The 72,089-nt window shown below is 45.8% G+C and overlaps 2 protein-coding genes across 4 annotated transcripts in view; both read right to left on the bottom strand.

Moving 5' to 3' along the window:
- Positions 1-16,660: 16,660 nt before the first annotated feature.
- On the bottom strand, positions 16,661-46,617 carry SPP2 (secreted phosphoprotein 2). Its single transcript, XM_058664303.1, has 7 exons — positions 46,551-46,617; positions 46,328-46,452; positions 41,544-41,666; positions 40,475-40,582; positions 36,147-36,201; positions 35,342-35,392; positions 16,661-16,758 (listed from the first exon to the last, which is right to left on the bottom strand). Exons 1-7 carry the CDS (start codon positions 46,615-46,617, stop codon positions 16,661-16,663), a joined length of 627 nt encoding a protein of 208 aa, XP_058520286.1.
- A 22,677-nt stretch (positions 46,618-69,294) lies between these two features.
- The window catches only part of TRPM8 (transient receptor potential cation channel subfamily M member 8), a 131,828-nt gene continuing 129,033 nt past the window's right edge, over positions 69,295-72,089 (bottom strand). For all 3 annotated transcript variants that reach the window (XM_058665154.1, XM_058665157.1, XM_058665156.1), the window contains one exon: positions 69,295-69,841. The gene's annotated coding sequence lies outside the window, so the exon portion shown is untranslated. The remainder of the gene's footprint in view (positions 69,842-72,089) is intronic.

Raw genomic sequence — 72,089 nt, 5'->3', positions numbered from 1 at the left:
TGAAAAACAGAGTTACAGAAAAAAGGCGAAGCAAAAATAGAAGTCAGAAGTCTCCCATCCATTACTTCATTCCCCAGATGGTTGCAAAGGCACGAACTGAGCTCATCTGAAGCCAGAAGCCAGGATCCAGGTGCTTCGTCCAGGTTTCCCACGTGGTCCAGGGGCCCACGGCTTTGGGTCATCTGTACCTCTTTCCCAGAGCTTTAACAGGGAGCTAGGGGAGAAGCGGAGCAGCCAGGACTCAAACCAGTGCCCATGTGGGATGCCAGAGGCACAGGCACTTAGCCTACTACACTGCGGTGCCAGCAACTGGATCTCAGCCTGTAAGGAGCTGATTTTCAGTAAATGATACCACCCTGGGTAGTGTTAGGGAGGTTTGCTTGTGTAGTCTTAAGAATTGAAACTGTTCTGATGGAGAGAAACTGCCAGATGATGGCAGCCTGCCCCGGGATTTCAGGTTTGCCCATCCAACTTCCCACAATCGCATTGGCCACCTCCTGACAGCAGCTCCTTCAGCACTTACCTCCATGGGCTCTGCTGCTCTGGCACTACCAGGTAGAAGGCAGAACTCTTCTGAGAAGATAAAACAATAAAACCCAACCAAGGGTTGTTTCCAGGAGACCTACTTTATGTTTAAAGACACAGTTTAGAAGAATGATAGAAATGGTTCAAGAATGATAACAATGCCTCAATGACTAAAGCCTCAGCTTGCAAGTGCCAGGATCTCATATGGTTAACAGTTTGTGTCCTGGCTGCTCCAATTCCCATCCAGCAACCCGCTTATAGCCTTAAAAAGCAATAGAGAATGGCCCAAAGCCTTGGGACCCTGCAACTATGTGAGATACCTGGAAGAAACTCCTGGCTCCTGGCTTCAGATCTGCTCCACTCTGGCCATTGTGGCCCTAGGGGAAGTGAGTCAGCAGATGGAAAATCTTTCTGTTTGTCTCTCCTCTGCATAAATTTGATCTGCCGTTCCAATAAGAATAAATAAATCTTTTCTTTAATGATAGATATGTGTCTGTGTTCATGTGTGTAGAGGGATGAGTTTAATCGTGAAAGAACAGATCTTTGACAAGTTCAGGGAAATGTATACTGTGAAAAAGCTGTGCATGGATTTCAAAGAATTTTAGCACCACAATAAGCGCAGCTTTTAATTCACATTTTCATGAATTCTTTGAAGTTTTGTTTATCTCATGTGAACAGTTATCAGACAGGATAATTTTAGAATAAGCCGTATTAAAAAAGGTAAAGGAAAAATATTTTATAATGATAAATGAAGTATTTCATCAAGACAACAATCTATGTATCAAATAGCAGAGCTCCCAATACATAAAGTAAAACCAGATAAAAATGAAAGGAAATCGGTGGGTATACAATTTACAGTCTGAGCTCTCCACCCTGCTTTGTGGTAAAATATAGATTAAGTAGATAAAAATCAGTAAAGATACAGAACAACTTGAACAAGACACCAAGATAGCTGATGAAACAGCTTGGTGACAACATCCGGAGTCAAAAGACCTTTGCTGCTTCCATGTTCAGAGCGCACAGGAGCAGCCTCAATACTGGACACACCAGTAGCTCTCTCCCTTAGGCCAGGGTTACTGTCCAGGTACAGTTGGAGGACTAGAAACCCCAGTGAGCTGGACAAGCACGGAGATTGTCCAGAACAGAAGGGTGAGTGAATGGTTGGTTTCTAAGACTGGCACCGGACTGCCACATACAGTGGCAGTTACTAAACCACAGGACTGGGCACCAGCAGCCAGCACTCACACTCCCCGAGTGTAGTGCTAACCATGCACAACCAGCCACATCCTGGAATAACACTGCACTTCATTTCAGATTCTTCAACAAAATTCTGCAACATTATTTTGTGGCACTTAAATGATTCCTTGTGTGCTCTCCTTTTACTAATATCCTGACTTTCTCCAAATTATTTATATAAAATAGTAAAATAAACATTTACATACCCAGTATGTCGATTCAACCATTGTTAACAATGTGCTCTATTTGATTTTTTTCTTTCAATATTACATACATACTTATGTATGCTGCATTTGCATATGTGTAAAATATAAATATGTATTTATGATAGGGATGCATACATAATGTGCATACGTAAACAGAGGTGTTACTCAGTAAGCACATCTCAAGACGCCTGCCTTTGCATATACTTTACACACATTGTCTCATATACTTGAATCATCCATGCATTACTTGCAGTATTGAATACAATAAGGATATGATGTAAATAATTAGTTATGTTAGTAGAGGAGAAAGACAAGAAGAGTCTGCATGTTCAGTTCAGACAGTTTTTGTTTGACAATTTCTGATTGTGCTTGGTTGACTCCTCAGATGCGGAGGCCCAGCTGTTTGCACATCTCGTATGTGAGGTAGCCAGTACATCAGTTAGCCTTCATGCAAGAGATAGAACGGCATGCGCTTGAACACTGACCCCTGTGCAGGGCCGCTGTGCCTCCAACGCTGGAGCTGGAGGTTCCCAGAACAGGAGACCAGAAGGGAATGTGAATTAGAGATCAAGGGCAGGCTTGACCCCACCAAGATGAGCTGGTGCCAGCCCAGCAGGGAAGCACTGACTGCAGGCACCACTGTGAGGCTCGCATGATTCTGGTCACCTCCACCTTTGGTCAACCAGGTATATGCAGTAACCAGGGACCCAGCCCGGTGGAGCTCAACACACACACACACACACACACACACACACACACACACACCTACTCCTGACCCAGGAGCTGAGAAGCAGCCAGGAAAAGTGGAATTGCGTCTCACCAACAGGGTAATGAATGGGCCTGCATCCAGAAACGGTGAGAAAGCGTTGTTTCTCCGCCTCCAGCATCTCCCATGACCCAGAAGCTCTCTTAAAAGAAAGTTCTGTGAAATGGTGCACCCCAGTTGATGCACTAGAAAGCCACCAATTCCAAGCAAGTTCCAGGAATTTGTCAATTCACCCTGAACACTTTGGCCCTCTTCTCCAATGTCCACTCATAAATAGCACAAGTGTGTGTGACTCTTATCTGAGAAACTTCATGTGGCAAATGGGGCAGCACTTGACCCAGAGGTTAAGATGCTCACTTCCCTCCACAAGGAATGTCTGGTTAATTTCTGGCCTTAATACTGGATTCTGCTCTCATTTACGGTGTGTGATGTCTTCTTCATTGAAAAAAAAATTTTTGTTCAATGTCTCCGGCTTCATCTGGCATGGATATTTTAATTTTTTCCAACCAAATAGAAACTGAAACGATCACAATCATTTTGACAAATACGAAACTGTTTTTATTTCGGGAAGAACTAGTTAGCATGAAACTTCTGCTGGGGAGCCTGTTTCCCAATGAACAGCTTGCGCTTTCCAATGAGTTTTTTGACAAATGGGTATTTTTTTTTCTCTCATTCGCAAGCTGTTACGACAAAATTCCCACCCTGAAAAAAAAAATAGAACCTTTCTTCTTGCAGATCCGTCTTGGAGCTTTTATAAAATATCACTCTTGCTTGCTTGGTTTGGCACTCCTTGAATAGCTGCTTCTAATGACCAACACTCATAAAAAATGTATGCATTGTCTCTCATTAGAGCCAGAATATCCTTAAGCTGTTGAAACATGAGCTGAATTAGAAGCCGCAGATGAAGAAATTGTAACCAAGCAAAACTCCATAGCAACAAGTAATTGAAGTTGATTGTCACTAAAAGACAGTTCCTCAGGACTTTTTTTTTTTTTAATTCATGAGAAAATTCAACATGATAGAACATGTCTCAGAATTTCCAAACACACAAGTTGGCCACAAGTAAGCACCCGTCACATTAGGTTTGGTCATTGCAAAAGTGAATGCATGTTTTAAACTGGAGGGGAAACTTTGCTTTGAGAAGTCCAATGAAATCAAGCCCATTGAGGAATCCACCATGGTGGGAGGGTTTGGGGAGGGGTGGGGAGAATCCCAGTACCTATGAAACTGTGTCACATAATACAATGTAATTAATTAATTTAAAATAAAATTAAAAAAAAAAAAGAGTTATAAGTATAAAGCCACTTACTTGACTATTATTACCCGCCATTCAATAAGTCTATAACTACTCCTCTTATATGAGTATAAATGAAATCTTTTGTAGAAATATTTTATTAAAATATGAAAATAAAAGATACAAGTGATGATAAAAAAAAAAAAAAGAAATCAAGCCCATTTTCAATCCAGGTAAAATCCTACAGATAGGCATTTCTACTCCTGAGATTTCCCTCCTACACTAACATTTTTACACCTGCACGTTTGGTGTTTGGACCCACACACATGTCCAAACGCAGCTCTACTCAGATGATTTCAACGACCTCTAGCTTCAGTGTTTTGTGGAAAATATATGCTGAATTCCCAGGTGGAATGCCAGGAATACAACTTCTTGGAACCCAAGAGCTAGGACAGGGTTTAAATTTTTGGAGTAATGAAGAACTAGATTTCCTAGATTTCTCAAAAAAGAGGTAGGACAAGACTTTAGAAAGTGCTGCAAAGCCTGTCTGCCTTAAGAGACTTCAATTCATGGTTGTGCTTTAATTCCCTGTGAAACCCTACAAAGAAGTCATCTGCTAATCCTTTCTTTTAACTTAATGCTTCCCAACAATATTTCAGTTTTGGCATCAAAATGTTAGGTAAAGAGGTAATTGGAAGAGAGAAAGGGGATTTTAGTTTAGGCAAAGGGTTTTATTTGGGGAGAGAGAGTCTGAGAGGTCCGTTTCTGGCAGGAGACAGCCTGGGACCACCTCCACATGGCGGCAAGTCAGAGTGAGGAAAGTGGTCACCCAGGGTGCACAGCAACAGCACCTCAGTTCACACAGGCGTGGGGCGTGTAGCGCTGGGTACTCATCATGGCAGGTGTTAACCTGTGCAGAGATCAGAATCCAAACATCCCTGGATAAGAGTGAAATGCTTTCTTCATTCCTTAAAGTTCTACTTTTAATTCTAATTTTAAAAATTTAAAATTTTCCCTAGGTTCCCTCTAAAGGTATCTTATACCTGTGCCTCTTATTCTGAATGGAGAAGCCAGTCCAGGATGCCACCTCTAGATCAACTGAGTCAGGAAATCTTGCATGTGATAAAGCTCAGGGCTTCAGTAACATGCAAGTGGGCTTGTCATGACTCCTCGCTGGATTTGAACCCACAGCATTCAAAGTTACCAGCAATCTAAATTGTAATCTGCTAGTCCAAAGGGGAGCAGAGATGTCCCAGGGCAATCAGATGGGCATTTCAAACACTGAAAAGTTACGGGTAACTATTTGGTTCTATTTAAAGGTGCTTAGCTAAATCTTGCTCTCATCAATTAAACTGAGAGGACAGAGGCTCCGTGCTACTCTAAGTGTGATCCAGAAGTACTTGATGTCACAGGTGCATGGATTTTAGTTCTTGATAAGAGCCCCAGATGATTCACACACATTCAAGAATTCAAGATGCACTTCTATGAGTAACTGATTGAAATAATCAGCTGTAAGACTGGTGCTTCTTCCAACAGAGCCTGAGTCTAGACAGGAAGGGAGCCTGGAGCTCGGCAGGAAGGCTGCCCAGTCGAGTCACTGGTTGTCAAGTTAGGGAGGCACTGCAAGGGGTCAAGGCAATTTGGCCTTAGCCACACACCACCAACACCAGCAACGACGACACTAGTAAGCCTGAGGTCAAACTAGCCTAAGGCATTGCAAAAGAAGGGAAGGGCTCCTATAGTCTTTTCGGGTGGGGAGAAACCACACCCAGCCTCTCAATTGCCTTAGTACCTGGGGATGGGAAATGGTCACCCCAAATGTGGAGGATTTCTCAAAGATTCTGCTCAAGTGGTTTCAATAGTTCTGAAATGCTGTCAATCTTGCAGATGCAAGGACAATAACCTTCCAAGGTCCATTGGCTGACACAGTCCACCTCTGAGTCCCTGTTTGCTCATGTATTTGCTGTCACGCTTCACTGGGGTAGTTGATCAATTTGTTCCGCTCTTTGTCCTCTGTTTGGGTACCAGGTGTCTTCTGCAGGCTCCAGTGGTCTGATATATCCTCCATGTGCTTCCAGGTAGGCCAACCACTGCTCCATCAAAGCCACTGAGGGGGCCCAGTTTTGAGTCAGACCCCAAGTCTTGCCACTCTCCCCATAGTTGGAATTATGAGTCCAGCAGTTTAGTTGGGGAATCCTCAAAGCAATCTCATCCAAGATGATCTCAGACCTATCTCTGGTATGTGTGCCCACCTATAACAAGATCCAATTCATTCTGTCATATACATCAGCCTACATCCTCACTGGTAATTGCAATTGCTAGGTCAGATCTATCTCCAGCTCCATTTCTTACACAAATGAGTGAGTGCTGTGGCTGAGCCCAATCCTGCCCTCCGTACAGTTGACCCTCACGTACACCATTGGGAGCTGCAGCCCAGTCAGAGTAACCCCTAATAACCCCACTATGTTGGCCCCCAGCGCTGGTTTCTGTGTCTGCCAGCATGTGCAGTAGACTGGTTCAGTCTGTCCCACCTCCCACACATTGGAGCCAAACTCAACGCAACTGACTCCACCCTCCAGCCCACACTCAAGCCAGCAGGTGCAATTGCCTTTCTATCCAGGCCTGCCCCCATCCCTGGTTATCATACTCATCAGTGTGGGATGCAACCCATCAGAGGGATACCCACAGTTTTCCTATTGGGCCCACTCTGGATCTTGCACTGTCCAGGTGGTTGTATGCTCTAGCTCGACAGGATCTGCCCCCTGCCCCAGCACTTGCCAGCTGATGCTGCATCAAAGCCCAACCAGTCTGCCGTTATTCTGGCTTATGCCTGCATCAGTGGATAGTCAGTTAAGCCAGCCTAACTCTCCTACCAACCCATTTCACACGCAGACCAAGAGATATTGTAGCCTTGCTGAGCCTGGACTGTCCCTAGTCCCAGCTCTCATGCTCACCAACAGGAGCTGTGACCCAGCAGGAGAGTCCCCACAGCTCCCTACTGGGTTTGCATCACCCCCACCAGGTCTCACGTGTGCTGGTGGGCATTAGAGCACTGTCTGGCATGGTACATCTCATCTGCCAGCATTTGCCAGCAGGTGCTGTAGCCTAGCCCATTCCGGTCTGCCCCCAATTCCAGCTTGCACTGGTGGGTGCTGCCACACAGCCTGACACAGCCAGTGCCCAGTCCTGGCCCTAATGTTTACTGGTTAGTGTTGTGGCCCGACCTGGCCTGTCATGCACCCTGTCTGGTGCTCAGATTTGCCAGTGAGTGTTATGAACTGTCCCAGCCTGGCCCACCCCCAGACCTGAGCCACACATATGCCTGTGGGTATTGTAACCTGGCCTGGTCTGAGCTACTCTCAGTCTTGGTTCTTGAGTTCACCTGCAGGGACTGTGTCCCAACAAAGAAATTCCCCAAGGTCCCCTATCAGATCTCTTCGCAATGGCAGATCTCATGCACCCCAGTGGGTCCTTGGCCTAGGTTGACCTAGTCTACCTCTTGTCTTGGTAAGAATGGTGGCCTTGCCCAGCTGGCTCACATCCATTCTAGTTCTTGCTTTTGGGAACAACAACACAGCCACACCTGATCCATACCTAGACACAGCTCTGATGTGACTTAGCAGAAGCTGAGACCCAGCCAAGCCAATCCTATACCCATTCTGGGTCTCACAAGCACCAGTGAATGCTAGAGTCTAGCCCAGTCTGATACACTTCAGATCTAGCCTGCAGCCATGCCGAGGGATACTGCAGCCATGTCCAGCCCAGGATGCTGCACCCAGTCCAGCCCTCATGCTCACCAGTAGGAACCACAACCCAGTCAGTATGTCCCCTCAGCTCCCCAGTTGAACCTGTTCCCAGCCACAGCTTTATGCATGCCAGAGGTTGCTCTGACCTAGCTCAAAATCGCCCATCCCCATTTTGGCCTAAGCCATTGAATGTTGCAGCCTGGCCTGACCCGATCCTACCCATAACCCAGCGTGCGGGTGCTGCAGCTTGGTCCAGCTCAGCCTGTATTCAACCCCAGTACCCATGATTGTCAAAGGATTCCATGGCCATGCCTAGCTCAGCCCATCACCATCCCCAGTTTAAGGAAGCCAGCAGCTATTGCAGATCACAGGGGTGGGCCCACATACACCCCCAGAGACTCTGATTCCCTTGTGTGTTAGTTAGTGTCACAGCCCAGGCCAACATTGCCAGTCTCCAGTTCCAACTCTCACTGGCAGATACTATGATCCAGCCCTGTCAGGCAGCTCCCAGCCCCAGCTTTAGTGTGCACCAGTGAATTGCATTCAGACGTGGTCAATGTTAACTACCCCAGCTCTTGTCTCCCATGTGGGCTGGTGCTTCTGTCTGCCCCTAAAATGTGCTCCAGTTGCCCCCTCCAAACTGCTTAGTTTCTACCCAGTTGCCTGCAAGGACAGTGGCCTTGTCAATGTAAGTGCCTCAGTATTTATTCCTCACCTGCAACACACGCCCTCGCTGGTCCTCCCTCCCACACATCTACCCATCCCTTCCCTGGCAATCTGCTCTCCCTCCTTTGCTATGGTAGCAGATGTTCTCTGCAGACCCCTGTTGACTGCCATGTCTTCTTTCTGCATCTTGGTTTATCATCCTTTGCTCCTTGTAAATCACTGAGGAGGTTCTGATCTGCAGGTACAGGGACCTTATTCATGCAGGTGCCTCAAAAGTCAATCTACACCTGGAAGTGAGACCTCAAGTCCCTTCACATCCCTACCTGTGCCACCCCCCAGACCACCTGTGAGCCCAAACACTCAAGTGCTCAGAGGACAGCACCAGGCAGCCCATGGACTTTGTCCAGCACCATTGGTGCCTGGAACACCCAGGCCTACCTAGGCGGGTAACCCAAGTCCCACAGGACCCCTCTCCCCTTCCTTTGGGGCTCAGAGGCCCGGCCCAGCAGCACCACATATGCTGCTCAAGAGGGCCTGGCAATCCCAGGCTGCACGGGGCCCCTCCACCCGCCGCTGCCCCACAATCTAAGAAGCTGGAAGACTGGTAGGCGTGTTTTCTCTTGGGGCCTCCTAGACCTGTTCTTGTAGAATGAGTGTCTGCCATGCCATGCTCTGAGAGGTGATTCGATTGTCTCATGTCTTGATCTGGCTGTTCCATATAAGATTCTCTCTGAAGTCAGATGAAACTGCCAAATGTCCACACAGATGCTTCTGTGTGAATATTTTCCTCTGGGGCGTGCTGTTGGGAGCTTTAGGAATTAAACAGCCAAGTCTGTCTTTATTTCTGGGAGGTGTGTTTTAAAAGGGTTCTTTAAATATTGTTTCTGCCCATCCTACTATAGTCTCCTTTGGAGATGTCGCCTGTGTGTGTGTTTGATCTCGTCCTCACTTCCTCTCCGGCTGCTTGGCAATGCTTCCCTCATCTTCCCTCTCTTCATCCTGTCCTTCTCAGTTCTGCCACCGTACGCTGAGCTGCGCATTCCCCACCAGCCCTGCCCCTCCGGCACCCTCCCCCTTGACGTTCTTGCCTTTATTACTATGTTGCTCCTTTTTTTTTAATTTTTGACAGGATTTGATCACAGTGTTTATCTTCTGATGAAGGATGGAGGGCAACATGTTTCTGCGAGGCTTGCTTATCTATTATGCATTTCTTTTTGTCTGCATTTTCCTTTTTTCCCTTTTTAAAATTTTTTTTACAGATTGCCTGTCAGTAATTCTGTGCCAGGGTGTTGGTTCTTTCTTTGCTAACACTCATGCATCAAAGCATCAAGCTCCTAGCCAATAACATACAAGAGGCTTTTCAAATAATTTTTAATTATTCGTTTTTAATTTATTTGAAAGACAAAGTGACAGAAAGAGAGAGAGAGGGAGTTATCCCATCTGCTAGTTTGCTTTCGAAATGCCCACAATAGGCAGGGTTGGGCCAGCCTGAAACAGGAATGGGGAGCCCCCATCCAGGTCTCCCACACAGGTGGCAGACACCCAAGTGCTTGAGCTTTTAAAGGGTGCAGCTAGCAGGCGGCTGCATCAGCAACAGAGGACTTGAGGCCAGGCAGCTCCTGAGCCAGGCACTCCCTTATGGGATGTGGGTCCCAAGCTGTGACCCAGTCTCTGCACCGAATTCCCATCCCTGTAAGAGGTCCCTGTGACCACAGAGCAAAGCTTCCTTGTCCTCAGAGGTTGCTGGTGTCTAGCACAGCTCCTCCCGACACCAGTGTAAGAACCATTGCCTCCATCTGATCTCAGGCTTTCTGCCTCCCCAACAAGAGTGCTGCTGTACAGTTGTGTATGAGCAGAGCCCCACCCCCTTCACTGATGCCCACGAGATGTCACTTTCAGCAGTTTGGTACTTAACTAGGTTCAGAAATAGGCAAGCTTCTGACCTATGTATAGATGCTCTACATTCTCAATAGTGAGTTGACACTCTGCCTTTTACTGGTAGAGGGGTAAGTGAGGATAGAGTGGGGAGAAAGAACACCACCTTTACACCAGGCCTGGTGTGTGTTCTCCATGGCTGCATCAGTTAGCTGATCTGTTAGTCTTCTGCCTTGATCTATGGGAAATGGCCACACACAATGATGTCTCAATGATGTCTACCCAACAGGCAGTATATACAATGATGATCTTGTAAGGTTATAACAGAGCTGGAAGCTCTCATCCCCTATGGCCCAGTAGCTACCAGGATGCTGAGCATGGCACATGAGTCGCACACTGAGAAGATGCTGGGGAAAACAAACCTACCACACTGCCAGGAAGAGAGAGGTCTTCTGTGTGCTGGGCTCTCCCCAAGTGGCTACATTGGCCAGGGCTGGGTCAGACGTAAGCCAGAAGCTTCTCCCACAGGAATGCAGCAGCCCAGGCCCTTGGGCTATCCTCCACTGCTTTGCTAGGTGCATTAACAGGGAGCTGGAGCAGAAGATGAGCACAGCCATCGCTAAAACCAGGGTCCCTATGGGATGGTGGCACTGAAGGCAGCAGCTTAACTCACGATGTAACTGAGGTAACAACAATATACAAATTTTAAAAAAGATTTATTTTTATTGCAAAGGTAGATCAGATGTACAGAGAGAAGGAGAGACAGAGAAAAAGATCTTCCATCCACTGGTTCATTCAAGCAGCTGCAATGGCCGGAACTGAACTGATCTAAAGCCGGAAGCCAGAGCCTCCTCCAGGTCTCCCATGCAGGTGCAGGGTCCTGAGGCTTTGGGCCGTCCTCGACTGCTTTTCCAGGCCATAAATAGGAAGCTGGATGGGAAGTGGAGTAGCTAGGATACAAACTAGGACCCATATGGGATCCCAGCTCAGGCAAGGCAAAGATTTAGCCATTGAGTCAATGCAAGGAGCCTGATAAACAAATTTTCTATGAGCTTGTTCATGGTCCACAATATGCATAGATATAAGCAATGTTTATATCAAAGTAGCTTCTTTGAATCTTGTTTTTCCATAGCAGACTGAAGTGACAGGTTTATTGGGCAACTTTTGGGGAGAGACAGGGGAGGGAGGGCAATCCTGGGAGTAGGGAGAAATAGCAACAAATGGAGGTGTCGTCCTTGCTCCAGTCCAGTGAAGCAGGGGCCCCATCTGGAACATGCGCTGTCCATGCTTGCCCTGGGAATGGACATGACCCCATTTCCCATTGAACACTTTAACAGTGAGGGTGACACCTCCCCAACACACTCTCCAAGAGGTGCAAGCTCTGCTCTCAGCAGCCTGTGACTGTTGCCCTTCACATGGAGGTATTTTACAGACAAGTGAAAGTGGAGAAGGATGGTTCAGAGGAGAGACAGACAGAGAGACAGAGAGTCAGAGAGTCAGAGACACAGAGAGCTGGTGCTGGGGTTCTGCATCTACCAAAGTTGAAAATGATACTTTTAAATTGATCAGTTTTGGACCAGGTGTGGTAACTTAATGGCTACATTCCTTGCCTTGCATGCCAGTTCTTGACTTGGCTCTTCCACTTCCCTTCCAGCTCCCTGCTTGTGTCCTGGAAAAGCACAGTAGAGGATGACCCAAAGCCTCAGGACCCTGCACCTGCATGGGAGACCTGGAAGAGGCTCTGGCTTCCGGCTTTAGATCAGCTCAGTTCCGGCCATTGCAGCTGCTTGAATGAACCAGTGGATGGAAGATCTTTCTCTTTGTAAATCTGACTTGCCAATAAAAATAAATAAATCTTCAAAAAGATTGATCACTTTTTAGAAATTTGTCCATAAGCCCATCCCAAAGATCCAACAAAGAAAGCAAGACTTAGAGAAAGTCAATTATTTACCCAGAGACATTTATGTTAAAAATAATCCCCATTCAAGGCATGTTTGATGCTGTATATGGTCTCGCTGACAGAGAGAAGATGCCTGGCAATGGCATTCAGCGCAAAGGACTCCCAAGACTGGTAGTTTAGAGCAGAGAGCAAGCTCTGCCTTCTCGTCTCACCGTCAGAGTCCCACAGCCTTGTGCAGCAACGCCTGGGCACTGCTTTTTTTTTTTAAATCATCTATTTATTTTCTTAGTTTTAAGATGTAGCAGTCTTTTTTTAATGAACATGCAATCGCACCCACTTCAAATGTAGACATATGTACTGTGTGAGTTTTTTTTTAAGATTTTAAAATTTTCAGTAGGAAGTCAGATATGCAGAGAGGAGGAGAGACAGAGAGAAAAATCTTTCATCCAATGATTCACTCCCCAAGTGGCTACAATGGCTGATGGCTGGAGTGGAGCCAATCCAAAGCCAGGAGCCCAGATCCTCTTCCAGGTCTCCCACCTGAGTGCAGGGTCCCAAGGCTTTGTGCCATCCTCAACTGCTTTTCCAGACCACAAGCAGGGAGCTGGATGGGAAGCACAGGGTTAGAATCAGCGCCCATATGGGCTCCTGGTGCACACAGGTAAGGACTTCAGCAGCTAGACTACCACACTGGGCCTTGTACTTGCTTCTTGAAAGCATCCTTTGATGTTTCTTATTTCAGTTTCAATTCTTCCAAATGCTTTCTCTTATTGAATTCATCGCTGGCTCATGGGTTACATGGTGGCATCATTTTATCCAAGAGACTTTGGTGCTTTCTTTTTGTCACCCATGAGTTGGTTACTCAGTGGCACATTTTTTTATGATCCTGTAATTTTGTCGTTGCTGTTGTTCTAATCCATACCCATTGTTGACCTTATTTCATGGCTTCTCATTTATGGGAATGTATAGTGGTGGAGTACTGGAGTCTGCCATCTCCAGATGTGGGGGTACAATGCAATATGCATCCCTGTTTCTAAATCAAAGATGGATTCCCAATGAAACTGTTGGACATGTGTAGACAATGGGATGTTGGACTGTCTGACATTGTTTGTACCAGCAATGTTGGGGCACACTTAAATAACAGACTGATGGAATTATGATTCCTTATGAAGGACTATACTATTATAGCAACATAGGGAAAAATCTGTTGGAAGGTGGGAGCTTGGGGGAGAGTTCCAGTCTATGCAAAATTGTACTATAAAATTCAAAAATTCAAAATAAAAATTTAACAAAAAAGAAGGCAGATATTAATGTCATCAAGGGAGGGACTCATGACAGTGGTTGCAATACAGGGGATATAATATGTACATGATAGGATTCAGTGAAGCAACATTTACAGCTGTGTACCGAAGGATATAGCATTGACATAATTGTTACACTCTCCATAAATGTCTATGAATAAGAGAAAAGTATGCGGTATTCATTTTTCTGGATGTGGCTTATTTTGCATAGCAGAGCCATCTCTGGCTCCCATCACTCTGTTGCAAGCGTCCAACCTCTGGGTTATTTCCAGGGGTGTCGTTCCCATCCTGTCTTCTCATTCCACATCTCCAATAGTCCCAGAAGATGCCAACACAGCAGTGCTCGTGCTAAGATCCTCTTTTTCCTTCCCGGCTTCTCTGCTGAGCCTTTGTGAAACTAAAAGGCATCTATACTCACTCCTTCTCTGAACGGAAACAAAAGGAAGCCTTGGGAACGGACAAGGCAGCCTTAAAGGTGGAAAAAGAAGGAAGTCACTATTATCTGTCTACCCACCGATGCTCCACATCGAGGTTGACATCACACGTGAGCTGCTGTTTAACCCTCCCAATTCTCCATGGTGGGCAGGCAGTCCACTGCCCATGTAGGCAAGCTGAGTTCTATAAGAATAAACAACTTTCTTGAGTTCAAACGATCCTTACATGGCAAAGCTCTGTGTCTCTTTGTCCCAGAGAGGGTTAAGGAGTGCCCGTGGATAGGGATGGTTTTATTTTCATCTGTCATTCACAGGCCATACAAAATTATCAGCTGAATACATAGACTGTGACAGATGCATTGAATTTCAAGTCTCTCCTGCAGTTACCACGGCAGGGCCAGACCTCGTGATTTCACACATGGGCCTTTCCCAGCCCATGGCCAGATGGCCCAGGCCCCAGCTGGTCATGAAAGTGAAAACCTTGTCCTTCACAATACCACACAGAAAGCCACACCTCTGATGAGCGTAACCAAAGCCAAGTAGATGCAGTTGTCCAGTTTGACCACAGCCACTTTGCCCATTCCTAAGGGTGTAAAAAAGACTCCAAGCAAAGTTTCTCTCTCTCTCCCTCCCTCTCTTTCTCTCTCTCCAGCACTCTGCATGTGTCTCTCTGTATCTGTCTTTCTCCATCTCTCACTCCTTCTCCCATGCACAGTCCACAGACTCTGCCATGAAGGAAACCTTCTCCAAGATCCCCCCTGTAATTTAACGGACAGGAGCAAGACAAGACTTGGGCTCCAACTTGAGTTTCTGGCCCATCAGGCTCAAGGCAGGGATCCTGACCCCTGGGTCAAGCCCTGTAGGCTGAGTGCTTAGTTCCTCATTCTGTTTTAGCCTCCACTGGAAGTCCTGCGTTATTATCACCTGTGCTCCGACACTGAGCACAGCACCTGGCACAGACTGGCCACTCACTGCACCCACTGTGGTGAGACACAGCTTTGTCAGCTTCTTCTGAGAAAGTGGCCAGGGACATCAATGCCAGAGCACAGCACAGCTCTTTTTTCACCCACATTCCCAACTTACTAGAGAAAAGAGGTCTCCCACACATCTCCCTGGGGTTGGCATGGTGGTATGGCAGGTAAAGCCACTGAGTGGGATATCAGCTTCCAGTGTAGGTCCTGGCTGCTCCTCTTCAAATCCAGCTCCCTACTAATGTAGCTGAGAAAGCAGCAGAGAGTACCCAACTGCTTGGATCCCTGTGATTTACACGGGAGACCCAGATGAAGCTCCTGTCTACCAGCTTTGATCTAGCCCAGCCCTGGCTATTGAAGAGTGAGTTAGACAATGGAAAATCTCACTCTTTCTCTCCTCTGTATCACTTTCAAATATACATAATTCAAAATTTCCTTAAAGTATCACTAAAAGAAATAGCAAAACTAAATTTCTCTTACCTTTTATCCATCCCACTTAATTTCCAAAACATCTAAATCTAACCCCCCCATGGTCTTCATGTAGGTAGCAACTCACATGTATTACATGTGCCCACTTGTTTTGTCTCTTGCTAGACTAATGTGAACTGTGGCTTCCCTTAGTATCCAGACACCTATGAGCCTGCTCTGCTTGTCTCCAGAACTCACCCAAGGACCTCCTCTGTCACCCTTGTGCTACTTGCAGCTTTGAATAAGCACATCAATCAGTTGGTCAAAAAATCCTTCCCCAGTTGTGCCCTCAGATGAGATGAGGGCCCTGATCTGCGTGAGGCTTTGTATCAGAAGTTCCAGCAACACTCTGACCAGGCTTCCGACAAGCAAAGGGCCACAATCAGTGAATGCGTGTGGTTCTGAACTGGTTAGTTTGTAGTAATCTGTTTCACAGGCAGAGATGACGTAGTACCACTGGGAAACTGCTCCTTCCCGAACAGTTCCTGCAGTGCACTAACTCCCAAGGCTTCTAGAACAGAAGTAGTACAAGGTCATCTGCAAGCTCTGAAGCCGGAAGCTTGGCATCAAGTGTGGGCAGGGCCTCCCTCTGGGTCCTCCCTTCCACTTCCCCTTGGCAGTCACCTCAGTTCTTACCTGTTGCGGCCCAAACACTTGCTGTGATGTCTACCTCTATCATCACACAGTGACCTCCTAGGCGTCTGTCTCTTTACAGCCTGGCTTCCCATGCAGACAACACCTACTCTGCTTCCACACCACCTCTCCTCTCCTTTCAAACTGAAATTCTGGGGCTTAGAGCTGATGTCACTGGGAGACTGAGTGCCACCTTCTGATCTTGAGCCAAGTGGCAGTTGGTGCTGGGCAATGTCTTCTGATCTTGTTGGAAACAGCTCATGATCTTGGGCAAGTCCTTCAGCCATGGTCAATGGCTTTGGATTCTTGTGCAAAGCACAAGACATTGAACATGATCGCAGTCACAACCATGACAGGAGCAAGAGAAGATATGTTAAACATGATAGCAGGTCACAATGTGACATTTTTATGCCTGTCAATGCAAAATAAGGGAAACAATAAAGAAAGCATTGGCTCAGAAAACACAGGTGCAGGTTAAGTTTGAAGCTGATTGAACCAGAGAATTTCTCCATGACGCACTCAGCCATGTGTCAGCTTCCACTTTAAAGAGGAAGGAGAGACTCCGAGAACACGGCAGCATCTCCAGCTGCACCCAACAGGCGCTTCCTTGCTTAGTCCTGGCCCGAATGGAATCAGACCCCCATCTCTGAACCCATCACAGGAGGACGCTTGTGTTCTCACCACTTGGCCAGTCTGGGCTCACACCTCACTGAAGGAGGAAGAAAGAGTGCTGAAGCTCTCCAAAAATTTATCTAATGCTGAAGAATCAGCAAGTTTTATCACAGACAAATTGAACCCTAGGAAAGCAGAAGGAATAAAACCAGAAGCCTCATATTAAAGAGATGACTTCCAGCAACTGAGATAAATTATCCATGAGTTTTGTAGTGTGTAACTTAAGGACCAATGTCCGTTGTATGAAGACATGTCTTCATGACATGCAGCATTACTCCCTCCTCCTAAGAGAGAGGGACTGGCTTGCAGGTGCTGGAAGGGAGCAGGTGGCGAGCTGCCCTGCATCTGTGTGGGCATGTGTATTTGCAGGTGGACAGACACACGTGTGCACATGTGCAATGTGTGCCTCTCTTAGAATCAAGGCTTGAGCAAGAGCTCTCAGTCAGGGAAATCACACACCTCTGCTTGGATTGCACATACCAGTTTCTTTTAGGCAGAAGTTCGCAAACTTTTAGACTCCAAGTCAAAGTTACAGGGATTTTTCATGCGAGCTTATGGCAGGTCATACAACCCTAACAATCCTATACTTCATACTTTTGTCTTAGATAACAGATATTTTGGTAATAAATCTTACAATTTCTTTTTTGTTTTTAATAATAACCGTGGGTGTCCATATAGTAGCTCATAGAGCAAATGAATGTTTTCATCCAGAGGGAAAAGAAATAGAGAGAGATGAGTCCCTGAGTTGCTTCTGTTTAATGTAATAACAATGACTGGGGTTGGACCAGCCCAAAGCAATAACCCAGGAATTCAATCCAATGAGTGACTGTGTTCCAAGCACTTGAGCCATCACCTGCTGCCTGCTAGAGTGCATATTAGCAGGAAGTGGGAATCGGAGGTTTGAAGCAGAGCTGCAAACCCAGGGGTTTTTCCATGGAATGAGGAAACCCAGCTGATTCCCTGACTACTACACCCAACACTGCCATTCCTGCCCCCAGGAGCCATCTTGGAACAAAGGCCACAGGAAGATTTGTCTAGGTGACGTGGTGTAGACACATCCGCCTCAATACGTGGAAATGGACAATAAAGTGCCTTCAAAAGGGTTGTGTATAGGTCGGCAGGAGGAGGGAATCCCTGACATCTGAGTATGTGTTTAGCTCGCCATCCTTCCTGCCCAGAGAGTGTCATCAAGTGTGGTATTCCCAATGACAAACAGGCATCAGCAAAAATAGACTTTGAATCCCAGATCTTTTGATCCACAATTAGCATTGTTTTCAGTCACTTTTTTATACTTACTTCTTCAGAACAAGCATGCTCCAAGATTCCTGGGCTCTCAGCACTGCCACTGGCCTTCACGTTATTTTGTTTTATTACCCATTAAAGAATGCAGAGGAAGCTGACTCAAACTGCTTTTGCATAGAATGCCCAAGGATTCCTATATTTCAGGACTTAATTTTAGAGTTGAGACCAATAAAACAAATGTTAAAGGAAGCACATTTTTTAATACACATCTGGAAACCAAAATTGAGGGATGTGAGCTGGTTGTGACTAAAATACATCGAATGTGAAACCCAGACGGCCAAAGTGGCAGGTTGTGCCTGTTCTCCATGCTCACAGGAACAACGCTTGCAATCACTGCTACAGCATGAATCACAGAGTTATTACATGTCTTGGACCAACTAGCACAAAACGATATTTACCAAAATTACAGTCTCTCAGGGCTAGGCTTTGTGCAAGAGAGGCATGTATAGACCAAAACTTGGGGTGTGTTCTTTGACCCAGTAATTCTACCCCTAGGAAATCTTCCTACAGAAATTATCAGACACGAGGAAATATGTGTTCAAACGCGTTTAACTCATTACTACTTATTGCGTTTCAATGTTAAAGTGCCACATATTGTACAATAGAGAGCGTGTGCTTCCTGTAGGAGCATGCTTGCGGTATCACTACCAGCCTCAGCCTGATGGCTACACAGTGGATTACCACCAGTGCGGCATGGCTTCAAACAGCAGGGATGCATTCTCTTATGTTGGGAAGACCTGAATTCCAACAGAGCCCTGCTTTCTCCGCAGATGCTCAAGTGAGATCCTTCCGTGTCCCTTACCGCCTCGGTGGCTCCTTGGCTTGTGGCCACATCGCTTCACTCTCTGCCTCAGGGGTCCAAGTGCCTTCTTTTTCTGCGTCTCCGTGACTCTGCTCTTCCTAAAGGGAAACCTGTGCTTGGGTTTCAAGCTTATCCTAAAAGCAGGACTATCCTATTTTAGGATTTGTCATTGAATTAGAGCCACAAAGACCCTTCCTTTAAATAAGGTTGTGTTCACAGAAAAACAAAAACAGAATATATAACTATAATCATATAGAGTCCCTCTTCAAAAAGTGACCAGAAATCACACTTACACACACACACGTACACATACACACACACGTACACATACACACACACGTACACACACACGTACACACACGTACACACACACACATACACACACGTACACACACGTACACACACGCACACACACATACACACACGTACACACACACGCACACACACGTACACACACATACACACACGTACACACACGTACACACACACACGCGCACACGTACACACACGTACACACACATACACACACGTACACACACGTACACACATACACACGTACACACACACGTACACACACACACGTACACACACACGTACACACACACACGTACACACACGATGTTTAGAGTGTGACTGGAGAACCACAGCAAGAATGCAGACTCTGAGCCTATTCAGAGGAAACGGTGTGGGACAGAGAATCCTCAAGTGAGAGGGAGAAACTGCACGGAGGACCAGGGTTCATGCCACCAAAAACCGAAGAAGGCAGGAGGCAGAAGGCTGATTCGGCAGGGGGTGGGTGGGTGGGAAGCCCATGGTCCAGGGCTTCTTACAGCCAATAATTGCATGGATGTTTCCTTGGCCAAATGTGGTTAACGAAAAAGTCAGTGTGACCTTAAAGAAGTCCCACAGACTGGGAACTTAAAACAGCCGATCTTTCATTCTTGCCGGTGCTGGAGACCAGAAGTCTGAACGCAGGTGTCAGCTGTCTTAGCACCCATCATTATCCGGCTTTCCTCTTCCCGTGTCTCTGCTTGTTCTTCTCAGGACCCTCCCCAATCCACATGACTTCATCCTGACTAATCACACCTGCCAACCTCCTCTTCCAAACAATAACATCACAATCGGAGGTTCTGCACAGACGTGAATTGGGGGAATCGCTCACCAACCCACTATAAGATGGGGTGACCTCAGAGAGTCAAGTCTGGCTGAATAGAAGAAAAGGAAGCAGGGGGCAGAAGGGGCCATGTGCTGGAGGTTGGCATCAATCTGAGCAAGGGTGCCCAAGGACCCCTCAGGATGGGGCTGAAGGGGAGCCCAGGGCATTTCCCACCATCTGGTAGACCCAGTCCTCTGAGAAAGGTCGAGTCCCTTAGCTGTGCTTGTGGAGTGAATGTGAACAAATCGTGCCCTCTTCACACTGCACGCTCAGCCTCCACCGTGGCTGGGCACGTGGACTGCACCATGAGACATGTTCTAACACGTATGGATTAGCATGCACTGTGCATACGTGTCCTGCAGCTCAGCACTACCCTAATGAAAGATACGAGTCTCTCCCAGGACTGAAATGAACCAGAGCGATTTTTTATTATCTCCCAGGGATCCTAGGTAGCCACTCCTCTCACTCCTGCGTAGAGGAAGACTTCCACCACTGATTTTTAAGGAAGAGCAAGGAGCTTAATGGCATGCTGTAGGATTCTGGCTGCATGTGAGATTTCCTCACAACTACACGGCTTCCTTTCACAAATACAGTGCGTTCTTCGGAGAGACTGAGACGTCCGATTGCAGAAGGTAATTTGTGAGAAGCACAGGATGGTGGGAGGACAGCAAGCACCCACCTCACTGTGCGGCAAGGCCCCTGCTGCGATCATCCTGGGTGCTGCCAGGGGAGAGGCCAATGTGGAGCAGGAGGAGGAGCAGGCTCCGCCGCCCTAGCCGCCACGCAGAGCTCCTCTTCGGAACACGCAGCAGCAGCCCCCGCACCCGGGCCACACGCGTTTTCCGATTTAACCGTGACCCAGTTACCGGATCCTGCAGACAGCGCCAAGCTTGGCACTCCTCCCCGCAAGCCCCAAAGGCTTCCGCAGGGCTGAGCTAAGTTGCTTCTGCCGCTTAGCGTCCCAAGTGGGCCACCAGGGAGACCCGACTCTGGGATCCTGTCTTCTCCTGCCTGCCTGCCCAGGTGACTCACAAAGCCATTATCTCCACAGAACTCTGGTTCAGAGAAAAATAAGGCTTGGGTTTCATTCGTTTAGTTTTTCAGGCTTGTGGAGGGAGGTTTTATTTGGCTTTTAGGCATGCCAATTTTCTGTTGAGTGAAAGCCAGGGAGTGTCTATTTGGATATCAAAGCAAAGAATGCCAGGGTCATGGGCAAAGGAAAACCTGGCATGAACCCCAGCTGCCTGGCTAATTGCATCAGCCAAAAAAATGCCAAGTCTGTCCATCCAGGAAGAAAGTAAACAAGCAACGATGGGGACGGAGGTAACGCTGAGTCTTGAGAAGGGGGTGGTGAATTCACTCCCACCTCTGCGTGGCCCCTGGAGTGGCGTCAGAGGGCAAAGGGCACTGGGCTGGCTCCTGGGCATTTATAGGAGAGCTGGGCAGCACTGCGAGGTGGGCTTCCAAGGGTCTTGTACAAGCAAGCCCTGGCGAGCTGTGAGGACGCGGGAGGCCCATGCGACCCAGTGTGGAGCTTACCAGAGCTGCCTCACGTATGTCGGAGAGCTGAAATGTTGGTACTAGGGAGGACAGAATTCAAACAACAGAGCTGTACACCTCAGTTTTGTCTCTTGCTAACGACGGGTCAGGCTTTTCTCCAAATCTTAAAATTCAGATATTAAAAGTAGCTACTCAATAGGATTGTTTCAGAGTTAAATGATACAGAGACAGACTTGTGGCACAACAGATTAAGCCAGCACCTGCAAAGCCAGGAATCTATACGACAGCCAGTTGGCGTCCTCACTGCCTCACTTCCAATCCAGCTTGCCCACTTGTGGCCTGGGAAAGCACCAGAGGACAGTTCAGAGTGTTGGGCCCCTGCTGCCTACATGGGAGACCCACATGGAATCCCATGCTCCTGACTGGCCCACCCAGGCTGGTAAGGCCAATAGAGGGGGGAAATTAGCTCACAGAAGATTTTCTTTCTTCCTCTGCTTTTTAAATATGTAAAATAAACTTTAAAACAGAATTAAAGGGGCAGCCCCTGCCTGCCGCGCCAACATTCCCTGTGGGCACTGGTTTGAGTACCTGTTAATGCGCATCTGATCCAGCTTCCTGCTAACACACCTGGGGAGATGGTGCAAGGACTTGGGACCCTGCACCCACATGGGAGGCCTGGAGGCAGCTCTGGACTCATGGCTTCAGCCCTGCTCCTGAGGCCATTTGGGGAGTGAAACAGTGGATGGAAGATCTCTCCCTCTGTCTCGTTTTCTCCCTATCTGTAACTCTGCCTTTCAAATAACTAAATCATTTCATTAAAAAAAAAAAAAAAAACACTGAAAAGAATGAAATGCCTATGTATCACACCTCAATGGCTGCAGCAATCCATAAATGACACTCAGTGACTGATGCGTGCTGGCTGTTGTGGAAGGCAGAATCGTGGTCTCCCCACTCCCAGAGGTGCCCAGATTCTCACCCCCAGAACCCTTTGTGATCATCACGAAGCTCTGCAAACAAGGCAGCTGCAGCTTTCTGTAGTCCTGGGGTAGCCCAGGACCCAGCCTCCCTCGGCTGGGGGGCTCAGGGGCTGCCAGCCTCATCTCCCTGTGCCTTTCCCAGGTCTTTCCTCTGAGCATTCTTGTCCCCCAGTCTCGCTTCCTACAAGAATCCATTACACTGGATCAGAATCTGCCCTTGGGACCTCATTTCACCATCACGCTCTCTGGAAAGGTCCCTTCTCCAAATGCAGTCTCCTTCCGAGCAGCGGGCCTGATGACTCCAGCACATGAAGTCAGGGGACATAAAAGTTTCCAACAGTTTAAAAAAGGGGTTGAGGGTGTTTCGTGGTGTCAGGAAGTTAGGGACTTAGGGATGAGGAGGTAAACCAGATGGACTCACTGGGGTCCCTGCAAGAGGGAGGAAGGTGGCCAGAGGCAGAAAGGAGGCCACAATGTGGCGGGAGCAGAACCAGAATGGCCAGAGGAACGATTCCCGGCGTAGCCTTCGCCGCCTTCATGACTCGGGCCAGTGAGGCCGTTTTCATGTTTGCCTGCTCTCCAGAACCGCGCGATATTTCCTCTGTGTTGTTTCTGACTTGAGTGTGTGGTGACTTGCTTGAGAGCAACAGAAACCAATGCAGTGAAAGACATTGAAGGCCTAGGGAACATCATGTAGGACACATTGGCGCTTTAGGCTCCTTTTCCAAAAAACAGTAAAAAGTAAAAATTATTAAAGAATTTTTAGGTCCAAAACAAAACTGACCAATAAATGTAGAGATTTCTAACATCCCTGTCCCAACATACACTCTGCCCCTCCCGTTCTCAGCATGGAGGCTTTATGACACCTGATGAGCCCACACCAACGCTTCCTGTCACCCAGATGGTTCCCATTAGTGTTCAAGCATTCTAATATGCATTCTCTGGGTTCGGATAAAGGCATCCTCCATGGTCCTGTTACATCGAACGGTCTTGCTTCCCTAAAAGTCACCAGTGCAGCACCTGATCAACTCTGCCTCTGTAACCATTGGTAACCACTAACCCTTCTGCCCTCTCTACATTCTCCACAGAATGTCATTTAACTAGAATAATCTACTGTAAAGACTTTCATGTTACCTTCTGCAGCATGTGCATATGTATTTATATTTCCTCTATGTCTTCTCATTTCTTTTTATCCATCATCTGAATATGTCACAATTGATTTGCTTGTTCACATGCCAAGGGATACCTTGGTTGCCTCCAAGTCTAGGCAATTATGAATATTTCTGCTACAAACATATCTGCATAGGTCTTTTGTGTACACTTCAGTTTTCAATTCCTTTGCATAAATACCAATGGATTGGCTGGACCATATGACCATGTTCAGCTTTATCCTAAATTCTCAGGCTGCCTTCAGAGTGGCTGTACCATCCTGTGTTCGCACAGAAGAGGGTTTCCATTGTTTCATAAATCAACACTGGCTGTCGTCTTTTTGGATTTTGGTCACTTCTCGAATGTGCAATATCTGAATGTGGTATTACATTTTTTGGATTCTGATTTTTCATCCATTTATCTTTTTTGGTGGGATCTACTTGCAACTTGACGCTGAGTCAGTCACATCCATTTTCTGGTTTTCTTCTTGTCCTTTAATATTTATTTGTGTATTTTGGATCTTCTGGGTCCCCATGCAAACCTTACAATTAATTTAAATATTCACAAAATATCTTTCAGAATTTTTACTGGAATTGTACTGAATCTATACATCACATTGGAAAGAACTTGCAGCTTGATAACATTGAAACTTTTAGCAGTTCTGTGCGTATCTCATTCTTTGATACCATTCCTTGGAGTTTTGTAAGTTTTTCTCCATAAAACTTGCATCTGTTTTGTTGAAATCATGCCTGAGTTTTTCATGTGGAGGGTGCTAAAGTAAATGGCAATGTGTTTTTATTTTAAATTCAACGTATTCTCTGTTAGTATACAGGAGAACAGTTGGGTTTTTGCCTGTCAGCATGTGAGTTGTAAGTCAGGATTCTCTATATTTGCTTATGTAGTTCTCCAAATTCATGAGTAACAATTTGTCCTGTGACCTCGTTTCTGTGACTTTTCCATTTGTTTAGTTTGGTGGTGACTTCTAAATGTCCTACATACTGGACTAGAACATCCAACATTTTTTTTTACAAGAAAAAAATAATAATTCCCTTCCAATCAACAGTACAAGGGTGAGCCTATTAGCAAGAAAAATATTGATTGAAAAGTTGACCATTAACTGATTTACTGTGGGCACTTTAAAATGGTTATTTTGAAATGAGTAGACAGCATTTGGAATGAAATAAATCTACACACACACACAAAACACAGCACAGAACAGGACAATGGAGAGAAAACTCAATTCGTTGTATTGCTGAAAGTAAATGCTTGATTCTTTGCATAGGGTAGATCTTAGGATGATAGTACCTGGAGCTCTCTGTTACCAAGGATGTAAAGAAATCAGGAACCAAATGCAAGATCTTACTCCACATTCAACATGAACAGAGCACAGAAATGGAAGGAGGAAGCTGCCCATTATCATCTTCAGAACTGAGGAGTCTGTTTCTTTCGCAGGCTGAGCTGAGGGATGGAACGGGACTGCGGCTATGATGCAGCAGATCTCCCCCACCCCACTATTCTAGGTATGGGATAGCACCAGGCAAGGGTTGTGAGGTAAAGGTTGTCAACAGTTAATTGTGTGTCCTTGTCTCTCAAAGCTCCTGGGGTCAGCAGAGGCAGCAAGCGCAGCTGCTCGTTACAGACTCAACTTCTTCCTAAGTGCATATGGAAGTCCTAATCCCCAGAGTGATGCAGAATTTGGAGATGGGGCACCCATGAGGTAATTAGGTTTAGATGGGGTTATGAGGCTAGGGCCCCCTTGATAGGAAAGTGCTGGAGTCCAGCTCCAGCCGAGAGTTCGGAGCTCGGGAAGGGTGCGTGGAGCCGGCGATAAAGAAAGACACAGACACTGACACTTGGTGCGTTCTCACACAGCCCAAGAAAAAGCTGTCCTTTTTATTTACTCAAAACCTCACAAGCTTCTGCACAAGCAACTAATTATTCTATTTTTACTTCAAGACTAAGGGGGCATGTACAGACATTTGGTCACTCTGTCCGCACTTCAAGGCTAAGCAGGTGTCCCCAGATAATTCTTTAAAACACTGTATTCATATTCTTCAAAGCAAGCCATTATTCACTCTTCAACAGTAGCCATGGAGCGGCAGCCAGGACTCCAAGGCCAAGGCACATGCGATTACCTGCTAATCAGTAGTACATTCCTACCACATTTCTATTTTTACAACTTGCCCATTATTCGATGGGAAAATAGTTTACAAGGGAAAAAATATAATTCTAAAAACAAAAATTACAAATATTAAATCCCCCTACAACTATAGACCTTGCAACCCCATAAATAAAACAATAATCAAAAACATTTTTCTTTAATAAAAGCATCCTTAATTCCTCTAGCTAAAAATTATAAAAGCGGCTGAAACAGCTACATTTTCTATGCTCCAAAAAATTGCAAAAACAGGCTAGCCTATAAAATAACAATAACTATACTTATTGCCATAGCAATTTCAGCTCTCACTCCCATCACTTGCATTCCCGTGGGTCCACTGGGTGCTACCTGACGGGCCAGGCCCTGGAAAGGAGGCAGATCCGCCTCACCTGTGACCTCCTGTCTTCCTGCTGCCTCCTGGCCTTGAACCAGTCATTATTTTAGGGCAGGGCACTCGTGCAGTGCTCCCAACAGGAAAGAAGAGGAAGAGAGACTAGAACTTGCTCTTTCTCCTTCCTGTGCAGAAAGAAAAGAGAAGAAAGGAGAAGAGAAGAGAAGGGGAGGGGAGGGGAGGGGAGGGGAGGGGAGGGGAGGGAAGAGAAGGGAAAGGAAGGGAAGGGAAGGGAAGGGAAGGGAAGGGAAGGGAAGGGAAGGGAAGGGAAGGGAAGGGCAGCCATCTGCAAGCTAGAGACCACTCCCTGTTAGACTTCTGGTGCCTGCTGTGCAAGCCAACCCTTCCACGAAGTTAGAGACACTGCCCTTATTCCTCTGCCCCCACATCAACGGAGAAACCGACTGCAGCTCACCGCAGCCAGAGTCCAACTTCTCCTTTGGACTGGTGGCCACGGCTGCTGTTATGGTAACTGCAGCAGGACCCCTGGTGCTGCAACAGCATTTGAAAGGTGTATTTAGACTTGGGACCTCATAGCTAGGAGCACCACTCGCTCACTCAGCGTTGCCTCTCATCAAGCAGTCTGATGTGACTGGGATATGCCATAGCGAGAGGGGCACAGGGAGGAAAAGGGCAATTTGAACCACACAGAGTTGATCAGTCTTCACTAGAAAATGAACAGATGCTTAAATCTAGCTTCATTGTCTAGACTAGACCTTGACATCCTGCAGAGTGGAATCCTCTGATGAGTGGTTCTCTGCTTGCCCCTTTCCCTTTTCTCGTACATTCAGGTAGCCATCAACACTCCACAGTCTCTGAAGAAATGAGACCACCTGTTATAAACTGTGTGTACATTCTCCCACATGATCAACACGAGCTCTCTTGTCAACCTAGGAAGGAAAGTAAATCAGGACAGGACATCTCTGGAAAGCGGCAGAAGCAGGTGCAAAGCTAAGGAGAGCTGACCTCCCAGCTTCCCACATCCACAGTGGCCTGCAGAACTGACCTCCCAGCTTCTCTCACCCACACTGCCTGGACGAAAGACAAGCAGGGTGGTCTGTGACAAGCTGGCAACAAGTCAGGCCCCATGAGACATTCCAGGGATAGAAAACAAGGAAGAACATTAAATATTTGAGCTCTGGGCAAGTTTTAATCCCAGCTGTGAAGGGACAGGAAGGCCAGCACAGTCCATCTTAAAGCCATCAGCAGCACTGTTGATTTGGCAGGAAAGCAGGCCTCCTGACACTAGCCCTGGTCACACCTGCACTAGAGTGTGGCTGAGACCCTGCTCCCGTCTCACAGCAGCAAGAAGACACTTATGGGGTGAGGCTTGCCACTGCTGACCTACAGAATTGGAGATGAGAGTAAATCCTGCTGGTGTTCACCCTCCTCAACTCCAAGCCAAAGGCAGGTGGACACCCTTCCGGAAAAGTCCTTGGAGCTTGTTGTGTAACAGAAAATTCCTCTCCTGAATGCTGACCTGCTGCAGGACCTGTTCATGTTGGTTTTTAGAAAAAGCCTTCATCAAGAGTTCACAGTGCACAGGTCTAATGCCCCTGCTTGCGTCTTTCGCCACTAAGGACTGATAAATCCAGCATGACTCTGACCCCTCTGACCTGGGAAAGCCTGTGGCAGGCCTGGCTGAGCTGCGTGGTGGAAGCCGTGTTTAATAACGATATTGACTTGCACAGACGCAATGCACACAGACAGAACAGTTCAGTTGGTTTTGTCACCAGACAGCCCTTCCACATTCACAGTCCCCTGAGCCACTGACCCTGTGAAACAAGAACTGAGCCTTTCAAGTATTCGTGTGTGCTGAGCGTCTTTCTCTCCAGAAACAAATTGGAACAAAGGTGTTGGGGTGGGGGAAATGTTTAGAAGATGCTGAAAAATACAAAGATTGGCCAATCCAAAATGTATATATGAATTAATACATGTGTTATGGTATACGCAATTAGTATCCTGTCGTGAACATTAAAAAATTATATTTATACTCTATGGATGCTGAAAAGTAAGGTTCTTTCAGCCTGATAAGATGGCTCAGTGGCTAAATCCTCACCCTACACGGGCTGGTGTCCCTTCGGTTCATGGCCCTGCTGCTCCACTTCCCTTTTAGCTCCCAGCTTGTGACCTGGGAAAGCATTCAAGCACAACCCAAAATCTTGGGACCCTGCACCTGCATGGGAGACCTGGAAGAAGCTCCTGGTCCTGCCTTTGGATCAGCTTAGCTCTGGCTGTTGCAGTACTTGGGGAGTGAATAAGCGGATGGAAGAGCTTTTTCTCTCTCTCCTCTCTGTAAATCTGCCATTTCCAATATTATAAAATAACTCATTTAAAAAAAACAAAAATAAGGTTCTTCATCAAACTAGAACATTGGAGATTGTAAGGGCAGAGGGAGATGTACGAGAGAGACTGCAATGATAGGAAGGATTTGTTTGAAGATTTTTTTTTTTTATTTGACAGGTAGACTTACAGAGAGAAGGACAGAAGGTCTTCCATCCGCTTACTCCCTCCCCCAAAGGCCACAATGGCCTGAGCTGAGCTGATCCGAAGCTCGGATCCTTTGCTGCTTCCCCAGGCCATAAGCAGAGAGCTGGCTCAGAAGTGGAACAGTGGGGATGTCACTGGCACCTCTTCGGGGTCCCAATGCTTGAAGGTGGAGGGTTAGCCTGTTGAACAATGGCACCAGCCCCGATAGAAGGGATTTCACAACATCAATATTCCAAACAGAACTAGATCGCTCCACTCGCCTTTATGAGTATTGATGAAGCTATCTCACATACAATGTAATAAAGAGCAGTAAATCATGACCAGTGGGATTATTCCAAGAAGACAAAGATGGCTCAATACCCATGATGTTTCTATAACTCACTTTAGTTTGTTATTAAGATAGAAAAAAATAAGATGGCTCCAAGTCATTTGATGAAGCTCAACATACATTTATGTCATAAACTTTATATTGGAAAAACAATTGCAACACTTATATGATTAAAAATGCAGACACAGTTTCCACCAAACCAGGAGTTGGTATAGTCCTAAGTGGAGAGACACTAAAATGCTTTTCAGAGTGCTGGCAAAATAAAGGACAAAACAAAAGAAGCTGATTAGCATACTGTTCTTTAACCCTGCTGGAATATATACTCACCAAAGAACACAGAAATGGGCAATATTTTAAACATAGAATGGAAAGACAAAATTAGTATTATGTGCAAAAGCAATAGTCACAATATGCGATATTGCAGGATATCAACTAGCAACAATATAAAACTTTAACAAGAAGACTAAATCAAAACCTTATCTGCATTTATCAGTATTGCATTGTAAAACATAATGACAAAAGACTCCATTTAAAATAACACTACAAAGAATAATATTAATAAACACATTTCAAATATCTAAGGAAATTCATGAACTCTATGAAGGGACATAAAAGAAAGCATTCGAAAATGGAAATATATGTCTTAGTTTTACAGAGTAAAATTCAAAAATTTGGAGATGTCAGTATTTCCATTTCATGAAATTAATTTGACTCAACATGCCAACAAATTTCTTTTTCAGAGCTTGACAAGCTAATCTTAAAGCAGAGTTAAAGTAAGCATGTGGGGATATCCAGGCAAGTTCTGGGGAACAGCAGAAGGGTGCCTTAATAGATATTTAAAAATGGTAGAAAATAAGTCTTTATTTCTGTAGCAAAATCAAACATAATATCTACATCCAGGTGCAAATGACTGAACGTGACTTACTATACCATTTATCTAGAAAATAGCTCTTGTGGCATTTTCATGCGACACCAGGGCAAGTGAGGTGGGCTCCAGTCCTGATGAAGACCGTGCTGAGTCTGGCACTTCACTCCTTCAAATACTCCACCTGGTGGTCGGCCTCACAGTGGGCCTGGCTCCTGAAACAGCAGCCTACCTGGATGCCTTTCTAAATCAGTGGCTAACTCAAAGCTCTCTTGGCTATTGCGTCCTAAACTAACAAGACCAAAGATAAAAAAGCAATCACAGTACGCTCGTGACAACAGTGATGGGGTGCAGTGCCTCTTGCTCCCTAGCCACCAGACAATTTTTATTAACACTTTTTAAAGATTTATTTATTTGTTAGAAAGGCAGAGTGATGGAAAGAAGGAGAGGCAGAGAGAGAAATTTTGCATTTATTGATTCATTCCTCAACTGCTTTCCTAGGCACATTAACAGAGAGCTTGATTGGAAATGGAACAGCCAGGACTTGAACTAGTGAGCAGTGTTGGATTATAGACAATGACTGAACCCACTGGACCACAGCATTAGCCGTCTAAATTTTATATTTTGGATTAGCTTTAGGTTTATAGAAAAATTGAGCATAAAGTTTTCATATATCTTCTCTTCTTCCTGCTCATCCAAATTTATTCTATTATTAATATCTTGCATGAGTGTGGCACATGTTATAATGTCACATATCCACCATGATAATACCATACAGAGTAGTTTCACTGCCCGAAAAGTCCACTTGAGCCCCACAAGTGATTTTTGTGGAATTAAAACTTAGACATAAAAAGACCAAATTCCCCCTGACACTGAGCTACCTGAGACTGACTTTCTGAACCGTGGTGAATTGATCTAAACAGTCACTTCATGAGTCCTCAACCCTTAAAAGTCTTCACTAGTACCATTCTCATGCCATCAACTTCTAATCTAGAAATTTGATAATGTTGTTTTTTAAAAGCAGGCAATTAAAGAGTCTCACAGGGAAAGTAACATCTTTATTACAGACTGGAATTGATCAGAAGAAAAATTACGTGGTTCATAAAGTTTCTCTCATTGGAACTTCTTTTCCTTCCATGAATTTTTCTGTTAAAAGTCAGAAGGGAACACAGAGTTAGATTATGTTGGTGTTCCTTCCCTCTGCTACTTTGGATACCCAAGGCCCTGAAACAGACCTAGGAGTGCACTGTTGACCAGAGTGTGCAAAGCAGCCAGCTCTTGGAACAAAGAGAAGAGTTGATAGACGACTGCAGGAAGAGATAACTGGGTCTGGAAAACGGAAGCAGAGCCTACAAAGAAAGTTTAAGTCTCAGGAAGGTGGGAACCAGAACGACTGAGGAAAACCTCCAGGCTGCTGCTAAGAGTAAGTCTGATTTAAGGAGGTAGTCATGATGCAATGGCGGAACAATAAAACCATTAAAAGTATAGCATTCTGTTTTTAGTTTGTGCTGCGCTTAAACCAATATGCTGTCAGCAATCACCCACTTTACTGAAATCAGATGGCTGATTTCAACAGCAAGGATACAGATAAATCTATAGATAGATAGATAGATACACACACACACACACACACACACATACCCAACTGTATGAGTTCATTCATAGATAAAACCTAGCCAAAACACTGAGAACTGCACTTGTTGGCCCCATGTGGAGGCTCTGTAAAGCAAAAGGAAAGGATTTTGGTAGAAAAAAGGGAATCTGATGAGTTCATTTCTTCCTAATGAATGGTTGCCTTGATCTCAGTATAAAGCCGGTTTTTATTTTTAGAGCAGTGTACCATAGATTAAAAAAGAAATCCTACCATTTTAATTTTCCATCTAAGGTGGCCTCTGGTAAATTTTCCTCCTACTTTAGTAAAATATCAGTTGACTTTTTTCAAATTCCAGTGGTTAAACATTAATTATGCCAAGCTGGGCTGCTTTTTGTTAAAGAATCGTGGGAACCCACCAAGTATATAGTACATCAAGAATGTATTTTTGGGTGTGCCTGGCTCTGTGCATGGCACCGGGTGGCAACGGCCAAGGACATCCTTGAAGCCAGCCTGGGAAAGTCAGATGGGCAGAGAGACAGGCCCTATGCTGAGGCTCCATGGACATGCAGAAAGAACATCATCTGTGATTTAGCAGAGGTGGTCTATAACATCAACGTCCACCTGCAAAGGGAATGACAGCTGGACTGGGATGGTGATGCTGTCAGTCACAAAACAGAAGCTTTACTGGAAGTCAGGTGAATTTCAGGGGTTCACAGGATGCCCCTGGAAGCTGCCGCCAATGGGCAGCTGACACAGGGTCTGGATATCAGAAAATAATGTAAAAGAGACACATTTGGGGAAACAGCTCCACGTCTGTGAGGACTGAAGTTCAGCAAGTAGAAAAGCTGACAGTAACATACAGAATATGGAAAGGACTGGGCCAAAGAGTTAATACAAATAATCACTAATATTTAAATTACTGGTCAAGAAATCGGAGCTCCACCATATTACAGTGGGGAGATTGAGGCAGCAGTGATAGACCATGACACCTACCAGGGTAGGCAGGTTGGAGCAAGGCAGCAACTGAGATGGGTGACCCTGACTCAAAGGAAGAGAGTGTTCAATTGTTTTATTGTTTGCTGCCTGGTCTTAAGCAGAGAAAATTAATCACATCTGTGACAACAGATGTAAGTGTTCTGGGTGGGCACTGAGGAGAAGTGAGGTGGGAATGCTAGTTGAAGAGCAGGATCCAGGAAGAGGCAAGAGCAGAAATGGAAGCAAGGTTGGGAGTTGAACAGCATGTGACAGATGGTGGTTGGCAGGTTGAAGGTATTCCTTCCAAGTAGGAAACAAGGATGCCCCCTTACCTCAAGACCATCACTCAAAGGCAGGATGGATTCTTGGTCTGCGCTGGTAGTTCAGGTATCTTCCCGGAGAGAAAGTCCTTCTCACAACATCTAAGGATGGAAAGGGGAAGCAGAGGCTCTGCCAGTGTTACCAAGATTCAATACTGCGTGGGTGGTATGACCACAGATTAGTGAGGACAGTGCTCAGGGCAACCTGAACCCACACCTCCAAAGCAAGGCCCAAGGCTGCCACGACCCCATCTGCCCTGGCAGAGCTCTCCCAGGCTCCTGTGTTACAGCTAGGACCCAGGTTTAGGTCTTCCTCCTCATAATCTCCACACATGGTCTGTCTCAGCTACACTGTAAGCCTCAAGGACAGGGGTTGTAGCAATGATCATTCCACTCTGGTCCTCCGTGGGATCTACCCCATAACAGGCGCTCACATTGGTTGAGCTGAGTTAAACGAACATGTTGGAAGCCATCTCCAAGATGACAGGACATCTCTGTCATGGTCCGCCCAACTCTCAAAATATTTTCAGAATTTGGCTTAGAAGTAACTTCTGAGTCATATAAAGGCTGGTAATTTATAGCCATACAGTGTAAATTTCCTACTGTATGGATTTTCCCAAAGCCATAACCAGTGTCCCAAGATGGTATTCACATCTGGGAAGAGCCCCACCTTCATCAGCCCACAGCTGGTCTGTGTGATTGACAAAACAGAGATGTGATGACATCACCCTCCTTATGCGGTCAGGACACCCTGGCAATAACAAAGTGTTCAAGTACCTCACATGATTTTGCATATAACTTATCTGTCATTCTTCCATACACAAAGAAGCCTTAGAAACTTCATGAAAAATGGAATTAAAAGATAGGCTTGCTCTCAGTCAACATTTTCTTAAATGCATACATAGCTTTCTCAGGAATACCTTTCCCACAAACGTTTCGATTCCTCACTGTAGCTGCATCATCTCTGATGACTCATCACACTTAATATGAAGTAATGGTACATAAATACTTGCTGTGCTGTGTTGTTTAGGGAATCAAGACAAGTTAAAGAAAGTCTACATATGTTCACTGCAGGTGCAATTCATTTCTCACGTATTTTCAATCAGCCTTTGGTTGAAGTCTTCACTGCAGAATCCTTGGCTATGGAGGAATGGTGGCCTGATTTCTAAGGTGAGAGGATAGAGACTGTGCTTTCTGCCTTGAGTGCTCCCTTGCCTGCTCATTCTTGCTCTTCCCCTCCCCTTGTGTGTGTGTGTGTGTGTGTGTGTGTGTGTGTGTGTGTGTGTCCCTCTCCCACTCCTTTCCTGTCTTTCATTTTCAGGGATCCTTGTCTTTAGGATAAACCAGCAGTCGTGTTTGGAGAAATTGACACCACCCCATGGAAGGCTCATGTAGGAAAACCCTAAAGAATGAAGTCTAAGAACCCACAACCATGTGGGTGAGCTTGGCAGTGAGCCCTTCAGTCTGTTTCCCATGGGATCACAGCCTCTGCGAGCATCTTACCTGCAACAACTTTATAGAACCAAACTACACTGGTTTCTTGATGCTCACAGAGAATCCATGATTGGTTTAAGCTGCTACATTTTAAGTGTAACTTAATCATCACAATAAAAAAATCAGTGATTCCAAGTTAGTCACTGAGCTAATTCTTCATATTCGTTCCCAAAGTCAAACCAAGATCACCACCAGTACAGGCTATGGATTCTGAAGGCAAATCCAAAACAAGTGTTCAACTAGAAACATTTGCAGCAGAAATCACACTGTTACAATAACTATATTCTTCCCAAATGTTCAGTTGGAAAGAGATAGCAAATGTAGGCATATTTATTGCATTGTTTCAATCCAGCCACAGGAGGTAAGCCCCGATACTTTTCATAAACTGGAGCATGTCTAATGAAGATCAGATACTGATCCTAATGAAATCTATCAATGTCTGTGTTTCTCACTCTAATGAACTGCTTTGAACATGGAGCAGAGTTCACATCATTTCTAGAAAGCACAGGTGCCAGAGCCCCCAGGCTCTCTCAAGTCCTGCCTGCGGTGCTCTGCCTTTGGCAAAGTTCCGTGTGGGTAGTGTCAGCTTAGGCAAGTCACAGAGACTCACTAAGCTTCGCTTTGCTTGCTGAGGAAATGAGAAAAGGCACAGAGCTGCTTCACAGGGTGGACACAGGAGGAGAAAATGGCATTAAGCAATTAGTACCAGGCAAGCATTTGTGTGTTTCCATTAGCGCCCTGAGTCAGCTCCCAGAGCTTCATCCATTCAGGCAGGCAGCGCACCTGTTACAAAGCTCTGCTAAAGAGAAAAGGACAGAATGGGTCTGCTCAGAGCAAGGACTGATCGATAGCCCACTAACTAGTAACACACTGGCTAGTAACCCACTAACTAAGGAATTTGGTAGAGTACAGAAAAGATGAACTCATTAGTATGGGCTGCTCGGTAAGTACTCACAGTGGGGTGGAAGACAAATAATGCTGATTTTCTGAGCAGGATTTAATCCCTGTGCACCTAGTCACTCTAAAGTGAGTTGGTACCTCCAGGCTCCCATTTCATTGGCTTGCAAAGTGGGGTCCCTTATTACTGCTTTTCACTGTCACCTACAATGTTTTGTATTCTGGGGACTTGAGCTAACAACCTCAGCAAGAGTGTGGGCTGCCCGGGCCAGGGTGTGATGATATGCACAGAAAGAGACAGACCACTTACCGACCGAGCCATCATAAAAGCGTTCGTTTCTGGGGTCCTCATGAGTGAGACCTGGAACACAACAGCAGTCACAAGACAAGAGGCTCAAGCCCAGCCCTAGAACATTCTGTGATATTATCCTGATGCCACAAATGGTCTCCAGCTCTAGAACATTCTGTGGTATTATCCTGATGCCACAAATGGTCTTTATAAATGAAGAAGCAATAGGACACTAAAGGGTGACACCACCATCAGCACCAGTAGGACAAAGTCTCAAGGATACTTAACTCATAGGACACCCACCCAATCCCACCTCAAACCATGACAGGGAACAGAAGGAGAGCATTTGTCCTCCTGACAAGACACTCCAAGGGATGGTCTGCTACAGGAGCACCGGGGGAAAGCAGAGGCCAGTCCCAACCAGTCAGGTGTAGTTCGATCCTGATTCTCCCAGCTATATATTATCATGCCCCTGGCCCCTATGACTTAAGCAATACATCCAGGATGGATCACACATGTCCAAATTAGGGGAGCCTCTTAAGGGCAAAACTGACACTGGCCCTGTGTATTTGACGGAAAAGTTAGGGTCACCAAATGGACTCAGGTACTGAAGAGCTCCACATAACACAAAGCAGCATGGAATGAGTAGACGTATTATCAATACCAAACGATATGAAAGAGTCTAAAGTGAGACAAAATGTGGATTTCTGGAATTACCGTATTTAAAGGCTATCTTTAGATATTCCTAGCTTTAAGTGACTCATTACAAAAAGCTTCAAAACAAAGTTATTTCAAGAAAAAATAAAAAGAACACGTCTTAGCTTACCAAGTGGATATTCATTTCTCCACCTATTGGCTCTCAGGATGTCCCCAAAAATCATCTAAGGACGTGGAGGCACCAGCATGTATCAGCACACATAAGTGAAAAAAAAGTAAATATTATCTAGAGGACTCTGAAGCAGAATTCCTGTTTAATGACATAACTTATTGAACCAGATAATTCGATAACAAACATTCACACTTAAGAAAGTGCAGGAAAGAGCAACTGACATGAAATTGAAGTAGACTCCACGATTTCCAGGGAACTCCATATGTGCTCCCAGATGCTGTGGTCAGAAATGAAACTGTTACATGAACTTATGCACACAAAACTTTAGTCTGGAATTTCCTCTGTATGAGGTCTCCGTGACAGCGTCCATAAAAGTTTTCATGGAACTACCGCAATTTCCCAGACAGTCACAAAGCAATGTGACTGCTGGCTGCTTAGATGAGGGACGGGAATGAAGGCTGAGCCTGAATAGCAGGCCCAGAGCCAGGCCTGGCACGGTGAAACCCAACGCCAGGCTGGTCTCCATGGCCTGAGCCTCTGGACCTGCATTAGACAGGCAGCCAAGGAGCTGCCTTCACTACACCTGTCCCAACCTGGAGGAAGACTCCACCTGTTGGAGTCCTCAGCAGAAGCAAAAGTGTCTGCCCAAGGTGCCAGCATCCCACCAAGGTGCTGGTTCTAGTCCCTGCTGTTCTACTTGCTACCCAACTCTCTGCTAATATCCCCAGGAAGACAACAGAAGTTGGCCCTAGTCCTTGGGCTCTCTCACCCGCATGGGAGATTTAGAAAAAGTTTCTGACTCTAAATTTAAAAAAAAAAAAAAAAATTTAGAAAGAAGAAGCAAAGTTGCAATAACAGTCACCATGAAAATCTGCAAAAATACAAATCTTAGCAGTACGGCAGATAAACACAGAGGAAGAGAAGAAAAATAAAACAACAATGTGTGTTTATTTTTTCTGGATTTCATTTGCTGTATATTTAGTCAAGGGTCTTTCCAACTGTATTAATTAGGACTATGGTTCAGTAATTTTTTTTAATTCACTAGGTTTTGATAGCAGAGTTATGTTGGTCCCTTAAAATTAGTTTGGAAATAATGATCCCTGCGGATGTTTTTTGAAAGAACATATTGTTGTGCTATCATTCACTTTTTACGAGTTTGGTGGAATAGATCAGTGAATCAGTGAACCACCCAGGCCTCTATCTATGGAGAGGATTTTTGATTAATTTAACTTCTTACATACATGTGAGGCTATTGAAAAGCTTTTTCATTCCATGCCAGTTTCCTGAACTTGTGCTTTGAAGAAATACACCCTCTTTACATAAGTTGCCAAAATTGTTGGTGTAAAATGTTCTGTTCTCTTAAACATCTGAACCAGAGCTGTGCTGTGACCCAGTACCCCACTACTGACATTCTTGTGTCTGTACTGGAACATAAATCAGTGTATTAAGGGGATAGCAACACTCCCATGCTTATTGCATTGCTACTCCCAATAGCCAAGATTTGGGATCAACCAGGGCTAATCAATAGTTAAAGAGATCAAGAAAATGTGTGTGTGTGTGTGTGTGTGTGTGTGACTATTCTACTTGGGATTCTTACATCCCATCTTGGAGTGCCTGGCTGTAACCCCAGCTGGACCCCTGCTACTCCCACCAGGTCTGGCCCAGCCCAGCCCTCACTGTTGTGGACCTTTGGGGAACACACCAGTAGATGGATATCATTGTCTCTGCTTTACTTTCTGTCCCTCTGTCTTTCAAACAAACAAAAATTCACTAAAAACAGCATCTAACATGTGTGAAGTACCACATGTACTCGGCAAATATGTGTCATTTTGAAATAAAGATGTAACTTATATGCATAAAGGTACCAAAAGAGGCATATGAGCCTGTGGATGACAGAGAAAATGATGCCAAACATTCCTCTAGTGCTAGAGAGAGCTGTGTCCTTTCCCACCTATGTTCAGCAGTTAGAAATCCAAGGTAGGTTGGGACTTCACTTTCTGCTGCCTTGACAGGACTTGAGAGGCGGGAGAATGCGGAAGAACAGGCAGGGAGCAGATGAAGAGACCTGGACGTGCAGGTAGAAAACTGCGAAATGTGTGGATTGCGTAAACAATCAGTAAACCTCTCAAATCCAAGACAGAAGAGGGGTTAAATGAGGAGATCAGCCATTGAATTAGTTTCAATGGTGCTAAAGGTCATAGAAGGAACTAGAATCTATTTTCCCCAATGTTTACTACCCAGTCTTAGCCCCATGCGGCCTTCTCTTGCCTGCTCTGTTCCTACTTATTGCTGTGTAGTCACTTGTACCTGGCTGTCATCCATTCCTCGCCTGGCTCAGCCACTCTTCACCATGACCCTTCAAAAGCCCCACTATCATCAAGGTAAAGCCAAGCATTCCTGGTGTGACCCATAAGGTCTGCCTCATGCGGAGGCTCCTCTGCAGCCCCACCTTGTGTCTCTCCCCACTGCGTTTTGCTTTTCCAGGCTTAATCTGCCAGCCTCTCTCACATTTCCCAAATGATTTCCAGCACCTTTTCACTCTGTCCCCAACACCCTTTCTCCCCACCTCCCAGTCTTGGTTTGCAGGTCAATTCCCCAGGTCAGCTCTCACTGCTCTACCAACGTGGTGTCTGTTGCCCTCCTCCTGTGGCCCCCAACACTGGTCCCATGAGTAGTCAGGGTACGGGATTCTCTCTTAGGGCTGTGCTTGTCTTGCTGCCCACTGCTTTTTCCCCTTGGTAATCACAAAACTAATCCTAAAACACTCCTGCAAGGTGATGCACTGGGTCCTTGTGATACCTGGGCTCAGTGTGTGACAAGTCCGACTCACTTCCCAGCATCGCCGGTAGAGTGTATAAAGAGGAGGCCCAGGGCATTTACCCCAGTGTCCCTAAAAGATCCTTGAGCAATGGCTCCATGGCAGCCCAAAACTCCCTTGGAAATTGGCCCTCCAAAGTTTGTGTGAGTTCAACTCATGAACTTTTGCTCAACCAAGATTTACAGAGAAAACGTTAGCAACCTGCACAGCAAAGGAACCATCCCTCACAACACCTCCCCTTCAGAGTTCTTTGGTCATTGATATCATTACTCTCTAATTCTGAGATGAACTTGTATATACAAGATAGTTGGAGTATTAATATCACAAGAACATAATTGGATATAATGAAGTCAAAACCTTATATTCTCTTAATGTTGTTTCCACTAGAGAATGAAATTTTGAATAATTGAATAAAAATGTTAGAGAAAAATGTTGGACGGATTCATTGTAAAATAATAGAGACATTTAAAAATCTTATTATTATTCTAATACAAATGAATAGATACTGAAAAAATACATTTTCCCCTACTTAAAAATCAAGACATTCTGTGTATTGTATATTTGATTATTGCTTCTCCAATGTATCTGTATTCGCTCACCAAATATTTTTTTAACAAGAACCTATGTTGTATCAAAACATTATTCTAGATTGACAAAAACAAATACTCCATACCCTCAAGTACAGTCTAGCAAGGAGAGAAGTTAATAAATGTGCGACATAATTTCAAGTTGGGAATGTATTTCTCACCTCACAGTATTGCTACAAATCACCTTCAATGTCATTTGGAAGTAAAGAAGGGTACTGTCATCGCGGGCATACCAGACACCGAGCCGGACTTCTCATGTCCATCAGCTTAATTACAAGATTCCTCAACAACCCAGAGTGGTGTTCCTCACCACACTTGACAAGGACTCTGAGGGTCATTAGCTAAGTGGAGAGCAAGTACATTGACCTGGACTGCAGAACTGAGAACCAGCCTGAAGCACTGGCCCACTCCAAATGTTCTGCTTCCCTCCACCAAACCACAGTGCCAAGGAGCCACACACTTAGATCCAACACTTGGAAGATTTGTTAGTTATTATTTGAGGACATGTCCCAAATCTTGAAGCAGAGTGGAGAGGCAGAAAAACAGAGGGACACACACACGCACACACACACAGGGCAGGGGAGGGAGGAATAGAGAGAGACAGAGAAAGAGACAGAAATACAGAGAGGTAGAGGGAGAAACAGATAGCATGGGAAATAGGAAAAAATTTATCAGATCAAAACCAACCCGGTCAGCCTCCGCTCGGCTCCAGCCGTGGGACGGGTGCTGGCAGCTTTGGTGACTTTAGATAACCTCGTACTTGGGAAATAGGAAAAAAAGATATTGTTGGTATCTAATATATTCAAATTATCTTAGCATGGGTGATGACCCAGCTACTATATCAAGCCATGCTGCATTTCAAAGACCCACAGAGACCCCCAAGAGCTGCTGTGTAAGAAAAGACAAGACTGTGGTCCTACCTCTTCACTGCTGTTGGAGTCGGAGAAGGAGGACCAGTGGCAGCGAGCCCACACGTCCTGCACCTCTTCTCCGGACATCTGCACTGTGCTTGTGCATGTGACTGTTGGCTGGGAAGGAAGACACTGAGTTACAGCTCTCGGGATTCACAGAGCGAACCTCTGTGAAATAAACCAAGAAATGCTGAAAGAGCTGACAAAATGATCCAGAAAGGAATAATTCACACAGGCATTTCAATTTTTCCAAATGAAAATGTCTCAGGATGGAATCAGAAAGAAATGAAACACTTGGATGCTGGTTGGGTGTTTGATACACTACTACAAATGTCTCAGAGAAGCAAACGTTCCTTTCATGGGCATCGAGGAGTGTTGGGTCCATGCCAACAGCACCAACTCTTTGCCCTCAGACACTGTGTTTGGGATCTTTTTTAAGCCACAGTAAAGAGTTTCATGAGACAAATAACTAAGCAATTAACAACAAGAGCCTAAGGATCTGTATGCCTGAATGCAAACACTTCAGAAAGCATGTTTGGAGCTGACAGTTGTGTTGTCCTGTTCAGATGGTATTCCTGCTCATGAGGTTGACCAAGTATGGTAATTTGTAATGGACAAAGGGAAGTGAAAAGGACTGTGGAATGTTCCCAGTCTCACAGACCCAGAGCCGAGTTGAGGAGGTGTATTACACACGGCCTACAGCAAAAAAAAGCCGCCTGAGCCACCACGGCTGATGACTGATACCTGTCTACCGCAACATTTGAAATGTGTCAGGATTTCGAGTTGGTGTTGGCCTCTCTGTATGCACTTTACCTGAATTCATCACCATTTTAAAAGTAAGGGCTAATTTATTACAATCCCTCAGCAGCATGATCCCTCTGCAGCTCACTCAAGTCCACAGTAACCAGCTCACACTGTGCTCACCAGGGAGCCCAGACTGGACAGTGGTGTGGTCAGACGCCAGCCAGGATGTATCCAAGCTCTCTGTGGCACTCCAAATCCGCTCCAGGCCACAGAAGAATCAAGGCCGTGTCCAACACTATTTTCTGGAGTCAAACTTTTCCCCCATCATGCTCACCACGTAGTAGCCCCTTCGGAAGGCACACGAAGAAGGATCTTCTCCAGAATCCGCCCTGCATGTAGTCTCTCGAATGCTGAATTCCAAATTCATGATTACATTGTCCTCGTCCAAGGCATTGACCTTCACAAAAACAATAGATGTGTTTGTGAAGTTGCTGACCCTAGAAACGACTCCCTTCACCCACGGTAAAGCAGACTCACCCACCACACAGGGCACTGATTGCCTTAGCAGTCAGCTAGTTTTATGCCAGCATTCTCAAGACCAGAGGAAAAAAAAAAACACATGATTTGCCAAGTCATCAGTGGAACTAGAACTTGTTGTCCTAATGACAGCTTCCAATGATTCACATTCACAATGGGTCCTCACCATCTGTGAATCCCAGGTTTGTGAATGTGTCTGCTCACAAAAGGCTAGCTGTAGCCCCGAGTCAATAGTTACAACCCCTTTCCGGCATTCTCAGACATGTACAGAGTGGAAAGTTGAATCTTCCAAAATGCATGCTGAGCAGGACAGGCACCCCCTTCTGCCTCAGCCCCTCAAACATTAAACATGTGCGCTTCCTGGGGCCTACTCAGTGCTACAGCTTGTGCCTATAATTCATTGGTAGTAAGTTATCATCATTTTAAATACCCCCCCAAGCTACTGCTGAAGAGCTGTCCAATGTCCCTCTGAGTCCCAAGTGTGTCACATACCTTAGAGAGAAAATGTGTGTCAGACAAGCTCTGTTTACATGTGATTCACAGTGTCTTCAGCAGCGGCCTCAAACTTAATGAATCAACAGTGTGTAAATAAGGTGGCATATTCACACCAGAACTCAACCAACAAGTTTATGTATTGATGGATTGGCTAAAATGGTGTCACTCAAGGCCTGCATAAACCTAGCCCTGTATATCCTCTAGAAGCAACGATTCTGTACTTATGAATCCAGTATTTATAGTGATTTTACATATAGCTATTACTGTAGGTAACCAAAATCAACTGCATGAAATTCGAAGTGTCATTTTCCAAAAAAGAATGTTCTAGAATTTCTTAATTCCTGAAATAAGTCGTCCAGCAGTAGATGCATCTCTATTGCACATAGGATTATTCAGTCCTGGCTTCCTGCATCAGCAGCTTGGATCTGCGAATGAATGTGTGTGATTTTTTTAGTCCTTTCTGCCAAGGGTGTGATGCTGGAGGAATCTTCCAGACTTCCATGAAAAACTCTGGAAATTCTTTTGCCACCAAAGTCTTGTGATTCACTGAGTGTTAGGCACCAAAGGCAGAAGGGACAGATATCATCCTGCTTAGGTTACAGAAGGAATGCCACCCAGGAAATGCAGCAAAGGAAACTAACAAGACCATTTCAGATCAGTAACGTACCCTGAAAAACAAAAGCAATAGGAACATGGTAATAGGGGTGGGAGGCAATGGTAATGGCAGCTACTTCAGAGAAAGTGCCAGAAAACTCCTCCAGGCTTGAAGGATGGAGAGTAGCCCGCCATGTGAGGATAATACAGAACCAACGCATATATCACTTTCAAGCAGAGAATCAGGGACACCTGTTCGACAATTTTGCTTTAGAAACACGGAATATCTTCACAAGTTCATGAAAAGTCAGAGCATGAAAGTCCAGGAATAGGTTTCTGTTTTGTTTGTTTTATTTTGTTCATTTGTTTTTGTATTTTTACTAAAACAAACCTCCTCATTCCATCGGTGCTTCTTTTGAGAGACAGAGAGACACATAGAGAAGTAGAGATGGGAAGGCTGTGTGGAAAGAAAGAGAGTGAGCAAGAGAGAGAGAGAGAGAGAGAGGACTCATCCATTCCCCACTCCCTAACCAGATCTCCCCAAGGCAGGAAGCACCAAGTTACTCCCAAAGTCTGAAGAAACAGGAAGCTGGAGCAGGAATCCGGAGCCAGGAATAGGATCCAAGAATCAACCCAGGCTTTCTGATGCAGGGGCGGGCCAGGCATCTCAGTTGCTGGGCCAGTGTCCACTCCATGAGTGCTTGAGGCACCTTTGTCAGTGGCAAACTCAGATCTCCAGCTACTTGATGAGTTTTCCAAAACTGAGTAGGAATTGACTGAGGAAACCATCCATAGAATGGAAAAGCCAGACTCTCCTCCCTAGACCTGTTGTGCTGAACCCAGAAACTCCCACACGTGCCTATCCATGACTTAAACACGTATTTCTTGTGGCAATATTCCTGCAAGTGAAAGGGTGTAAGCGAAAGTGTAAAGTGTTTGTTTATACATACACTTAACACATACTTCCAAATTGCTTTTCAAAGACAATTTTTGCCAGGTTCTTCTCTCAGGAAGCACTGGAAATTCCTTTTTTATTCTGTTATTCTTCCTTTCCACTGTGGTAATTCTCTCTTTTTCTCTCTCCCCCACCCCCAAATCAAAAGGCCTCAAGTTTCCCAAATATTTCTTACTTTTTTATTTCTTCTCTTCTGAATGGCTCCTATCCTCCATGCTGAAGATGTAATCATTCCATTCTGTCCAATCTTTGCCTCCAAGTCATAACCTCATTTCTAGCAGATACATTTGGGACCATCTACAGAGCCTCTGACGAAGACATGGTTAATACATGCAGCACAAGCCCCAAAGTGAAATGCTTACAAGACGAAAGAAGTGCCATCAAGGGAGTTTGAAGCAGGGCTTCCTTCCACTGGGAAAATAGAGCTTTCAAAGAGGCCACAAGGGCAGCTTGAACAGTTTGAATGCAGCGCAAAAGGCTGGCTAGTGGTAAGGACAAGCCAGCTTGTAGGCAGCAAAGGCAGAGGCATCTCTCATCCCTGTGCCCATCAAGGTTCCCACGATATCTGGGTGTGCTTATTTTTAAGGGTCTGTTGACTGGGTCCAGGGCCAAATGCCCAAATCAAGATGGCACACATGCTAGAGCGTGCCCTGGTGACTAATATCTCACACTAGCTCAACAACACAGGCCAAATTTCCATAGTAGCAGCATTCAGCTGCCTCAGGATTTAATGTTGAGGATTGCTTGTCTTCATGTGCTCAGGTATGCAATGAGCTGTGAACTTTCTTCTGTGCTGAGCACTAACTAAACAACAAGGACATTAAAGCTGTCGACCTTGCCAGCTTGGCAAAAGGGCATTGCGCAAGTGGGTCTGTTTAAATGCCAATGGACATTGATGTTTGCAACCCAAGACAAGTGCTGTGTAGTGAATGAGGCTCTCTGTTCTGACCCAGCCCTCTTCCAGGAGAACTTCAACCATTAGCTTAGCAGCTGACCACACGCACCTTGCAGGGTTTTCATACCTCCACAACATCCAGTGCAGTGACTCTACGCACACTACCCATGACCACCTGGGTCTGGGGTGAGCATCTTAGTTAAAGCCTGGCTCATTGTATCAGTCAGCTGATTTGTTAAACAATGAAATAACAGAGACAAGCTATTTTACAGAGATGAAGTGGTCATTTAGCTCCCAAAGTCAAAGCAACGTAGTGCAGGCTCTAGTACGGGTCTCTTTGGCTGTATCACATCCCGGCAGATGGCCTTTCTGGTGAGTCTTGAAGAACCATAGAGCACCCACCACAAGGCAAAAGACAGGGACAACACACACATGGGTGCTGGCCTATCTCTGTCCCTCTTACAAAAACATTTTAGTCACGGGGGTTCCAGCCTAACCACCTTACCTAAAGCCAGCTCCTTCCCAAAGGCCCCTCTCTAACCACCAGGGTCTGAGTCAATTTCCACTCACTTCATACCATCAACCCAGGGCTTTGGAGATTCAACTCTTGCATGGATTCGGGGTAACAGATCACATCTGAACAATAGCTGGCCTAATTACCAAAGACAGCTGGACCAATCTGATTAAATAACTTGGGTCTTGTACAAGAGAAACTGAGGCAGTTTCCAAAAAGGGTTAAGATGAGTCTACATTGTATTTGGAGATTGGGGCTAGGAAACCATGAGCTGTGTCCACCAAAGAGCTACAGAGGGAGTGAGCCAAGCGTGAGCTCAGGGGCATCCAGGACAGGCGGCCGAAGGGAGCCAGCAGGCCGGGGAAATGCGGAGAGGTTGGCCCTGAGACAGATGCTCCCAGTCACGTCCCCATTCTTGTTGCCATGCAGCTCAGCTGCCTGCAGTTGTCATTCCTGAGACCTGAAACTTCACAGCCCTCTTTTAGCTCCCACCTTGAACTGAATTCTCTGGAAGGTGCTTCCGTTTTACCTCCAAATGAGCCTCATTCCTCTCTAACAGCCAGTGAAATCCCCTAGGGACCAGGGAGGCAAGTGGAGACTTGCTGCCCAGGGGTCTCATTCCCTTTCAGTCCTTGTGCCTGCCACAGGCTGGGTCATCAGCAGCACCCCCGAAGCCTCCTCGCTCATTTCCCCAGGCTTACAAAAAATAGAATATTAAATTGACAAAGGAAAGCAGATTTCCTGAGCTCAGAAGCTTAAAATTTTTTTGCTATTGATTTAGGAGCAGAATGGCTAAGCGGAGAAGCGAAGCTGCCTCCTTTCCAGTCAAGGGAGAAGTTCTTCCCAAGATGCCCAAGGAGGACCCACACAGACCTTGGTCGCAGAGGCAAGGAAGTAAGGCAGCAGGAGTAAGGCGAGGGGCAGAGGAAAGATCAGCCCTTGAGAGCGCTATGGCCAAAGCTGCAACCAATGCTCTTGTGCCCATCAGAAAGCAAAGCAGCCTGGAAGAGTCACCTCATTCATATGTTTTCGAACTGGAGGAAATTTCCTAAGTGGGGCTTCCAAAGAAACAAAAGTGAAGAGAAAGTAGAGACAGGAAGGGCAGAGAACCCTCCAGGAAGCACTTACTCTTTGGAGTGAGCTTCTGAATGCCCGAAACAGGTAGGGACTCAGCGACTGGGAATTCACTTTGGCCACAGAGGCCCTGAGGGCTTCTTGCAAGGAGGCAGAGTCATAGTTGTACACAGGGAAGCCTGGCAACACAAACACACGGCCACAGTCAGACAGGGTAGGGCAGGAGCCCCCTGGCCCGTACCTGAGCCCGTACCTGAGCCTGTACCTGAGCCCGTACCTGAGCAAGCCCAGTGGTCTGCCCCAAGAGCAAACACGACCAGGATCTTCACCACCAGCCTTTCCATTCTAAGGAGAATAATCTTGATTCAGAGTAGGGCAATTTGGGGGTGACAGTTCTCCCCCAAGTAGCCACTTGCCTGGATGCAGCCCCACAGCTCTCTGACCGCAGGATCTGTAGCTCACACAAAAACCGTTGATCCTGGGGTCAATGTTTGCTGCTGACTTTTCCTATGGAAAGCTTCCAGGGTGAGGCCACTTTTAAAGTTCATCCCTCATGTGGGGGGACTTCAGGCCACGGCAAAAGGCATCAAGAGGTTTAAGACTTCACCCACACGTACTGTTGATCTTGTCTCTCAATTATTTTTTTTAAAGATTTATTTGCTAGTATTGAAAAGTCAGATATACAGAGAGGAAGAGAGACAGAGAGGAAAATGTTCCATCCTATGATTCACTCCTCAAGTTGACGCAACGGCCGGAGCTGTGCCAGTCCAAAGCCAGGAACCTGGAGCTTCTTTCCTGGTCTCCCACATGGGTGCAGGGTCCCAAGGCTGTGGGCCTTCTTTACTGCTGTCCCAGGTCACAGCAGGGAGCTGGGTGGGAAGCAGGGCAGCTGGGACACAAACCTTTACCCATATGGAATCCCAGTGTGTGCAAGGTAAGGACTTTAACCACTAGGGTACTGCACTGGGCCCCTTGTCTCTCATTTCTATCCACATGGGCTAGTGGATTACTTTTTACATTTCATTCATTTGAGGTAACAGATAGAGTCTCACGCTCACCCGTAACAGGTGGCTCTAAGTGGTGCCTGTTTAGCTCTCTCTCAAGACCTTGTTTTTGGCCACTTAAGAAAGTGGTGTGGATATTTCAAGAGCTTTTTGGAAATTGTGACCACAATGAAGAGAATTTGACATGAGGACACTAATGTCTGATCTGGAATATGGGAGTAAAAAGCTGTGAATTACCACAGCTCTCTGCCTGTGGACACCTTTGAACATCACCTGTGTTACAGGCATTTGCTTGGTGGTGGTGCTCATGTATTGTATGATCCAGTTGTTTTAAAGGGGGTACGACATAGAGTTTGTCACTGGAAGGTCACTGCATTGTCCTTACTCACGGAATGCAAGCAGAAGAAGCTTATCATGCTATGCCTGACAAAGAGCTGTGCTGGGAATTGGCTCTACTGCTTGCTGGGGAGCATCCTTGAGGATGATGCAATGGGCGTAAATGTTAGCCATCAGGTGTTGTGTTGGCGATAGCTATGCCGAGAAGAAAAGATGGAGGGGGACAGGGAGATGCATTTTAAGGAATGGGTCCATGTGGCTTTGGGATTGGCCAGTGTAGGATCTGCAGAGTGGGCTAGCAGAGTCCCAGGGCAGAGCTGCAGCCTCCTGCAGAATCCCTTCCCCTTCAGGGTGGTCCATCGTCACCATTCAGTCTTTCAGTGATTGGGTGAGGCCTACCCTCGTGGTGCAGGTGCAGTCTTCACCTCACACTCAAAGACATCCTCAGAGAAAGATCCAGAACAAAGTTAGCCAAAGACCTAGTCAAGCTAACTCATAAAGTTTGCACAGAAGAATTGAAGAACAAGTCCCAAGAACAGAAGCTGGCAACCAGTTGGCAAACTTCAATGTTTTCTTATAACCATCTGTCTATCATGCGTAATGCAACAGGTCTAGAGTATGCCTTAAAGGAAGTGATATGCTCACTCACAGTGTACAGCCAAGGCCAAGGCAAGGATCGAAGAAGCAAAAGTCCCTGAAAGGCTTCCTGGAGACAGTGGGACTACCAACACCCAGTGGCCAGGGCAGCCTTTGTCTTTTTAACTTGACCTTGACGCATGCAAACTCATTGGACAGGAGAGAGGACGACACAGCCCAGGGAGATGGAACTGAAAGAGGAGTCAGGGAGGGGGTGGGGGACAGCAACCTGGAGCATGGAGCCTGGTGCTCATCAAGGCTGGGCATTGTCGCCAAGCACGTGGGAGAGGAGCTGCCTGCATGGTGGAGTGACAGGCAGCAAGGGCAAAGGCAAGTTGGAAACCAGTGCCACTACGCCAGGTGGTTTTCTAATTCCAAGTGTCTCCCAGGGTTGCCTGCCATCCTCAAGGACGGGTAGAATTGCTCTTCTGACAACCCCATTTCACCCAGCAGACACTTATCCCCTGTGTATTCTTGATCAGCACTTAGGCACCAAACCCCAGGATGCTTTGCAGCGGGCCTTTGCCCACTAAGCCACAGGTCTAGGTCTACCCCATCTCTGGCCAGCTTCCCGTCTCGCAAGGTTCCAGCTGGCTGAGCTTTCTTCTTAGCTTGGAGATACCAAGTGTCCTCCATCTCCAGACCTGTGCTAGTTCTTACTGCTCAGACTCCCCATAGAGCCACACTGTCTTGGCAATGCTATTCCAAACCACCCAGTTAGGAATGCAGTTAAGCATTTGTTGAGTGAATGAGATAGTAAACTTGGTCTCTTGAGTTTAAACCCAGTCTTTTCGTCTGCAATCTGTCCTCATTTCTGGTGTGTAAAAGGTACACAGAACAGATCACTCTGAGGTAATGACCACTAAAATTTGTAATTCTATTACTTTTAACCTGGTTTGAGCTGAATTCCATCAGAGTCTTCCAAATATAACAAATGATACCCCATCTGGCTGCAAACTCCACGGTCTCATCAAATGAGCAGCAGTAATAAAAATCATTGCAAAAGAGGAGAGGAGATTGAAGAGACGACAATGAAATAATGTTGCCAGCCCAGCGTTATTGATTTTGTTTGTAGCTTGCGGGTGTGGAGAGAGATCACTTTATTGCTCAGGATTCTCTAGGCTACAATCAAGGGTTGGCACCAGCACACAGAGCAGACCGTGCTGAGTGCTAAAAAGCAATGATCTAAAACTGTGTCTGTGAAGTTCTGTCATGTCTGGTCAACGTAGAACATTAAAGAGAAGCCATCCGCTGAAATTCAGGTCGTAATGGTTGCTTTATCACCGTTTCGACAACCGGTAGGAATGAGGACAGCCTTAATTCTGCCCATTTTCTGCTGCTCCAACACAAATTATTTAGCCAAAGTATTAAAAATTATGGGGCACTAAGCGTAACTGTGCTGCAAAGCTCTTTTTACACAGTCCCTGTAAGTGTCTATAAAATCCATCTCAAGCGCAATCGGGAAAGATGCTGAGTAGACAGGAGGGTGTCTGTGTCACAGAGGAGCGCGACTCACGCGAGATTGCTTCTTTTCATGTTGCAGCCATCTCTATAACCCTGTTTCTTAAGAAAAAGAAAAAAAACACTAAATTTAGAGCAAATGCCAACAACACCCCCCTCCCGCCCCCCCACCGCCCAGGCCATCAACCCTGTGTCTTGCAGCTGCCTTGCTATTTCTTGTAAAAGGGTGAACTCCAGACTCCCCTCAAGGCCTGTCATCACAACCTTCTGTTGTTCTGGAAATTTCCATACTGTTTGTTAGGTTTATCATACAGAGGAAGATGCCTGTGGCGGTAGAGCTGAGCAGCCCAAATCGAAGGTTCTCTAAATGTGATCCCCGGACCCACAACTGCTGCAGCTTTAAAGAAAAATGCAAATTATCCTGAGCAGCCTCAGTTCTAATCAGAAACGCTCCCTGAATTTTGATCGAAGACTTTGCTGTTTGAAGCCTACACTCAATTCTCATATGTAACAGGGCCACAAAGCCTTCTCTGTTTTACAAATCCCCCGGTAGGTCTCAGCTGGGGGCATTGGCTCACTGGGGGCATTGGCGATGTCTGAAGACACTGGTAGTTGCCACAGCTGAGGAGAGGTGCACCTGGCACCTGGAGGGTTCAAGCTAGAGGTGCTATAGGACACCCTGTGGTAGACAAGGCAGCCACCATCTTGGGTCCAGTCCAGGATGAAAGCGCCAAGGCTGAAAAGCCTGGAAGAGTGGGAAAGAAGCTCCTATCAGCAGCCATGAGCTCTAGTGACCATTTCCTCGGGATTTACCTAGTGACCTGGGGCAGCCCACACACTGAGATAATATCGTTATCTCAGGAATGATATTCAGAGGCTGGCCTGGTCCAGGCACTGGCTGCTTGGAGCCTAGGTAGGTGGAATATGAACATGGGTGGCAAGCAAAGAAACCAAACCAAGCCAGGGTTCCAGAGTCTGCCCAGAAAGCCCAGGCCTTCTCAGGAGACGCAAGAGAAAGCAGCTCTCTTCCTTCAAGACCTTCCTGGCCCCAGAAATGCCAGCGGACACACTACATCTGAACAAAAGTGAGAATTTTGCAAGTTTTCTGGAATCTCTCACTTTCCCCACTAGCCAAAAGGGTAAGAAAAACACTGGAGAAATGTGGTCCCCATGCCAACTGTCTGTCAGATAACCTGGACAGTGCCAAAGACCAGTTCTGTATTATGGTTCTTTCTGACCTTTTCGACCGGATTCAGCTAAATTCACTGGCGACACATGGACGTGAGGGTTACGGCTCACCCCATTGGCTTCTCTTTCAGTCATCAATGAGGTTCAAGTGTTTTGTTGAGTTACAGTTTTTTAGAAATGAACTGGATATTGTTTCATCTTGTCTACTATACTTTTGAAAGTTGAAAACAGTATTTTCTATAATAAACACACCTGCCTCTTTGATAACTCTGTCCTAAACACCCTTCCCCAACTTTTTCAGCTGTTTTTAATATTGTTTTAAGTGCTTAATTGTCCTATAAGAGATGTTGTTTTGTTTTAAACTACTGAACTTGTTTCTGGTTTCTGCTGGTGCCATCTTTAGAAGGTTTTCCCCCAGCTTAGGATCATACGGGTGCTACTAACCTGTTCACATTATTCCCCATTTTACATTTAAACATTTCAGGCACTTGGATTTGATTTTGATAAACGTTTGAGATAATGTCCTAGCAGTTTACTTGTTGCTATGTATTGGAACATTCCTCAAGAATGTAGTCACTTCTAATTCCTGGACAAGCCATGATTGAAAAGTACATGTATGCACATGATGTACAAAATCAAAGGAATTAGCTAAATAAAGGGAATTTGAATCTGCTTAACTCTAACAGAACCAAAAAATTCAACACCAGATTAAATACTATAGAAATTTATGCCTGTTACCACGGGGACTTGGAGTGCCTACGGAGGCCGAGAACTCTGAGGTCATCCATTCCCGTTTGGATCTTCATCATGGGATGGAAGAAGCCCAAATCCTTCCTCGCAGGATCCAAGGGCATTGCAGCAACAGCCAGGAGCCCTGAGCGGTCTGCAGAAACAGAAGAACAGTAATCTTCCTTGGGGACTAGGGAGAGGAGCTTTCTCTAGTCCTTACTTAGTTTCAACTTTGGATACCCACCCTCTCCTGCAATGACCATCAGAGTCACTCCGGAGCCCCCCCACTAAAAACAAAACAAAAAAATTAGAATAGATACATAGAGAACAACAAGGAAAGCTTAGAACCAGACAGGAAACGGTCAGCGTGGACTCTCATATACCTTACTAGGTAGGACACGAAAATAAGTTACTCCTCACTGGGGTGTTGAAGATTTCTCTGCACACCCCTCTTAACACTGTTCTGCACCTCAACTGTTGACATATGCCTTGTTAGAGTTATAAATCAACATGGACTATCCTAAAATCTGCCAAGTTCAGTAAAAATTATGCTTCAACACTCTAAACTGCTAAATACAAAAATGAAAATAGGCACGAGGCAGCTGAATAGTACCCTATAGCCATTTTAAGGTGTATAGCAGCCGGTTGTGTATAAACCAAAATAGAAATGGCAATTAGGTAGTCACAGGAGTTGGCTAAGAACTTGCATTTTCTAACATATTGGTCACTCAGTACCATGTCAATTAACTCCATCAACTGCTGTTGATGTTGTGCTGTGGCTTTTAATTGGTCGGGACAATATTCTGCCAGGTGTGGTTTCAGACCGGAGATGGTCTCCCCAAGAAACTGTTGAACTTATCTGGACAATAAGATGCTGGACTCTATGCGTGGTACATGCTTGCAATGAAAGAAGCATGACTGGATTTGAACTGCAACACTGCAACAAGGTGGAGGAATCCACCATGGGGAAGGGTACGGGGAGGGGTTGGGGGAACCTCAGAGCCTATGAAACGGTGTCATAAAATGAAACGTAATTTATGCCAAGGAGGCCACGGGGAATTGGAGTGCCCTTGGAGGCCAAGAACTCGGAGGTCACCCACCCGCAACTGGAGCTTCCACAGGGGATGGAAGAAGCCCAAACACTACCATGCAGAAACCAACATCATCGGAACGACAACTAGAAGCCCTGAGCAGTCCGCAGAAACAGAAGAACAATAAACGTACCCCGGGACCAGGGAGGAGAGCTTTCTCTGGTCCTAGCCTGGCTCCTGCTCTGGACCCCTACCCTCCCTCGCAATGACCATCGGGATCGCTCCGGAAACCCCTCATAGCGAACAAACATACAAACTAAAAAAAACCTGGAATAAATAGACAAACAACAAAAAGTAGAGCTTGGAACCTGACAGGAAAGAGCTGGCATGGATTTGCTCAGGCCTCGCTGGGTGGGACACAAAGATTAGTCACTCCTCACCATGGTGTTGAAGCTTTCCCTGCACACCCCTCAAAAAAAAAAAAAAAAAAAGAAAAAGAAAAAAGAAAGAAACGTAATTAAAAAAAAAAAAAAAGAAAAGAAACGTATGCCTCAGAGCAAAACACGGGTGAAGGTGAGCATCCTGTGGTTCCTTGCCAGTTCTGCAAGCATCAAGGAGGTGATCTTTGCCGTGATGTTCCAAAGCAGCTGCTCGAGCTTCCATTCTGTTCCATGCAGATAGCATCCATTACCCTTGTCATTGCTAAGACATTTTCCCATTGCTAAGTCACCCTATCCCTGCTGCCTACACCTCATTGGCTAAAGGAGGAAGGCAAGCACATGGATGGATCCACTGGGAGAACAGAGGTTGGGATGATAAATAAGACTTTGCCAAAGATGAGCTGCAGAAACTAGGAGAGCCATACAGGACTTTCCCAGGAAACTCTCGTGCGAGAGACTAGAAGGCTCCCCTGCCTGGAGAGTCCCAAGGAAGAGGTGAACTGAATCAAGTCTCTGGTAGATTTCTTTCCCTGATGGAGACTTTAGCTTGGATTTCTAGTAGGTACAGAGAAATTAAAGTGTCTTTTAAAATGAGGCATGATACATTATGGGAAAAGTAAACATTTGTTTGAGAAGTAGCTTCGGTTAAGGCTGCCTTGGTTAACACAAAGAGCAAACATTCCTCAAATCGCAATGACTTCAGACAGTAAGATTGCCTTTCACTTGGGCTTGAAAGAGCTTCTGTCCCCAACGTACCGAGTAAGGGAGTGGCTGTCTTTTTGTTATCCTTGTTATTTTCATCATTATTATTCCTGTAAATGAGTGGTCATTGCCTGAAAGGCTGTCTTAACTGAGTTGAAGTCCTCGGTGCAGGCTACGCTTGTACCAAACAGCACAGTGGGTCTCTAGGACCATTTTGCCGTGCACCTGCTCTCCAGAGCTGCCCTCTCCCCTCTGCTCATCCACCCTGACAGCGGCCGTTCTAGATGCTGAGTCTATGCATTGAGATGCTCCAGATACTTCATGCTGCATCTTCCTGTGACTTGCTTATTTCATATAGCACCAAGTCCTCAGGTCATCTGCATTCTGTAGGGCACGTGACAGGGTTTCCTCCCTGTCTGAATAGATCCCATTGTGTGTGCACTGCTCTTTCTTAACCTTGCAGGCCTGAGTGGGCATTTAGGTTGTTTGTGCCCTTTGGCCTTTATGGACATTGCTGCAGAGAACTTTGCCTGATTCCATTCTTTGGGTTCATACACAGAAGTAGATTGATTTAATATCCCAAACATTCAGTGACCTCACATAGCTGTTCTAATGGGGCTTTTCTTGTTGAACCTTTAGGTTATTCTAGGTGTACAAGCTTACATTTTCTGCAAAGAGATCATTTCTTCCCTTCTAATTGGGTGACTCTGATTTCCTTGTCTTGTCTACTGTGATGGTTGGAATTTCCATTCATCTGCTGGTGTGTGCTTAAAAATGGAAATTTTTCCCATGTTAGAAAAAAGGCTGTCAGGCTTTCACCATTAAATACGATACTAACTATGGGTCTTTATTTATATGGAAGTAGTTTCCTGCTCTCCTCTGGCTGTTGAGTGTGGTGTGTTATTGTGAAAGTGAATTACGTTTTGTCAGATATCTTTTCTGCATCAATTAGGAGAATTTTGTACTAACAGATTTGAGGCCAGTGGGTAAAACCACAGTCTAAAATGCCAGCATTCTACATGAGTGCCATTTCAAGTCCCAGCTGCTCTGCTTTTGGTCCAACTCCCTCCCCAGGAAAGCACTAGAAGACAGCTTAAGTACCTGGGTTCCTACACCCATATGGAAGACCTAGAAGAAGCTCTGACTCCTGGTTTCAACCTGGTCCAGCCCCAACCAGTGTGACCATTTGAGCAGTGAACCAGGGGTGGAAGGTTCTTCCCCCTTCCCCATAACTCTGCCTTTCAAATTGAATAAAATAAATATCTTTTAAAATTATATTATGATTTTCATCCTTTGTTTTATTAATATACCATATCTCATTAGTTTCAAGACATTCAGCTATCCTTGGTTCCCAGGAATAAATTCACTTTCTCGTCTGGATCCTGTTCTGTTAATGTGCTGGAGAATTCATTAGGCTTGCATTTCCTGAGGATTTTAGCACTTACATTCATCAGAAATGTCAGGCTGTAATTTTATTTTCTTGCAGTGTTCTGACCTGAAACAATGAATTTAGAAGTATTCCCTCATCTTCTATTTCTTGAAAGAACTTGAAAACTGGCGATAATTCTTTAAATGTTTGGTAGAACTCACCAGTGAAGCCATCTGGTCCTGGGCTTCTCTTTATTGGCAGTTTCTGGTTACTGTTCAATTTCTTCCCTCTCCGTACATCTGTTCAGATTTTCTGTTTCTTCATGGTTCACTACTGGTCATTTGTTTGAAAGCATTTGTCCAATTTGTTGGCATGTAATTATTCTGGGTGGTACATCAGAATCCTTCTTATATCTTTGGCATCAGTTGTAATGTCTCTTTGTTCATTGCTGACTTTATTTATTTAAATCTTTTTCAACTTTTTAAACTGAAGATTTCTTACTTTTGTTGATCCTTTAAAAACAACTATTTTTTGCTTATTTTTCTATTGTTCGTTTAACTTTCATCTTGTTTATTTCCCTTCTAACCTCTATTGCTTCATTTCTTCTGCTAAGACTTAATATCTGGTTCCTTGAAGTATAAAGTTTGTTGTTTATTTGGGATATTATGTTTTAATCTTTGTTGACCCTAAGAATATAGAACCAAATTTTGTCACAGAGCACCAGTGACAAAAGGAATATGATATTGCTGTGGTAATATTTACCTAGTTGTGACTGTAACAACATGAATGGTGGACAGCAGGAGAAACTACAATATGGCTCTGGTGGGAGGACAGAGAGCCAAATGAATGGAGCTGAGAGTGGAACAGGACGCAGGAGACCTGAGTCGTCTTCTTCCACAATGCGAAATTACAAGCACTGCAACATCAAGAAATCGCTCTATATACCTGTTAGTTAGAAATACAAAAATAAAAGGCAGGAGCAACAGGCAAAAAATGAGAAGGGGCAAGGACTGCTATCTCTGTTTTTAGCATGAGCCCTACGGCACCTGTTGACTTTTTTTAAAATTTATTTATTATTTTTAATTCATTAATTACATTGTATTATGTGACACAGTTTCATAGGTACTTGGGTTCTCCCCACCCCTCCCCAAGCCCTCCCCCCATGGTGGATTCCTCTGCCTTGTTGCATAACCACAGTTCAAGTTCAGTTGAGATTCCCCCATGGCAAGCATATACCAAACATAGAGTCCAGCATCTTATTGTCCAGTCAAGTTCAACGGCTTCTTAGATATACCCTCTCTGGTCTGAAGACAGAGCCAGCAGAGTATCATCCCGATCAATTAAAAGCTCCAACATACCATCAGCAAAAATTTACATCATTATGGAATTAATTGACATAGTAATGAGTAACCAATATGTTAAAAGTAAATGCGAGTTCCCAGCCACCTTCTGTGACCACCTCACCTACACTTCAATTTTAGTTTATACACAACATATAACATTCATAACATAACATGTTATACATAACATCGTGTCATCTTAAATTAAGGCAAACATGTGGTATCTAACCTTTTGGGATTGGCTCATTTCCCTTAGCATTATGGTTTCCAGTTGGGCCCATTTGGCCACAAAGAACTGCATTTTGTTTTTTTAATAGCTGAGTAGTATTCCATGGAGTAGATAAACCATAGCTTTCTTATCCAATCCTCTGCTTATGGGCATTTTGGCTGCTTCCATGTTTTTGCAATTACTGATTGTGCTGCTATGAACATAGGAGTGCATGTTGGTTTCTCACAAAACAAGTGTTCTGGATATATTCCTAGGAGTGCTATTGCTGGATCATACGGTATGTTGATTTTGAGTTGTTTGAATGTTCTCCATACTGATTTCCATAGAGGCTGTACCAGCCTGCAGCCCCACCAGCAGTGGAGTAGGGTTCCCTTTTCCCCGCAACCTCGCCAACAAGTGTGGTTGGTGCTGTTATTCATGTGGGCCAGTCTTACTGGTGTTAGGTGGTACCTCATTGATGTTTTAATTTGGATTTCCCTTATTGCCAGGGAACTTGAGCGTTTTACGAGAGTTTGGTAGAGTGGCAGGGTACAAAATTAATGAACAAAAATCAACAGCCATAGTGTATGAAAACACCCCAAGATGGAAAAAGATTTAACCAGCAAGATACCATTCAAAATAACAGAGAAAAGTATGAAGTATCTGGGAATAAATCTAACCAAAAATGTAGGAGACCTATTTGAAGAAAACTACAAACTACTTAAAAAAGAAATTGAACAAGACCTCAAAAGATGGAGTAACATCCCATGCTCCTGGATAGGTAAAATCAATATCATTAAAATGTCTATACTGCCAAAAGCAATATATACATTCAACGCAATCCCAATCAAATTGCCCAAAACATTCTTCATGGAAGTGGAAACAATGATCCAAAGGTTCATCTGGAAACACAAAAAACCACGGATGGCTAGAACCATCCTGAAGAACAGGAAGTTAGCAAGGGGAATCACAGTTCCAGACCTCTGGACATACTATAGGGCTGTGGTTATCAAAACAGCCTGGTACTGGCACAAAGATAGAGAGGAAGATCAATGGAACAGAATAGAAACACCAAAAGGGAACCCACACAGATACAGCCAAATAATCTTTGACAAAAAGACAAACGACAATCCAGGCAAATGGGAAGGTCTGTTCAATAAATGCTGTTGGGACAACTGGTTAATAGCCTGCAGAAACAAAAAGATAGACCCACATCTCTCACCATACACTAAGATCAAATCTAAATGGATAACAGATCTAAACCTACATCCAGAAACCTTCAAACTTTTGGAAGAAAATGTTGGAAATACTCTGCAAGATCTAGGGGTAGGTCCTTACTTCCTAAGAAGGACACCAAAAGCAATAGCAATCAAGACCAGAATCAACAAATGGGACCTCATCAAACTAAGCAGCTTCTGTACAGCAAGGGAAATAATCAACAAAGTAAAAAAGCAACCCACAGAATGGGAGAAGATCTCCGCGCACTACGTAGGTGATAGAGGGCTAATCTCCAGGATATACAAAGAGCTACAAAACAACCAAAATGTCAAAACAAACAAGCCACTCAAGAAATGGGCACGGGAAATGGGCAGACACTTCACAAAGGAACAAACCCAAATGGCAAATAACCCTGTTGACTTTTTAAGAATGTATGCCTAACATTATTTTGAAAGGGAAAGAAATTTAAATTTCAAGAGTAGGTGTGAAAATGCCTCAGACATTTGATGAAGACCATCTCCTTATCTTAAATAGATGAGATCACACCGCAGCCTTCCAGGAGCAAGAGACAGGTGCCATGAAATGCTTCAGCGATGACTTTCCTTGCACTTGATTCTGGATCGTCAGACCTGCAGGAAACCCTATGTCTGTGTCCGTGCTCACAGCTAGCCAACAATCAACACTTGAGAGCAAAGAAAACCCCAGAACTGAGTCATTCCTGCATGGAGGATGATGTGGATGGAGGCTTGTATGCAACCAGGAGCCAAGTCTAGCCCACTGCTAGTCCCCTGACTACATGCCTAGAATCCAGATGATTCAAAAACCACTCACTTTCCTTTTGGGAATGTAAATCAATGAAACTGATTGTTGGCTCAACCATCGAATGCGCGCCAATCTTCCCCAAAAGCCTCTACAATGTGTCCGTGGTTCTCTTGAGTTGCTTTGTACCTCTATGATATTAAAAAGGATTCATTTTTTCAAACTGATAAGATATGGATTTTTTTAGAGCATTTTCCAAGCATGTGCTGGTTTGAAAAATGTGCAGAAAGGGAGCTATTTGGAGACCAAGAAATCTCTTTCTGCAGGCTTTGGCTGGGACAGAGCCCACTGAGCTGTGTGCTTGACTTTGGCTGGGACAGAGCCCACTGAGCTGTGTGCTTGACTTTGGCTGGGACAGAGCCCACTGAGCTGTGTGTTTGACTTTGGCTGGGACAGAGCCCACTGAGCTGTGTGCTTGACTTTGGCTGGGACAGAGCCCACTGAGCTGTGTGTTTGACTTTGGCTGGGACAGAGCCCACTGAGCTGTGTGCTTGACTCATGGATGTGAATAATGATGATGGTCTTACTTCTCCTTGGTGGATGCCCTGAGCTGCCTTGTCTCCTGCCTAAGGACTGTGATGATGGTGCTACAAGAAGATGAAGGATAGGAAACTACAGAACGTGTAATTCATCTCAAGGCGTAACTTGCATTTCAAAGGCAACTTCTTACTGTTAAATCCAAATCTCACACATTAGAAACTAAAAATTATGTTGACCTCATTGTGTGACCCTGAGGCATTTCTAATCTGTACTATCTGTACTGTACTGTCCGCACCCCAAGGTGGACAGAGCTGCTTGGCCAGTTAGGGGAGAAATTGTGTTACCAAAGCAGCAGGAAAAAAGAACTGTATGGGTAATTTCCACAGTATTTCATCAGTTAAGATGCTGCCACGTACCGGGTTTTCATATGCACGTGACCATGTGAAGAACTCACATTTCCACAATCAGTGGGTGGACCTAAGTCGGATACCCTCTCAGCCGCAAGAAGGCCGTAGGGTGAAGGTGTGTGAGCCCTGCGCAGCAAGGTTCGATTGCCTTCCACAGGGTGCTTGCCAGGGCCCTAGGAATGATAAGGACTGCCTTCTAGAGACGTCCATGAGCTGTGGGCGCAGTCAGCAGAGGCAGAGGCTGTCCAGTGGGGAGAAGTGAGAAATAGCTCAACTGATGCTATAGGGCGGTGTTTCCTTCCTTGGTTCAAAACTCTGTAGCTTGACTTCATCCGTTATGATCAAGTCTCTGCTCTACTTCACTCTAAATTGGCCCCAACTCCCCTGCTCAGCTTTCTCTGACCCTTTCTAGCTCCTCTTTTCACCCCATGGACCTCACAGTGGCTGTTGGGCTAACTCCATTATCCTGAGTTTGTCCATCTTCTTCCTTGGATTATGAAGATAACAGTGATGTCACAACAATATGCGAGTGAACTCAGATGCAGAATTGGAGTTGTGGGCTTTTTTAAGATTCATTTACTTTTACTGAAAAAGCAGATCTACGGAGAGAAGAGACAGAAGAGCCTCCATTGATTGATTCACTCCCCAGTTGGCTGCAACCATCAAAACTGAGACAATTCAATACAAATCTAGGAGCCAGAAGCTTCTTCCAGGTCTCCCAAATGCATACAGGGTTCCAAAGCTTTGGGCCACCTTCCATTTCTTTCCCAGGCCATAAGCAGCGAGCATCTTGGACATGAACTGGCACCCATATCAGATGCTGGTGTTTGCAGGTGGAGAAATAGCAAATGTAGGCATCACACCTGCCCCCAAAACTGGAGTTTCATAACCAGGCCATTTTCACATTCTTAGTTATATTGGAGCAAATCTAAAAGTAGCATCTCCTAAACTATGATGATAAAAGGGTTAACATCAAGAACTATGAAGGTCATATTTCCTACAGTGTGTGGTTGACATGGATGCTAGAAGATGACATGTTAATCACACAAAGCAGGAGTCTCAGCTTTTCTGATTGGTTAGCTGAGCTGCAGCTCCCATAAAGCATTTGGAAGAGCCATATTACACCTGCATGTGTGACCAGTTCCACCAGAGCAGAAGAGCACTGATCTTACAGAACCTGAGTCATTTGCAGCGGACAAGAAGGCTGCCTGCCCCGTTCTCCAGAAGATAACCTCTTTATGCTATTGGAAAGCTAGCATGTTCGTCCAGTGCTCTGAAGGCAGACTTCATCTGTCTCATTAGATCGTTCATTAGGCAAAAATTCCTAAGTGGTTAAAAATAAGACTCAGGGTAAGTGCTCAGCAGAGGACTGGAGGCACAAGGAGCCAACGGACACACACCTCCTGGGAATGACTTGATATTGCCCAGTGACTTGCCCGGTTAGTAACAGCTGGCCGTGCTGTGCAAGGCACCGAACTGAACACGAGAGACATGGCAGTGAGCAAAGCCTGGTTTGGGTCATGATTTCAACGCGGGGGAGACAAATTTTCATCCTGGAATCTCATACGTACCTGGTGTTGTTGTGTCTACACCAGATGGCGTAGATTCCTCCAGAGAACGAAGGCTGAGATGGCAAGTTCAGGGTGAGGGAGTTCTCCACCAGGGCAGACAGAAGGAACCAGCAGAGGCCTGCTCCAGGTGGGAGGCCGTCAGTTATTTAGGAGAAGCTGAGGGAGTGCCCACAGGAACAGAAAGTGGGCAGGGAGGTTGTTGGCCAGTGTCATGAGACTGGGGAGCAAGAGGGTTGAAGGTGGAGGGTAGCCACAATAGAGATGAGGCCAGAGAAGCAAGGAACACGAGAGCTTCAAGCCGAGCTTGTGAGTTCACACACACACACACACACACACACACACACTGATACACTAACACACACACACATACACATGCTCACACACTGACACACACATTATCACATCCACACACACCCATCTCACATCTTCCACACACACACAGTCACACACATTCATACATTCACGCACAATGGTGTGTGGCATTGCCTCTACCTCCCCCTCTGCGGCTACTCGCTGTCGACTCCCGCCAGCCAGGCCTCCCCGCCTGTGCAAGCAGGAGGAAGGGACATCTGTTTCTGGGAGCTTGGTGTTTCTGGTTCCCTCACTTTTCCTCCCTCAGCATCGTTCCCACAACAAAGGGCCTTTCTGATGACCCAAGCAAGATTGTCTCTCCCTCCAAGGACTGAAAAGCCAGCATGTGCAGATGGGCTGCGGACACCCAGGGTTTAACATCTGTGCTCTCTGCCTCTCGGCATTGCAGAAACAGATTAAAAAAAAAAAAAAAAAAAACCCGAAGTGACCAAGGGAAGCCCTCCTATCTGCAAACTAGGCAAGAAGTGGTGTCACTGAATTACAGAAGAGCTGGAAGGGGAAGGCACATAAAGAAGGGAGCCTCAATCCAGGATTCTAGAGCTGGAATGCAGTGTCCCCAGGATGGTTTGTGCCTTCCAGAGACCCTGATGTACAGCAGGGGTCAGAGCCCTAGGTCCTGCCAAGCCCTGAGGGACCCTAGGGTGGAAGCCTGCCAAAGAGGTGGGTGCTCTGGGGCTGCCTCCAGGGAGGGGAGGTCCATAGCGTTCTACAGAGAAGCCTGAAGGGGCTTGTCGGTTCTGGGTCACTGCAGGAACACGGCTTAAAGGAAAGCGGTCCACATCGCTGGATATCTCTGAGACAAGCTGACAGTGGCAAGTGTTTCTACTTCTGGAATGATCCAAGAGTGGTGTTGCTTTCTCTTGGCACAGCAGGGAGAGCCTGGGGGTGTTTCTAACTGGCAGCGGTTTTGCCTTCAAGGGGAGGTTTATTCAGAAGTGAAACTGAAGGCCAAAGGCTTCCCCATCCACCCAGACTGGCAGATTCACTTTAATTCTTCATGCATCTGAAGAGACATAAATAACTGAACAAACCTCATAGCCATCTTGCCGGTGCTGAAAAGAAAGCAAAGAGGAAGTTGGAGACTGGGGAAGCTGTGAGAGGGGAGAAGAGGAAGGGGAGGATGGGAACAGAGTGGGGTTATTTCCAGGCATTGTGGCCCCGACAAAGAAGGAAGAGTTAGTTCCTGAAGCTCCAGGGTCCTTTGGTACTTACTTGCAAGGGCAAGGAGACAAAATGAACACGTGAAACGTCACTCTTGGCCACGCCAAACAGTGACCAACTCCAGTTCTTTGTTTGGTAGCTTAGAAAGAAGGAATGGTGACTTTCAAATTCCTCATTTGAGTTCTGCATGTTTCTTGCAGATTTTAAAGAAGAAAAGACAGAGCACTCCCCGATGGGAAAAGCTTGCTGTAGAGCCAGGGCAGGAGAAAAGGGAACGGCCCATGGCCTCATCATTCCTTGCCCCAGGGTCCCTCTCAACCCTTTATCCCAGCAGGCACAGCTCCCTGAAGGCTGCCGGCTGCTTTCATCTTCCTTGCCAAGTCACTATTGATACTGGAGGTGAACCCAACCTGGGGAGAAGCATTTTGCCTAGAACCCAGCACTGCAGAATAGTTAATGAGTAACCTGGAGCTTTGGGAGAGTGATCTAGGTTGTGCACCAGGCACAGATTTGAGTGGAGTTCAGAGGCCAGAATGGCCCAAGTTCAAACTCCACTCCCAGCACCTAGCCCCTATGCATGCCCCTACATCAAGTGTTCCTTCCTGACAAATCAACTCTCCTTGGCCAAGTCCTGGGTACCTTTCTGCCTTATCCCCCAGAGACAAGTGAGGGGCCCCTGGAGCCTTCTAGAGCCCACGACTGGTGGCTGTGCCTCTCCTGGATCCACCTTTCCCTGCAGATGGCACTGGACAGCGACAGGTTTCCCGCAAGGTCCCCAGTCCCAAGTGTGCAGACACCGTGAACTGGCACCAAGGGCCAGCTTCTGCCTTCCAAAACCATTTTATCACACAGGAGGACAGGCCTGGGGGCATTAAACTTTTATGTCAGCCTGGTGAGCAGGAAGCACCCACACGTGTGCCTGAGCACCATGGCTGGGTGTGCTGAGGGATGGGAACTAGACTCGGAAAAGCAGGGCCATTGCCCAGTCGCCCCATCCACTGAGCACCTGTATGGGACCAGGCTAAGAGGTGCTGACTTCTCTCCGACTGACAATTTTGAGACGTCCATCATCTCCTGTCCTTCTTCCTAGTCTTATGTCATGGGCACTCCCAGTCGTCAGGTCCCAGGACTAGAATTCCACAACGGCACATCTCAAGTGCCATTGGGCTCTTGGCTAAGATCAAGTGTAGAATTCTACAACAGCAGGTTGCTGGCGTCTCCAACAGGCAGCTCAGAGGACTTGTGTTGTGATAAACAGGGGCAGAGAACCTCCCATCTGCTGTTTCACTTCCTAAAAGATCATAACAGCCAGATCTAGGCCAAGTTGAAGCCAGGACCCAGGAGCTCCATCTGGGCCTCCTACATGGGTGGCAGAAGCCCAAGCTCTCAACCGTCCTCCACTGCTTTCTCAGACACATTAGCAGGGAGCTGGGTTGGAAGTGGAACAGCCAGGACTTGAACCCACAATATGATAAGGGATGCTGGCTTCACAAGAGGTGGCTTCACCTGGTGCTGTCCAGCTCAGTCTCCTGATCCCAGAACCCAGCAGCCTGTGAGCCAATCGGCATCATAAATGTCACTCTGGATAGAGCTCTTACTGGTTTGATTTCTCTGGAGAGCCCTCATACAAGATTCCTCCAGTCTGAACATGACACAGAGAAAACAGGATTCTGAGCTTTGGATAAGTCTATGAATCTGCTCCACCCTTACACTGGGAAGGCCCAGTGGCCCCTGCCTGGGGAATGGGGAAGAACTGGGATGATGTTGAGTCAGAGATGAGCCAACAGTTAACTACTCAACAGGGCAGACCAATGAGAATGAGAACCCACAGAGCACCCAGGAAAATTGTGGCAGATAGTTCAATACAGCCATATCAACATCTCCCTGAGCTCCTGCAGGACACCAGGCACGGTCCAAGCAAGGACAAAGATGCAGCAGATAGAAAACGCTCCCTGCAGGAACTTCACAGCCCAGGGGCCAGTTGCACCTGCAAAGTGCAGGCTGGTGTCCTTGCTGCTGTGTCCAGCCCAGTCCCCTGCTAATGCACCTGGAAAAGAAGAGGAAGATGGCTCGAGTGCTTGGGTCCCTGTTGTCCATCGGGGAGACCAAAGTGGAGCGCCTGACTCCTGTGGTCTGGTCCTATCTTGGGTCCTTATGGCCATTGGGCATTTGAACCAATAGATGAAAGCTCTCTCTCTCTCTCTCTCTCTCTCTCTCTTCCTCTTTGCATTTTAATAAGAAAAATCTTTAAACAAATCTTTAAAAACAAAAATACCCAATTTTTTCTGCCTTTTTACAATCCCTTCACTTATAAAAACAAACAAACATAAACAAAGCAAAGCTCTGTAGTCCGATGACAGAAGGAGATGCATGAAGAGGCTCTGCCTTTTAAAGAAAGAAATATTTTGGGGGAAAAATCCATTGGGGCATTGAAACAAAGGAGGAGAAAAATGCTATATAAAGGGTTTGGGGTGGGCAGAAAACATGAGCCAGCTGGATTTCCTGGGGAGTAGGGCTGTGGGGAGTCAAGGCCAGGAACCCGCTGGAGGGGACACATGCCTCAGCTCAGGCCAGCAGGGCCAGGTGGGCAGCTGGTATGAGGTCTACGCCGAAGCAGCTTTCCTGGAGTTTAGGGAAAGGCTGGGGAGGTCCTAGGATGAACCTACAGAAGGGAATCTAGGTCAAGATCCTGATGTGCAGGAGGGCCTGGTCAAAGAGCTAGGCAGGATGTGGTGGAGAAGGAGGACACGTGGGCAGGGGGTGGAGTCTTGGGAGGACTGAGCAGCACTGAGACAGCTCTGAGGGCTGCAGCTGTAGCCCAGCTCGGTGCGAGGCCACGAGGGGCCACAGGCACACCGTCTTCCACTGGATCTACTGACGTGTGTTTTCCTATGGATTTTGTTTTTCTGGAGATTCGTGCCATCACAGAGGCACGCTCCTGACCTCGTTCCTTGGCTGCCTCCTTGATGCTCTTCCTCCTGCCCACTCAATCCTCCCAGAATCCCAGCAATGTCAGGGCCTTGTCCTTGTCGCATGCACAAGAGTCAGTGAGCTTCTGTAGCCCTTGTGACTTGCTTCTCGGGGCATTTCAGCCCTGCAGATGCCAGCATGACCACCTGGAAGAGGATTCGAGGAGGCAAATTCCCTCCACCTACCTGCATACACATGATACAGGCCCCGAATGTGTAGTACTCACCTATCCACAGGTACCTGCTGAGCCCGCATCCACCACACACTCTCTGCATCCCACCTGCAGCGTACTGCCCATGGCCCTGTCTGCCCACGAGGACTATGGGGTGGTGGAGGGCAGAGGCCACCCAGTCTCATACCCATTCAACACTTCATGACAATACAGCATGCACCTAAGGTTGTAAGGGAAGCTTTGCTTTGTCAAGACTCCTGCAGGGGCCAGAAGAAACTGTTCCAGAGCGTCTGGCAGTGTCCACGTGCACGAGCAGCCTCCTGAGTCCCCACCAGGTCCCACTCTTCCTGTGGCTTGGAGACATCGACTCAGTCTAATAACGGCAAGACCCCAGCCACAAAGGAATGCTTCATCCCCACGGAGTTCCACCTTTGGTAGAATAAAGACTAACCTGCTCACACCTGAGGCTCAGCAAGGGCCACGAGCTAGGCGAGGTGTGATCCAAAAATGTCCCCCAACGGCTCACATGTCAGAAACTTCATCCCCAGAGTAGCGGTGCTAGGAGTGGCAGAACCTATAATTCTTAAATGTGTACTAGTTTATTTATTTTTGTTTATTTCTTCCACACACTGATTTTCTCCCAAAATGTCCACAACAGCCAAGGCCAATCCATGTCAAAGCTAGAAACCTGGAGCTCCATCCAGATCTCCAACGTGGGTGGCAAGGGTCCAAGCACTCGCACCATCTTCGGCTGCTCCCAGAATGTACCAGCAGGAAGTTGAATGGATCAGACATAGGGGAGCTGGGACTTAACTCCATGCCCTCTGACATGGGGTATGGGTGTCCCAAGCGGCATCCTAATCCACCAGCTGCAATGCCCAACCTAAGGTGGCAGAGGGTGGCAAGGTCACAGAACGGTGCCCTCAGAAGGGATTAATGTCATTCTCAAAGCACTCTGGTTGCCATGGTTTTTTATCAGTGCAAGCCAGGCCCCTGCACTCCTAGGGCTCCCTTCACTCTCCTGCTGTGTTCCTTCTGCTGTGACGCCCGTGGGGCCACCTTCCAGGACTACAAGCACAGCACACTTTATTTTAGAAAGTCCAGCCTTGGTCATTCAATGATAGCAGAAAAAAATAAAGATTAAGACCCAAGGCTGACTTCCGAGCCTTCTTTATTTTTATTTTATTTATTTATTTTGAGATCAAGGCCGCAGACAGCAAGTGTCTCCATGACAACCCCAGATTCTGCCTGGGAAGAACCAAGAAACAGCAGGTGGAGAGAAAAGCATTTCCCTAATTCCTCCTGAACAAATAAGGGTGGCATGGGAAAGCCAAGAACACTCCAGGGAGTGAAACATCAAAAATAAAAAAACAATCATGTCCCACACTGAGCCTGAGCCACATCACCAAGTGGGTTTGCAGACATCGGGCAGGCATGTGGCTCCAGGCCTCAGCCTGCACATATTTTGGTGAACCCCACATGTGACACCTCTGTCACTGGCATGGCCCTGGTCAGCAAAGCCAGAGATCCTGGTGCTAAGATGGGAGCCTGACCAGGAAGACTGAAAAGCCCACCATGGGGTCCAGATCTGCCCCCACCCCCAGGTAAGAATCAGAACCACAGGAGGGCAGTCTTCTGGTAGCCTTCAATTAGAAGGTTCTAGTCAATGGCTGGGGAATCTCTGCTCAGGTAACCCTGGAAAACAAATCCCTGTGGACATGACTTTGACCTAACAAAGGAGTTTTAACTTGTTTTTCACTCTCAGTAGGACGCCAAAAGCAGGATGATTCCTCTGCTGCAGCCGAGGTGTAGGATTCTCAGCAGCCATACATCAGGCTAGAGGCATATGATCCACACGCTCCTTCCATGAGCTGCGCTAGAAACAATGAGTTTGCATGAGGAAAAACCACATAGGAGAATCATGCAAACCCAGCCACCAAGGAGCAAAGCCGATCAAGCTTTCTGTCTATAGAGTCAACGAGAGAATTTCTACTGCTGACGACTCCAACATGCACACAGGCCTGTTTCTTAAGCTAGCTGGAGTGTGCTTAGCAGAACTAGGACTCTACGGATAAATTCATTGAGAGACTGGCAAATAGATTACGTTAATTTTGTCTTTGGGGATGTCTTAAATAGAATGTATTGATTTTATTACAACTCCTCAGTTGAAGGCGAAGGTTGTTGTTTCTCTCTGCCCAATCTTATGCATCCTCCTAACACTTCATTATTCCCAAGAAGGGTGGATTTGTGGTAGTTTTAGAAAAGGCAGGTTTTTCAGTTGCCATGGTAACATGAGAGTGGCATTCTCTAACATGGTGACATTCTATTTGTTGACAAGTATTGTCATGTAAATTTTGTCCCAACTACTATGGGTCTTTGAAACCATGAATTGTGGGACCCCAGGAAAAAAGATTCCCTCTGAAGCCATTACTGGGGCTTAAGTGAAAAGGCCTTCACTTTCACTGCCTTCATTCATTTATTCCCTCATTCACTGCAGACATTATGAATGTTGTAAGTGGTCCAGACAAAAGCAACATAAACGTCGAGGTGGGGGAGGAGGTCCATACTTTCATAGTTCTTTTAATTAGATTATTTTAATAGCTCTCAGAAGACATCCTTCTTCTGCCACTGAATTATCTGTTCAAAGCTGAAAACCCAATCATGGGCATTTAAACTGCCTTATTTACTGGAAGCTGTAACTAGGAATATTCAACAGGACTATCTCTCTAATTCTATACCAAACGGCATTACCACCCATAATATTTAAATAAGCATATTGAGTTCTTTCTACACTAAGGCTTAAATATTTTAATAGTTGTAGGCTCATGTATCTCATACCTTATGTTCAAGTTAATAGTTCCTATTTTTATACATTTCTGAAAAGCTCTGTAAATGGCTTGATAATCAATAGATATATCTAGCCTTAGGAAATTCTCCTAAATGCAGACAAAGATTCATGTTCAAGGATGCTCATCCCGGTGACCAACCAGGAATAGTCTTCAATGATCAACATCGCAGGAGTCACTGGGGACTGAGGATTAGGCGACAGGAAGTTTAAAAAGACTATGAGTATAAGGAAAACATCTTTGATAGAATACTAAGTAAAGGAGCTTATACATAATTGCATATGAGATGACCTTGTGTAAAAGGTTCAAAGGAAAATGAGACATGCCTAGGGGAAAACAAAACCTGCAAAAACATTCAGAAATGTTAGCAGTGATATCTCTATGTGGTGGGGGCTTCTCTGTGTCTCTAGGCGGCCTACATTTTTATAATATCAATGTAATATGTTTAATGGGAACAATAATAAACAAAAGGAGGAAAAGGAACACCCAAGGAAGACAAAATCAGAGGTGACTTTCAAGACACCACGTGGGGTGATTTCTCACAGAGTTAAGAATGAGGGTCCTGCCTTCCACAGGGGCTCCTGTGAGGTTGAGAGGGAACGATGCTGTTGACATAGCCTCTTCTTCATTAAGGGCCAAGCATCACGAGTGATGAAATAGCTGCTCCTGGAAATAGCACGGTCCCCTTGCCGCAGCGTGCTTTAGAACCCGGCTCCACTGACAAGCTCAGTTAGGTAATACAGAAAACGTGTTAACTAGAGAATCATCCAGAACCAAGAGACACCACAGGAGTGGAAGCAAGACGGCTCCCGCTCTTAGAGAAGTCATCCTGCTCCTTCCTTAATATTTGTAGGGCAAGAATACAAATGTGACGGGAATGGAGTACGCAGGATCCAGCAGCAGGCTTCCATGAGCAGCCTCCTTCAGCAGAGACACAGGATAGGAGCCGCTCTTCCCCCGGTCCATCTTCCCAACAGACATCAACGTCACGCTCCATCCCCAGGTGTTGGCTGAAGACCATCCAAGGTGGAAATTCCAGGTTAGTAGTCACTAGCGAAATCATTCCTCAGCACTCCTGAACATTCCTGGTGTAGATGTGGGACATTCCCTGTGAGAGCAGAAAACACCGTGTGGCAGCAGACCCTCCCACTTCCAGTCTCAGGACACAGAAAAACAGCCAAGTTTACTACCAAACATTAAGATATTTCTTTAGGTATTCAAGAATGTTTTATTCTCTTAAATGATTCTTTCCCTGTTTTTTTAAGACACTGATCCCCAATGCATGGGGAGCTCACACAATACTATTATTATTATTATTATTATTATTATTATTATTATTTCATTTTATTTGAAGGGAAGGAGGAGAGAGACATAGAGAAAGAGAGAAGAGGGAGGGGAAAAGTGGGGAGGGGAGAGAGAGGGGAGGGAGGGTTGGAGAAGAGGAGAGGAGAGAAGAGGCCAGAAAACGGAAGAGATCCAAGATCCACCTTTCTTCTACTGGCTCACTCTGCAACAGCCAGGAGTCAGGGACTCAACACAGACCTCCTACGTGGGGTGGGGACTCAAATACTGAACCAACTCCCAGGGTGACAGTAGAGCTGGATTAGAATCAGGGAAGTCAGGGACTAGAAGAGGCACTTGAATACAGAACACAGGTGTCCCAGGGAGTGTCTTAAGCATCACACCAGATGTCCCACCCCAAGAGGTGCATTCTACACAACCTGTCATGTGGCCTGAGAGAGGTTTAATATTGAAGACTCAATTCATCCAGTCTAGGTTAAAACCCAGAGTTTCTGAATGCTTCATTTACTTAGTCCCTCTGCATATATTTCAAGAGGATAATGAGGTTAAATATTTGCCAAATCTGTCAAAATGCAATGTTAGGATGGCTACCAAATGGATGATTTCAAATGCCTTCATGTTCAGAATGTGACTCCAGCAAATACAAGAATCAATGGACTATTAGATAGGAAATGGACAATCAGTCTCCAAGAACCTACCTCCCCCAGGTCCTTGGGTACAGTGGCAAGGGAAAGCAAATGGCTTCTTCTCACTCTAGATCCCTACCTCCTTTCAACCTGGGTGGGTGAAAGAAAACATGCAGCATCGCCTGCTGATACATCCCAAGCGACTGGATCAGAGCCAGGGATGGGAGGATTGGTAGACCTGTGCAGTGCCAGGTCCTTGCACCTGCCTCAACAGGTACCAACACACATCCTCCTGAGGTCCCTGCATTGCAACAGGTGCCTGCCCACATCCTCCTGAGCTATGTTCTCTTCCCCTCCTGCCACCTCTGGGAAGGACAGCTTCCCCGACTCCTCGAGAGAAGAGGCATCAGGAAGCCTTGCAAGAGCAGCGTCTGGGCAACCAGCACCTGGTTGCCCAGAAAATGCCTTTCTCCATGAACTTTTAAAGAATATTATGGATGTCAAGCAACAGTTGATGTCCAGGAGTAAAGAGCGGGCTCAAATGAATCGGTCTTAAGAATTGGGGTGGGAGGCAAGTAATCTGGCTATTCTTTCTCTACGTATTTTCTTTCTTTCAAGGTTGCATACACACAGAAATGAAGTCGTGTCCTTCCCCCAACCCATTTTCATCCAGCAGTTAATTAAATTTCCACACACTGATGCAAGTTTAAGATGAAGGCAAGGGGAAGTGAGTAGGAAGAAAGTCAATGTGTTGTTTACAGCCGTTACATTTGAAAAAGAGCAACAGGAGAGAAGCCTGACACTGTAAAGAGAGGTGTGGTGTGTGTGTGTGTGTGTGTGTGTGTGAGAGAGAGAGAGAGAGAAAGAGAGAGACAGAGAGAGTGTGTGTGTGTGTGTGTGTGTGAGAGAGAGAGTGTGTGTGTGTGGTGTGTGTGTGAGAGAGAGAGACAGAGAGAGTGTGTGTGTGAGAGAGAGAGTGTGTGTGTGTGTGAGAGAGTGTGTGTGTGTGAGAGAGAGAGAGAGTGTATGTGTGTGTGTGAGAGAGTGTGTGTGTGTGTGAGAGAGAGAGTGTGTGTGTGTGGTGTGTGTGTGTGAGAGAGAGAGAGAGAGAGAGAGAGAGAACTTGGATCTTTTCAACAATTATCACTCTTTAATCACCTTACAATTTTTTTCTCATCTTCAACAGTTCTTGATTGTTTCTCCTGTTTTTCAGCTCACAAATTAAACAAAATGCCAAGTGCTGTGAAATCCAAATCACAATGTATTGTAAGGCTTAGTGTCGATTTGGTTAAACACCATCATGAAAGACTGGGAATTCATTTTTTTCCCTTCAATTTGCAAGGCTTCCATTGGTGAGCACAAAGCCCTCAGCAATGGAAGAACTTGATATGTGATCTGTAACTGTCAGAATGCAAGGAAAAGAACTGA

This window comes from Ochotona princeps, chromosome 5 (genome assembly GCF_030435755.1).
Source record: "Ochotona princeps isolate mOchPri1 chromosome 5, mOchPri1.hap1, whole genome shotgun sequence".
Classification (NCBI taxonomy): domain Eukaryota; kingdom Metazoa; phylum Chordata; class Mammalia; order Lagomorpha; family Ochotonidae; genus Ochotona; species Ochotona princeps.
The sequence above is the reverse complement of the archived record's forward strand: the minus strand, read 5'-3'. Positions and strand labels throughout refer to the sequence as shown.

Excerpts from the sequence above, each read along its gene's own strand:
- SPP2 (XM_058664303.1), bottom strand. The coding sequence starts at position 46,617 with ATGGAAAGGCTGGTGGTGAAGATCCTGGTCGTGTTTGCTCTTGGGGCA. Across the intron at positions 46,453-46,550 it reads AGACCACTGGGCTTGCTCAG|GCTTCCCTGTGTACAACTAT; the intron begins GTACGGGCTCAG and ends TTGTGTTGCCAG. Across the intron at positions 36,202-40,474 it reads ACTCCAACAGCAGTGAAGAG|ATGATTTTTGGGGACATCCT; the intron begins GTAGGACCACAG and ends CCACGTCCTTAG.